Below are 61,244 nucleotides of genomic sequence, written 5' to 3' on the forward strand. Positions count from 1 at the left end.
CCTCATTGAAAAAGGGATTCTCCCTTTTTTTTTCTTGCAGGCCACTTATGTTTTTATTTTTATGCTTAATTATTTGATTCAAATTACAGTGTTTTAATGAGCTAGGTACACCATCTCCCTTACCAATGACTTCCAATAGTGACACTCTAGAAATAGCCCAAGTGGTTCAACTTTAAGGAAAAGCCATAGAATGCTCTTCCTTTACACTTCCAAACTGCAAATTGTTTTAAGGAAGTACTTAGTGACCCGGGAAAGTACATAGGGTGTGTTAAATGAGAAATACAGCCATTCAAGCTATGTATCCAGAGGCATTCCAATTTTTCTTTCTACGTGTGTTTTTGAGAAGTGAGGCTGGTGAGAAGCCCACAAATGGGTGAATAATCTCAGGCAGAGTTTCTGCGGGCACATTTGTTCACTTATTAAGATATTTGTTGATGTTTCCATCACAAAAGAATGGCAACTGTGCATCTCTGAGTGGAAGTCCACATCACCACTGATGAAGTTGCCTTGCTGAAAAAAATCAAACCTGAATCAGGTAAAATGTCTGGAAGGTCCAATTTCCAAAAAATGTCCAAAATACTAGCTATGGGTCACATGTAGCTGTTGAACATTTGGAATGGGGCCAGTCCAAATTCAGATGTGCTCTGAATGTAAATTATACACTAGATTTGGAATACTTGAAAAAAAATGCAAACTACCCAACTTTTAAAATCTTGATTGGATGTTGAAATAATCAAATTTTGGACATGTTGGGTTAAAATTAAATAATTGAAATCAATTTCATCTTTAAAAAATCTCTTTAAAGTGCTTACTAGAAAATTTAAACTTACATAGTGACTTGCATTTCTGGCTCACAGTGTTTTTACTCTCAGCATGGGCCTAGAGCTATCTACCAATTTTTAGGAAATATGAATAAGAGGGGACTATTACTAATGACACCACAGGGGTGTGGTCAGCAAAATCCCAACTGAGACACGGCAAGACAAATCTGTCTTCTTTAACTAATAAATTGAAAAAATAGTGAGAGATTTTTTAGATCAAAGAGATTTTAAAAACATTTCAACCAAATGCAGTGTATGGAGATTCTGGGATCCTGATTCAGTCTGTCGCTAAAATAATAAAACAAAACAAATTATAACATTTATGAGACAATTACAAACTTGAACACTCCCTGGACATTTGATGATTTTAAGTTTTTAAAGTATAGTAATGATATCATGGATATTTTAAAAATAAATAGTCCTTATCTCCTAGAATTCATACATATTCAAATATTTGCAAGTGATGGACTGGCTGCTTTGAAGTAAATGTTTTAAAACAACCCAGTTAGCCAGGAAGTGGAAACACGGGAGGAGATGACACAGGACTAAGCTGACAGTTGTTCATGTTTTATAATCTACTTTTTTTTCATTGTGGAAAAATACTCATCATATAAAATTTACTGTTTTAACCACTTTCTTTTTTTAAACAATTTTCAAGTGGCATTAAGTACATTTCTGGGGGGTTTTTTTGCTTAAAATCCTCAAAAATAAAAGATTGAAATAAAAATTGTGCCTTGGCTGCGTAGCTCAGTTGTTTAGAGTGTCTACTCAGTACACCAGGTTGCAGATTGGATTTCCTGTCAGCACATACAAGAACTAACCAACAAATACATAAATGTGTGGAACAATGAGTGGAGTTTCCATCTCTCTCTCCTCTGCCCCCTCTTTCAAATCAATCAAAAATTGTTTAAAGGTTAAAAATTGTGAATAAACAAATGGTGATCAAAATAAAATATGTAGGTAAATTAGCCCTGGTTGGTGTGGCTCAGTGATTTGAGTGCTGGCCTACAAACCAAAGGGTAGCCAGTTTGATTTCCAGTCAGGGCACATGCCTGGGTTGCAGGCCAGGTCCCCACTAGGGGGTGCGCAGGAGGCAACCACCCATTGATGTTTCTCTCCCTTTCTTTTTTCCTCCCTTCCCTTCTCTAAGAAATAAATAAAATCTTAAAAGAAAAGATTTTAAAAAATTTAATAAAAATAAAATACATAGGTAAATTAATATTGAGTTCCCAGGAAAGCTAAAGCAGTGATTTTTATTTCTTTTTAGTTTCTTAAATTTCTATATTAATATGCTATGTTTAGAGATATTTAAGGTAACAATAAGAAAAATCTAAAGATGTCACTGCTTTTCAGGACGATTCCTTCATAGGCGTCCCACTACAAGCGCTGCTCCTGGATTTGGCCTGGGAAGAAGTGCCCTCTCGTGGCCCTTCTGAGAATGCTCTGGAGAGCTCCTTTCCTCCAGACCTGGACTCCTGGAAAGGAAGATGCTCCTGGTGGCTGTGCACCCTTTTGGGAGCCTCCTGAGCGCCGATGGGGTCCTGGAGGACATGTCCTAGAAGATGAGATGCTCAGAGGAGAAACCAAAGGGGAGCTGCAGAGATGATGAGTAGCTACTTTCTTCCTCTTCCTTCTCCCCCTATTCTTCCCCTCCCTCTCCTCTTCCTCACTCCACTTTCCTCCTTTTTTTTAGTCTCATTTGATAGCACTTCATTCATTCCTCCACCAAACATTTACTGAGCATCTTCTGTGTGCCAGGCCTTGTTCCAAGCACTGAGGACAAAAGTCCTTGCCCAGGTGGAACTGACACAATAACTGTGTGAGGTAGACAAAATAAACAAGTAAAGAAAATACACAGCGTGTTATGTGGTGATAAGTGCTAGGGAGCAAAATAAATCCAAGAAGGGAGATACCAAAGGGGGGATGCATGCAATTTTAAATAGCATGTTTAGAAACAGAGTCATTAAGAAGAGAGAGTTTGCCCTGCCTGGTGTGGCTCAGTTGGTTGGGTGGCATTCTGCAAAGAAAGGTCGCTCCTTGGATTCCTGGTCAGGGCACAGGCCTGGGTTGCGGGATCGGTCCCGGTGTATGAGAAGCAACAGATCGATGTTTCTCTCTCATGTCCATGTTTCTCTCCCTCTTTTTTCCCTGCTTTCCTCTCTGTCTAAAAATAAATGAATAAAATATTTTTAAAAGAAGAAGAAGAGGGAGTTTGAGAAGCATTTGAGATCTTGTTTCTTGGCATATATGATCAGTGTGGCTCATCTAAACTCATAAAAACTCTCAAAAGAAAGAGAGGGAGAAGGAAAAGGAGGAGTTTGATTAGGGAAGTGATGGATGTGGATGGGTAAGGCAGGCAGATACCTAGGAGAAGAACACCCCAGCCAGAGTAAATGGCCAGTGTGAAGGCCATGAGGCAGGGATGGGCCTAATGTGTTTGGAACATTAAAGCTGCCCATGGGGGCAGGGAGAGGGAGAGAGAGAATAATAAGCAAATGCATCATGTTAAGATTTTGGAAGCCCTGGCTGGTGAGGCTCAGTGGACTGAACATCAGCCTGAGAATCAAAGGGTTGCCAGTTCAATTCCCAGTCAGGGCACATGCTTGGGTTGCATGCCAGGTCCCCAGCAGGGGATGTTCAAGAGGCAACCCATTGATGTATCTCTCCCTCTCTTTCTCTCTCACTTCCCCCCTCTCTAAAAATAAATAAATAAAATCTTTAAAAAAACCAGATTTTGGAAATTTAGGTGAGGAAGACATACAGATGTATGCGCGTGTGTAAATGTAGAGAGAGGGAGAAACAGATGGAGAGAAAGAGAAGGGTACAATAGATACATATTGTTTGAACCTTTTGAGAATCAACCCCATGACTCTTCGTATTTCTAAATACTTCAATTTATGTTTTCTGAGGGAAAGGACATTCTTTACAAAGGATTTCTCTACTCTGTCAACTGTTGACATTTGGACAAGACAATTCTTTGCTGCTGGGGGCTGCCCTGTGCACAGTACAATTTTTAGCATCTATGGCCTGTACCCACTAGATGTCAGCAGCACACTCACCCAGCAGTGTCTTCAGACATTGCCAAATGTCTCCTGGATGACAGCACTGTCCCCAGTTGAAGACCATTGCTTATATAACCACAGTGCAAGGGTTACAACCAAAAAATCTAATATTGATGGGACATTGTTACCTAAACTACACACCTTATTCAAGTTTTATCAGTTGTCCAATTATGCTTTTTATAGCAATTTTAATTTTCTGGTCCCTGGTCCAATCCAGGATCACGTACCACATTTAGATGTTGTGCTTTTTTTCTTTACTTGCTTTCCTCCAGAACAGGCTTTGTCCTTTTTTTGTCTTTCATGACACTGACATTTTTGAAGGTTATAGGCTAGTCATTTTGTAGAATGGCCTTTGTTTGGCTTTGTCTGACTTATCCTCGTGGTTAGATTCAGGTTATGCATCTTCAGAAGGAATGCCACACTGTGAAGGTGTGTTTTTCTCTGTGCCTTCCATCAGGAGGGGCATGATAGTCATTGGCCCCATTACTTCACCTTGTATTTACCTTGACCACTTGGTTAAAGCCCTGTCTGTTTCTCCTCTATGAAGTTCTTGTTTTCCCCTTTGTAATTAATATGTGGCAGATACATTGAAGCTACCCCAATATCCTGTTTCTCATGAAACTTCCACCCACAAGTTTCAGCATCCAGTGATAATTCTTGCCTGAATCAATTGTCCCAATTGGTTGTTGTTAGTAGCTGTTTTAAATACTGGATAAGGACTGTTAAATGAACAAACAAACAAAAATACTTTCAGAATCGAAAGCATTTCTTAAAAAAAGGGTTTACTGAGCCATAGCTTAGCCAGAAAAAATGACCCAAGGCATTTGGTTTGAACCACCAGCTGCAGGGCTAGGTGGGGAAGACAAACTGGTCCACTGTCCTGGAGTCCAGGGGAGCTTTTATACATTATGTTTGGGGAAGAAAAGATGTGTTAGTTTTTCTGAAAGAATTTGCATTGTCTACAGATAAGGAGGGGCAGGAAAAAGTGAAGTGACAGCAGTTCTATGATGGGAACACAGTCTGTAAGGCAAAGAAATGTACTACTTTTGAAAATTTATACACAGGAAGATGTAGTAGCATCTATTGGTTAATAGATACCCAGTGGTTGAGTCAGAGCTCTAACATACACTCAGAACTGTGAGCTCTTTTGTCACCAGCTACTAACTGGTTAACTATTCTTGTCTCTTTCACTCTCTGGCTGCTGTAATCTAGAATGTCTTAGAATTTTTCTCTTGTCAAGACAATAGACTGCTTTAAATATAAGTGTGAAGTACAAAGAGTAACAATAAAACACACATCAGTGTACATTTCAACCAGGCTGAGAAGGATATGCAACACTCCCCCAGCCCCCTCCCTGGATATAGATACACATTGTTCAAAGCTGGGGGAAGTGGGTGGCAGGAGGGCAGCAGAGAGCCTGGAATGATGGGATCCTGGACTAACCAAATGTGGAGACAGAACTGAATTCTGGAACTATTTCAGGTGGTGAAACTGATGAGATATAGATCAGCTGGGTTTGCAGCCTGGGGAGCATGTGGCTGGGGACTGGGATGGAAGGAGAGGCTGCCCTTTGAAGCCCAGCTGGAAAAGTCAAGGGTGTGAGTGAGTGCCGAGGGGCAGGCACAACCCTGTGGGGGAGGCAGCTGGGCATTCTAGACAGGGTGGGCCTGCTCCAGAGTTTCCAGCAGGCCCTTGAATGGCAAAGGGTCTGAAAGTGGCTCCGATGGAGTCTTAGAGTGGCTAGAAGCCTCCTTCCCCTCTCCTCTGGCTCAAGCCTCAGCCTGGGAGAGAGTAATAGAAAAGGGTAACATTTTCTACCATGAATAGTGTTAAGAATGTGGAAAAAACAAAGTTATTTAAGGAGACTGAGCTTATTGCATCTTTTGCCCTCACTCACCCAATATAGTTCCTCCTCCCTGGCCCACACTGGTTGGCTAGGGGGACGCTCTTACTGAGCCCCTTGGAAATGCTTGGTCTTCATGGAGCTCAAGTTCACCTTTCATTCCCTTCATTCAGTGAACAAGTGTTTATTGAGCACCTCTCGTTCGCCAAACATTGTTCAAGGCTCTGGGGACCAAAGCAGTGAAGAAGAAAGACAAAAGTTTTGCCCATGTGAGGCTGACATTCCAGTGAGGAAAAGACAGATGTGTACAAGACAATTATAAGTGCTAATGTTACAGAATCCCAGTCTATGCTGTTCTGGAACAGCTGTGGAGCCCAATTGCCTACTGCCAAGAAACATGACTCCCAAGCCAGAGGTTGGTGAAAAGGAAAGGAATTTTTTTTTAAAGATTATTTATTTATTTATTTTTAGAGCGAGTGGGAGGGAGAAAAGGAAGGAATGAAACATCAATGTGTGGTTGTTTCTCATGAGCCCTCTACTAGGGACCTGGCTGGCAACCCAGGTACGTGCCCTAGACTGGTAATGGTGACCCTTTGGTTCTCAGGCTGGAGCTTAAGCCACCGAGACACACCAGGCAGGGCAGGAAAGGAATGCTTTATTTAAAAGTTATACAGATTTAGAATAATGGTGGAATTCTGCCATTAAGTCCCACTTCCTTCAAAACACCCACAAACACACAGTCCTGCCTCCCTTGGCCAAACCAGGCCAGTTTCAGAATACACCAGTCAGAGATACTCTCTCTCAGAAAAACAGAAGTCTTCGGCTCAGCATTCCTAGTCACAGTTCAGTATTCCAGGTATCTCACATTAATCCACGCTTGGCTGGTCAGGTCCCTGCAATTCCATCTGCCTGCCATGCCGCCGTGTTCTCCCAGGCAGGTTTCCCAGCAGGTCTCCTCTTTCTTCCTCCAGCTCTTAATCCCAGACCGCTTGGCACTTCCTTACACACAAGACCTCATAGCAGGCTGGTGGTGGCCCTCCTACACCCTTTCAAACCACATGCCGCCCCCAAATAACTGGCTGCCCTATTTTTAAATGCTGACCTGAGCCTTCCTATGTGACCTCGTCTCCAACTTCTACCACAACGAGCTACATTTGTCAGTTTCCCTTATTTTCTACCTTCTCTCAGCTGCCATCCTTAGTCATGGCAAGAGTGAGTCAGTGAAGCAGGGGGAACTGCCTCCCTGCCTCTTGGGTCTGCACTATACCAACCCCAGCTGTTCCCCCAGCTGTTTTGTGAGTCACCACACATTCTAAAAGTCACATGCACACCTTTTGCCCCAAGGCAGTAGCAGAGCCATTAACCAGCTATTATATAGCTACCAGCTTGACATCGGTATGCAAAGTGTCTTAAAAGGTATATCATTGGCTCTCCCTTTCCCCATCCCCCAACATGGGCCTATAGGGGTCTCGGGGAACTCTCACCCTGCACCCCGTTTCACTAAAGAAGAAAATAGTGCAGGCTAAGGGGGTCTTGCGTGAAGAAAGGGGAAAAGGGGGGCCAGGGCAGCCTCATTGTGACAATTGAATAAATATTAAAACAGGTGATGACGAAGCCATTTGGAAAGAGGATTCAGACCATTGAAGCAGCAGCTGCAAAGGCCCTGAGGTAGGACTGTGCCTGGTGGAACAGAATGAGGGAGGGGAGGGGGGTAAATGTCATGAAGGGTCTTGTAGGCTACCATAAGTATTTTGGATCTTACACTAATTAGGTGGAAGACCTGAATAACTTTGCCCCCAAACTGGTCTCTCTTTCATTTCTCAGACTGGTTACACCCTTATCCAGGCTGAAGCCCTAACTTTTGCACCTCTATCTTGCTCCTCTTCTACCCTCTTCTCTCTCATATCCTCATTGTCACCCCATTCAGTTTTCTAGAGAAGATATGTCAACTTATGGTTGCTGGTGCCAATTCAATGCTAATAGGCATCCCCAATTTGGGGTGCGGTGAAGAAGAAAACTTTATTCAGTGCAAAACAGCTCAATTGTGATACAGGACTGGCTGTGAATACAGCATAGCTGTGAGGAAGCCCTGAAGCCAGAATCCTTTTTGGTTAGACAGCTGTGCCCTGGTCTGGTCTGGCTGGTGAGAGACCTTCAAAGTTTCAACTAAGACAAAGAGCCTTCACAGCAGAGGAAAAGTATATTCTCAGAACCAGTGGGGGCACTGGCTTATATGGACAGAAGTCCCCACCCTGGTCCCTGATTAGTCTGTCCTTATGCAAATGAGGACTCCAAATCCTCACAGTTTGATTGGTACAAAAGGCACTGTCCTGATTGATCACAATAGGGCTGCTCTGATTGGTCAGAACTGCACAGCTATGATTGGATGGGGAAGGTGCCATTGGTTGAAATAGGATTCCAGGGATTCCTCGATAAGGGCTGGCTCAAATGGCAGGAACACAGTGCAGGAAGGTAGTTTAATGTAGAGGCAGGCAGCTCAGTGCTGGCTTCTCCATGAAGTGCAGTTTGTGTAAGAGGTCCCTTTGCAGAAATGGCTGCTAAACTTTACTTTTTTTTATTTTTTAATTTGAGTGCAGTTAGCCACCAGGAGCCCTTCTTAGCAGGTGTCTTTTTTCCTCAGGGTTCACCGGTAGTACACAACAAATGAAAACAAATTCGCAATAATACCAATAGTATTAAAATATGGCAAAACAGACAGTAAGGAAAAGACAGAAAACAGAGCTCTGTCTACCAAAGCAGCCATCTCTCCCCCAGAAAAGAATAACCTTAAGAAAAAGGATGTGGCCTGTTTAAAGAAAACTATTAAGAGGTTAACATAAGACTTGGATTAATTAACAGATACATCATGTTTATGAATGAAATGACTGATCTTATTTTTTAATGCCAATTCTTGCCAAATTAATGTGTGTTTATTGCAATTTCTATTTTTAAAAATTCAATGGACTCAAAATAGATCAAAGAACCAAACTCAAGACCCAAGACTATAAAACTCTTAGAAGAAACATAAGAGAAATCTTTATGACATTGTATTTGGCAATAGTTTCTTGGATTTGACACTAAAAGCACAGGCCACAACAGAAAAAAGGGATAAATTGGACTTTATCAACATTAAAAACTTTCATGCATCACAGGACACTATTAACAGAGTGAAAATGTAACCAAACAAACCAGGGCTTGTCCACATGGTGACTTGGTGAATGAACCAACAATGAATTTCTGGAAGGAACAGGTTTTTATTTACAACATTTCAACCTTGGGGGTGCTCAGAGCACTTATGTTTGGAGCCCTCCTTTCCCATGAGGCCCAGCACTTCCCTTGCTCCCCATCAGACTATAAGCCAAAGCCCACAAAATCCCCCATATTCTTATCTTAAGCCAGCTGTTCACAGTTTTCCAGTCTCTCTGGAAGGTACCAAAGTTGCCATCCTCACACAGCAGCTCTCTCCTTGAAGATCTGGGGTACATTGTCATCAGCCTCCATGTAATAGTCCAGGAAAACATGTGCCTTGGTGCACTGGATTGTGGTGAAGTTCAGGAAAGACATAAGTTCCAAGAATCTGGGTTTGCAAGGCAGCAGGTCAGTATCTAGCAAGGAAGTTCCCCTGTGGCTTCTGAGTCAGCTAGAGCAGGGACAATCAGAGAAGCAACATGTCTCTATCCTTACTACACCAGGCTGCATGATCGGATCCTGACTACAAACTACATAGCTGCTTGCTTACTTTTCCCTCTCACATGGGTGCTACATCGTACCTCCCTCATGGCTCCTACTCCCCTCCAAAATGCATGGCCCAGTTCCTCATGACTGCCCGCCTTTAGTTTTAAATCCCAACCCAGAGCCTCCTGGGTGACATCACCTCTGACTCCTCCCACAATGAACAACATTTGCCAGTTCTCCTGTATAGTTTACATTCATTCAGCTGCCATTCCCAGTCAGGGCAAGAGTGACTCCATGATCTAGGGGGAACCACCTCTCCTGGGTTGTCACGAGTCATGATACACCCTTGAAGTCATACCCACCTTGTCCTGAGACAGTAGCATAGCGCTGAATATAGGATTGGCAGAGAATATGAAACATACAGTTTCGTATAAAACTAAGACTGAAAGGGGATAAAAGGGAAAGATTCTTGTATGGAATGACAAAATGTGCTCACAATATAGATGCAGTACAATGATCAGAGAAAGGATAGAGAAAGGATCAGGGAATTGGGAGAACATACGCAAAAGAAACTTTTTAAAAATATATTTTATTGATTATGTTATTACAGTTGTCCCATTTCCCCTCCTTTATTCTCCTCCATGCTGCACACCCCCTCCCACCCACATTCCCCCTCTTTAGTTCATGTCCATGGGTCATACATATAAGTTCTTTGGCTTCTACATTTCCCATATTATTCTTAACCTCCCCATGTCTATTTTCTACCTACCATTTATGCTACTTATTCTCTGTACCTATTCCCACTCCCTCTCTCCCTGCCCCATTCCCCTGTTGATAACCCTTCATGTGATCTCCATTTCTGTGGTTCTCTTCCTGTACTAGTTGTTAGCTTAGTTTGTTTTTGTTTTTCTTTTAGGTGTGGTTGTTAATAACTGGGAGTGTGCTGTCATTTTACTGTTCATATTTCTTATCTTCTTTTTTTTAGATAAACCCCTTTAACATTTCATATAATAAGGGCTTGGTGATGATGAACTCCTTTAATTTACCTTATCTGAGAAGCACTTTATCTGCCCTTCCATTCTAAATAAAAGCTTTACTGGATAGAGCAATCTTTAATGTAGGTCCTTGTCTTTCATGACTTGGAATACCTCTTCCCAGCTCCTTCTTGCCTGTAAGGTCTCTTGTGAGAAATTAGCTGACATTCTGATGGGAACTCCTTCATAGGTAACTGTCTTCTTTTCTCTTGTGGCTTCTAGGATTCTCTCCTTAATTTTAATCTTGGGTAATGTAATTATGATGTGCTTTGGTGTGTTCCTCCTTGGGTCCAACTTCTTTGGGACTCTCTGAGCTTCCTGGACTTCCTGGAAGTCTATTTCCTTTGCCAGATTGGGGAAGTTCTCTTTCATTATTTGTTCAAATAAGTTTCCAATTTGTTGCTCTTCCTCTTCTCCTTCTGGTAGCCCTATAATTCAGATGTTGGAATGTCTAAAGATGTCCTGGAGGTTCCTAAACCTCTCCACATTTTTTGGAATTCTTGTTTCTTCATTCTTTTCTGGTTGGATATTTCTTTCTTTCTTCCTTCTGGTCCACATCATTGATTAGAGTCCCAGTTTCCTTCCCATCACTATTGTTTTCCTGTACATTTTCCTTTATTTCACTTAGCATTGTCTTCATTTTTTTCATCTAATTTGTGACCAAATTCAACCGATTCTGTGAGCATCCTGATTTATCAGTGTTCTGAAGTATGCATCTGATAGACTGGCTATCTCTTTGTCACTTAGTTGTATTTTTTGTGGAGCGTTGCTCTGTTCTTTCGTTTGGGCCAATTTCTCTCTCTCTGTCTCATGTGTGTGTGTGTGTGTGTGTGTGTGTGTATCTTTTTTGTCTCGCACGCCTACGTATAAGGGGCAGAGCCTTAGGTGTTCACCAGGGTGGGGCAACTCATGTCACTTCATTGTGAGGCTGTATGCGGGGGAGAGGTCTGAGAGGGTAAAATGGTGCTTGCTCTGTTCTCTGCTGGATTTCAGTCACTTCCTCCACTTCCCACAAGCAAAGTGGGCCCCTATGGTGCTGATTCCCGCGTGGGTTGGCTTGTGTACATTCTAGGACCCTGTGGGTCTCTCCAGTGAACTCTCCTGTGAGGCTGGGAGTTCCTCCCATTGCCGCCTCAACCCCCACAGGTGTTTTCAATTAGTGGTTTTAGGCTTTATTTCCCCCGAGCTGGGACCCGGGTTTTGAGGGCTCTCTCACTCCCCGGGTGTTCCTCCCAGTTTATCTGTATGTGAATGTGGGACTGCCCACTCCACCAGCCACCACCTTGCAGGTCCACCAGCTGCAGCCTTGCCTGACCCCACTTCACAATCCACCGCTTCACTGGGTCCGCCAGCCACCTCCTTGCCTGCCCTGGTCCTCCACTGCCACTTTGCCATGAGTCCTCTCTGCCTGGCTGCCTTTTTCCACCCCTCCTACTGGTCTGAATGGATGTTTCTTCTTTAACTCCTTGGTTGTCAGATTTCCATACAGTTTGATTTTCTGTCAGTTCTGAATGTTTTTTGTTTTTAAATTATTGTTGTCTTTTTTCTGGTTGTGCGAGGAGGCACAGTGTGTCTACCTACACATCCATCTTGGCTGGAAGTCGCAAAAGATACTTTTAAAGTGTTTTTAGTCACATGTTTGTGGTAGTATTGGCATGTTATTTTGAGACTATTGTGTGAGCAATTTTGATTAAAGCAAGTAATTATGCAATTTCTAATTTTATCTTCTGTGTCCTTGAGAATGAGGATTTTTATGGAAGAAAGGAGAAATAGATAGCAGAAACATTAATATTAGTTTCTATGGCTGCTGTAGCAAATTACTGTAATCTTAGTGGCTTAAAAGGACAAAAATGTATTTTCTTCCAGTTCTGAGGTCAGGAGTACAACATGGGTCTCATTGGACTAAAACCAAGATGTCTTCAGGGCTGTGATTCTTCCAGATGCTCCAGGGAAGGGATCCACTTTCTTGCCTTTTCCAGCTTCTGAAGGCATAGGCACTCCTGGGCTGGTGGTGCCCCTTCCAACAATCTTAGTACTCCCACCACTATTTTTGTAGTCACAGCTCCTTCCCTGATTCTGACCCTCCTGAACAATACTTAGAGGGACCTTTATTACAGTGACATTGGGCCACCCAGATAATCCAGGATCACCTCCCCATCTCAGGATCCTTACATAATCACATCTGCACATCCCTTTTGCCATGTAAAGTAACATATTCATAGGTTCCAGAGATGAGCATGTGGACATCTTTGGTGCAAGGTTATTCTCTCTACCACCAAGAGGTTGAATAAAAATCATGTCATCCTGAACTTGAATTAGAAATATCAAAATGAACTCATAAAGTAGTTATATAACATAAAAATGCATACATGTATATAATAATAAATATATTGTATAAATGTATTATTTATATCACATATATTATGTATTACATTTTATTATGTCATCAGCATATATGTCATAATCATAAATGATGTAATATAATTGTCCTGGCTAGTGACTCATTGATTGAATGTGTCAAAAGTGGTTTGCAAAGTTTTGTGCTGGAGATTTCTCACTGGACAATGCTCCATGGTTGGGTAGACCAGTTGAAGTTGATAGCTATCAAATTGAGACATTAATTAAGAACAATCAACAGTATACCATGTGGGAAATAGCCAACAAACTTAAATATCCAAATCAATATAGTTATTGGTGAAAATGAAAAATGTGTCTTATTTTATGGAAAAAAATCACACAAACTTTTTGACGAAGCCAATATATACATACACATGTGTATATATGTGCGTGTCTATATATGTATATAAGTATCTCCCTACTTAGCTCTGCTCACTAAAAAATTCTAGACACTATAACAAATAAGCATTCTTAGCACCCAAATTACTTTATTCCCCACTAACAGAAACCAGAATTTCTGGCTGATACCAGGTCAGGGACAGAATATGCCCAAGATGAACCTGGAACATCTGATCTTACAAGAGAGCAAGATCATTATCAAAAACAACCAGAATCACTTCTAAAAGTTTCATCCTACAAAGGTTTCCCCTGACAGGTGGGCCCAGCTGTGAGGATAAGTGTTTCAATCCATAAGCTCATAATGAGTTTTTAAAAAGTTTATTTGAGAGAAAGGAGGGGGAGAGACACCAATCTATCCTTCTACTTAATTGCGCATTCACTGGCTAATTCTTTGATGTGCCCTACTGGAGATTGAACCTGCAACCTTGGGTTACCAGGACAATGCTCTAACCTACTGAAATACCCAGCCAGGGCTTCATAAGCTCATAACGATTTAACAACAAAGCCTAATTCATCACCTTAGAGGACTGTGGGGAATCATGCATTATTTTGAACAGTGGTATATGAAGTGAGAGAAGCCAGCCCTTGTCTTGCCTTTCCTATAGGAATATTCACTGGGTAACCACATAGGAAGTAAGAGGAAGGAAGCATCTGGAAAATGAATAATTCTAGCTAAGAAACAGGGAAGAAATGCTGGGGGAAGGTCACTGTTTTGCAGCCCTCAATGGCTTCTGGACTTAGGCAAAGAGAGACAGAGTGTAAGCCTCCTGGTGAAAAGATACACCATCACCCATGGTCGTACCAAAGGAATCATACACGAGTCTGTCCCCAGTGCTAGTATAACTTGCCAATTTGCAGGACATAGGGAGGACAAAGCATCATACCAGACCGTGTCATGGGTGTGCAATCAGTGACACTCCAACTGTGGGAAACACTTCAGGACAAATAGCCTGAGTTATGCAAGTAGTTTAAGTGATTTATCATAAGGGAAGGAAGGGGATGTAGGGGTCTATAAATAACAGAGATTGAAGAGATGTATCATTTTCTTTTGGAATGGGCAATCTCTACAGTGTCTAGAGATTCATATTCGGGTGATAAACTATTTGGGAATGCAAGGGAGTGATTACTGCAAAAGTCACAGCAGTGGTTACTTTGTGAAGTAAGAAGGGAGCTGTGATGAAGATGTGGCTCATGGAGGACCTTCTATGGTAGTTGGTGATGTGTTGACCAGGGTAGGGGTTATATTATAATTATGTTCACTTTCCAGCTGGTTTTCTCAAACTCAGCACTACTGACATTCAGGCCAGAAAATCCTTTGTTTGGGGGGTGGGCTGCTCTGTCCAGCATCCCTGGCTTCCACCTGCTGGATCTCTTTCCCTTCTCCATCATGAGAATAAAAAATGTCTCCAGATATAGCCATGTGTCCCCCAAGGGACAAAATCACCCTGGTTGAGAACCTCCCTTCAGTACTCCTTAAGCTATACATTTATTTTATGTATAGCTTAAACATGTTTCTTGAGTTTGCCTGTATATGCGTATTTTATTTTACAATAAAAATAGTTATCCCTGGCTGGTGTGGCTCAGTGGATTGAGTGCCAGCCTGCAAACCAAAAAGTCGCCAGTTCAATTCCCAGTCAGGGCACACACTTGGGTTACAGGTGATGTCCCCAGTAGGGGCCGCTCAAGAGGCAACCACAGATTGATGTTTCTCTCCGTCTCTTTCTCCCTCCTTTCCCCTCTGTCTAAAAATAAATCAAATCTTTGAAAAAAAAAATACTTAGCCCTGACCAGTGTGGCTCAGTCGGTACTGCAAAGTGAAAGGTTGCCAGTTCAAATCCTGGTCAGGGCACATGCCTAGGTTGCGGGTTCAGTCCCCGGATGTGGTGCAAATGAGAGGCAACCTATTGACATTTCTCTCCCTCTCTTTTTCCCTCCCTTCCCCTTATCTAAAAATAAATAAATATTTAAAACAATATCTTAAAAATTCCAATGGAGTTTTCATGGGGAAATTTGACAAATTTCTACATACAGTTTGTCTGTAAGAAGAAAATACAATAGAAATAGCTCAGGAATTTTGTAAAGAGAGGAATATCAGATATTAAAATAAATTCTTTATTTTATTTTATTTTTAATGTATTTTATTGATTATGCTATTACAGTTGTCCCATTTTCCCCCCTTCACTCCCCTCCACCCTGTACACCCTCTCCCACCCATATCCCCCCTTTAGTCATGTCCATGTGTCATACTTATAATTTCTTTAGCTTCTACACTTCCCATACTATTCTTACCCTCCCACTATCTATTTTCAACCTACATTTTATGCTACTTATTCTCTGTACCTTTTCCCCCTCTCTCCTCCTCCCATTCCGTTGTTGTGAACCCTCCATGTGATCTCTATTTCTGTGGTTCTGTTCCTATTCTAGTTGTTTGCTTAGTTTCTTTTGGTTTTGCTTTAGGTGTGGTTGTTAATAATCATGAGTTTGCTGTCCTTTTACTATACATGTTTTTTCTTATCTTCTTTTCTTAGATAAGTCCCTTTAACATTTCATAAAATAAGGGCTTGGTGATGATGAACTCCTTTTACTTGACCTTATCTGAGAAGCACTTTATCTGCCCTTCCATTCTAAATAAAAGCTTTGCTGGATAGAGCAATCTGGGATGTAGGTCCTTGTCTTTCATGACTTGGAATATTTCTTTCCAGCCCCTTCTTGCCTGTAAGGTCTCCTTTGAGAAATCAGCTGACAGTCTGATGGGAACTCCTTTGTAGGTTACTGTCCCCTTATCTCTTGCTGCTTCTACGATTCTCTCCTTTATTTTTACCTTAGCTAATGTAATTATGATGTGCCTTGGTGTGTTTCTTCTTGGGTCTAACTTCTTTGGGGCTCTCTGAGCTTCCTGGATTTCTTGGATGCCTATTTCCTTTGCCAGAGTGGGTAAGTTCTCCTTTATTATTTGTTCAAATACGTGTTCAATCTGTTGCTTTTCCTCTTCCCCTTCTGGTACCCCTATAATTTGGATGTTGGAATGTTTAAAGATGTCCTGGAGGTTCCTAAGCTTCTCCTCATTTTTCTGAATTCTTATTTCTTCATTCTTTCCTGCTTGGTTGCTTTTTTTCTTCCTTCTGGTCCACTCTATTGTTTTGAGTCCCAGTTTCCTTCCCATCACTATTGGTTCTCTGTGCATCTTCCTTTATCTCTTTTATGGTAACCTGCATTTTTTCATGTAATTTGCGCCCAAAATCAAACAATTCCGTGAGCTTCCTGATCACCAGTTTTGAACTGTGCATCTGATAGATTGGCTATTTCTTGGTCGCTCAGAAGGATGAGTCCTGGGGGACTGATCTGTTCTTCTGTTGGAGACATGTCTCTCTCTTTCTCTCTCCTTCCCACCCTCCCCCCGCCCCACCGGGTCTGGTCGCTCTTGTTATGGTGAGGGGCAGAGCCTTAGGTGTTCACAGGGGCTGGGCACCACAGTCACTAGATTGTGACTTGTATGTGGGGGCGGGCGGGAACAAGGGTGGTAGCTCCGTTCTCCTGGGATCTCAGTCCCTTCTCTGGGATCCTGGGTTGTGCACTCTGCCCCGGTCCACAATGCCACCTCACTGGGTCCGCCAGCTGCCGCTAGCATACTCAGGGTCCACCGCTGCGTCCTGGAAGGCTTACGCGCTCAGTTCTCCCTGATCTCCGTGCGCCACAACCTGCGCCTGCTCCTCCTCTCAGCCCCTTCTACTGGTCTGGATGAACGGGTCTACTTCAACTTCTTGGCTGTTCGACTTCCATTCAGATACATTCTCTATCAGTTCTGGGTGTTATTTTGGCTCTAAATTGCTGTTCTAATCTTCGTTGTGCGTGGAGGTACGGTGTGTCCACCTATGCCTCCAGATATTAAAATACATTCTAAAGATACAGTAGTTAAAGTGGACTAGCACTGGGACAAACATAGAGTAATCTGGAATAAATACCTTGCCTCTGGATAGGCTCCATTCGATCAAAGTCTAAGAGCTTCAGATGTGCATTTCTATCTGTCCCTTCAGCTCCCCTCCCAGCAACACATTGGCTAAGTCAAATCCCTGATATAAGGAGCTTCCTTCTTCTCTTCCTTTGCTGATGGTGTGAGGGGGAGATACTCAATCTTAACCCTAACTTTCTCCTATTTGGAGCATCCTTCCTTAAGTGTTACTCCTGCAGACTGCCTTTCCACATCCTCCAAGCCAGGAATTCATCCCTCTCTTCTCCTCTCATAGACTCCAGCTCCCATTTATCATCCCCTTACCATAAACTTCAGCTTGAAAACTTGCCTCTGCTTCTCATCTTTGAAGTCCAGGATGGCAGGGATTGTGACCCTTAGGGTCCTACACAGTGCCAGGTACACAGTAGGTGCTCAAAAATGCTAAGAAGTCAGGGAAAAAAATCTGTACAGTCACTTTAGATCACAATATATCCCAAGTGGGTTAAAGTGTTAAATTAATTTTAAATCACAAAACAAATATTTTTGAGCACCTACTGTGTGCCAGGGATACTGGATAAAGCAGTGACCAAAATAAATCAGTTCCCTGTCGTTATGGTGCTGACACTAGTGAGAGAGACATGTGCAGGGAAGACAGTTCAGGAAGATGGTACAGCATGTGCGAAGTCCCTGCGTGGGAAATAACCAGGATTCTGGCGCCTCACCCAGACTCTGGGATCTGAACATCAATCCTTCCAGCTTCTACCCAAACGATCTTTCAAACGCACAAATATCCCAGTGACTCTACTGCTCAGAGGCTTTCCATGGCTCTCTGACCACCAATGGATCAAATCCAGGGTCCTTAGCCCGGCACCCAGCAGCTCCTAGCAGCGGCTCTCTGCCGTATCCGCTCTCAGGAACCTTCACTCCAGGTCCCGCCCCCAAGTACGCCTTACACTCGCGGTGCCGGCCCACTCCGCCTCATTATTGGACAGTTCAGGGAGTGTCGGGCGTTGGTTGGCTGGAGTGACCGTCAGTTAGGGTCAAAGCATTGATAACCCGTTCACTGGCTTCGAGGGGGCGGGCTCGGGTGCGGGCGCTGCTGGGGTTTCGGCATCAGGTAAATCGCCTGCTTGTGGGGGCACTTACGGAACGTGGGGTGGGAGGGAATCAGGGAACGCCCCGGAAGGGGGCGATGCGCCTTCAGCCCCTTTGCGGGTTTAGCGCGCTGCGACGGGGCGGGCGCCGCGTCCTCTAGTTGGGACCCCTTCCACGCTGAGAGCCCCAGGTGGGCAGCGAGCACGGTGGGGGGCTCCGAATTCGTGAGATTGCCTTCCTCCCGCCCTTCAGGAGCCAAATGGGGACTTATTCGTCCCCTAGTTCCCCAACCGACTCTGAGACCCTTTCCCCGAGTGTCCCTCCCGGACAGCTGGGGGACCCAGGTCGTGCCCCTTGCGCTGGATCTGGGTGTGTGTGGGGTGATACGGAAACGGTGTTGGGGGAGGGACGGACGGCCACCGGGCCCTCAGACAATGGACAGCGGATGGAACCGCCCTGTGGCGTTTCCTGTAGGAAACCTCTCTGTCTCTACAAGGCCGTCCATAGGGGACGGTGAGGGGGGTGGGGGTGGGTGCTGACTTGAGTATCTCCCCCTCACATCATCATCAGCCTCCAGCGGGGGTGCCACTACGAACCCCCTCCCCGGGACCTGAAGCCCGCGCTCTTCGTATTTCGTGATCACAGCTCCGAGTCCCGGAATAGTTCCTGGGGCTGGAGTGAGGGCGTCTAGCGTCGGCTCTGACAGCCTAATGAGGGGGCCTCAAGCAGAGGATCCGGATCTAGCTGTGATAGTTGGGGCAGGGAGCGGTGGAGAGATGAGGGCATATGCACGCCCCCACGCCCCCAATCTGGTGAGGCTGCAGCCCTCGGAGCCACTGGGATATGAGCCCGCTCCTCGCCACCAGAGACACACACTGGGACAGGCAGGAGTGCAGGCTGGGAGGGCCGGGGAGGGGAGGACTCTTTCTGGAAGACCGTCACGTGGCGTGGCCAATGCAGAAACAGTGGCAAAACTACCTGGGTTCAAATCCTGCCCCTGCCTGTATGTGACCTTGGGTGGATCTTTTAATCTGTCTTTGTTTCGCCATCTGTATAATGGAGGAAAAGAGAATGACAGTAAGAAAACTGCTACAGAGGGTTTAGCTGGGATTTAAAAAAAAATTTAATTAAGCCCTGGCTGGTGTAGCTCAGTGGATTGAGCGCCGGCTGCGAACCAAAGTGTTGCAGGTTCGATTCCCAGTCAGGGCACATGCCTGGGTGCAGGCCATGGCCTCCAGCAACCACACATTGATGTTTCTCTCTCTCTCTCTCTCTCTCTCTCTCTCTCTCTCTCTCTCTCTCTCTCTCTCTCTCTCCCCCTCCCTTCCCTCTCTAAAAATAAATAAATAAAATCTTTTTTAAAAAGCAGTAATATTTTTTAAAAAAAGAATCTGAGTGATTAAAAAAATTAATTAATACCCACAGATTGCCCAGAATTGATGCTGGCCTGTAGAAAATAGAAAAAGTGTTGTTTTCATTATTATTTACTGTTCTTGGAGCATACACCCATTTCTCAGCCCAGCCTCTGGGTCCCTCTGCTGCAGCTGGTTTGTGTCTTAAGGATGGCCCAAAGCTGTCCTTTAAGTTCCCCACACCTCAGATTTCGATGTTACCAGAACAGAGGAGGGGGCTAATCCCAACTGAGGCAGGCCCAGACTTCTAATCCCCACCCCCTCTCCCCAGGCCTTTCCCATGTCCCACCTCTTCCCTAGCAGTTTCCTAAAAACAAGTCCTGAGAGGCACTTGATGTTCCCTGTGATGACCAGCTGCCCTTCTGGCTCGCCCCTTGCAGCCAGTGTAAAGGGACAGGAAACAGCTGCTTCAGGACTGGAAGGGGCCCTACTTGGCCTGGAGTGGGTGGGGGAAGTCAGGGACCCAGGCTGGACGAAGATGGGAAGTGAAAGGGTGCCTCCAACAGTGGAGCACAGTGAATCAAGTGGACAGGTGGGTGGGTAAGTATCAGGCACACAGGTGGTCATCAGGAGTGCAAGAGGCCAGAAGTGGTGGCCAGGAGGGTTGCCAGCTGGTTAGTTTAGCCCAGATGAACAGTGGGTTAGGGAGAATGCAGATTGGGTCTGGAAGGCAAGGGTCCCTAGAAAATGAGCAGACCCCAATCTGAGGGTGTTTCCCACAAGCAATTGACTTAATTGCTTTGTGCCTCAGTGTCCCCATCTGGAAAATGTGAATAATCTGTACCTTGCAGGATTGCATGGGGTTACATTTAATCAAGCAGGGCATACAGTAGGCACTTGGTACAGGTAGCTTGCCCTTCCCTGAAGGTTTCTCATGTGGGCTCTTCAAAGCCACATCTTTCTCACCCTGTGCTGAGTCAAAGTTCTGGGCTCAATATTTGTCCTTGTTAAATATAACATTGTTAGATGTGTCCTAATTTCCCTCAGTTTCTTATAGCCTCCATCACATCACCCAGAAAGTTACTCTCCCTCCAGCCCCAAGTATAGCGTCAGGTCTGATAACCTGGGTGCTGTGGTTCCATTATGAGCTCTCCTTACAAGTCAAGGGCAGAGCCTTGTGGCACTACACTAGACATTCCACAGGAGCAGGTATCCACTGACTTGCATCCTTAGTTCACCTGGCCCACAACTCTCCCATCTTTCCTACGAGGGTCTCACAAATTACCTTGGTAAAAATTCATATGCATCTTGTTTGCATTTGTCTAAGAAAAAATTCAAGTGATTGTGTATTTTCGTTGTTTGTTCTTTATTTCTCTTTTTAAATTTATTGAGAGAGAGAGAGAGAGACATCAATTTGTTGTTCCACTTATTTATGCATGCACTGGTTGATTCTTGTATATGCCCTAATAGGGATCGAACCCGCAGCCTTGGCGTATTCTTGGGACTGTAACCAACTGAGCTACCCAGCCATGGTTGTTGTTTGTTTTTTAATCTGAAGAGTCTAACCAGGTGAGTTTTTTTTGGTAAATATTTATTTTTAGACAGAGGGGAAGAGAGGAAGAAAAAGAGGGAGAGAAACAATAATGTGTGGTGGCTTCTCTTGCGCCACCAGCTGGGGACCTGGCCCACAGTCCAGGCATGTGCTCTGACTGGGAATCAAACCAGCAGCCCTTTGGTTCACAGGCCAGCACTCAGTCCACTGAGCCACACCAGGCAGGGCCCACATGAGTTCTTAATGAGCCCATTAAAGCACTTCCAATTCTTGCCCTTCCTCTTCTGAAGGTTCACAATCCATCCCTTTGACCATTAATTTCTGATTTCCTCCAGGGATTGACAAAAAATTCAGGTCTGGAATGACACCCATCCCCACCCCACCCCTAGCTACTCTTGTTTTTTGGTCACTTTCCTCTCTTCTTTTGATGCCCTTCCTGCCTCCCCCTGCCCAGCAGGCTGAGGTCTGGCACCTGGGTATCCCCATATTCACCCATTCCAAAGTTTCCAGGCTTTTAGAGGGAAGAGGGAGGAAAGGGCACTGGGAAGAGGGTGGCTGGAGAGGAGCTCTGGAGTCTGTTTACTCATTCAGAATCCAGGCTAACCCTAGAGGCACAGCTGGAGGGTCAGGGCCTGACTCCACCCTCACTCACACTGGGGCCTTTTTCAGGGTGTGTCTGGTGGCTACTCCAGGAGACATGGCCAAGTTTGCCCTGAATCAGAACCTGTCTGGTGAGTGTACAATGGGATACGTGTGTGTGCACAGATCCACACTTGGTGCTGGTGTGTGGACACAGCCTTGCAGTTCCCTCCTTCGCATGGTGGCCCAAGGGCCCTTTCTAACTGTCCTTTGGGTAGTGTCTGAGGCCTGTTTAAAACCTTCCTGTGCTACCCTATCACATGTGGAATATAATCCAGCTCCTCAAGATGGCCTGGGAGCCCCCTCCGTCTGGCCCCAGTTCACTTCTTCTACTCCTCTCCCACATCTTCTATCACTCTGCTCTGGACACTCTCGCTTCCACCCCTGTTACTCCAGCCCACCCTGCTCACTCAACCCTAGGGCCTTTGCATGGGCTGTTTTCTTTTAGGAACCTTCTGTTTCCAGCTGATTCCCCCTTATCACTTAGGGATCAACCTATAAGTCCCCTCCACGGGAAACCTGTGCTGACAACTAGAGCCAAAGTCATGGGTCCTATGGTTATTCTCTGCTTCATCTTATTATTGCCCTAAGCACCATTTGTAATGATTGTGTGTATCTGTCTCCTACAAGAGGGCAGGGATGTTTGTCTTGTTCGCTGCTTTGTCCCCTAGAAAAGTGCTTGGCATATAGTAGGAGCTCAATAAATGCGTGTTTGCATGACTATTTGGGTGCAGATAGGCATTTGAGCTTCAAGCATTCAATGGCAGGTGTGCAGAGTTTGGTGCAGTGGAGCCCTGCCAGAGTGTTGTGATGGGGTGGGGGACGCACTCCATTTATCCAGTTATTCCAGGGACCCCTGGACTGATGCCCCTCACGCCCCTGTCATACCTGCAGACCCTGGCGGCCCTCACCTATGCCCCAGTCCGACAGAGGGGGCTCGTAGCCCAAGCTCGCCCTATGCAGTGGAGACGCCCTATGGCTTCCACTTGGACCTGGACTTCCTTAAATACGTGGAAGAGCTGGAGCGCGGTCCCATCGCCTGTCATGCACCGGGGTCCCAGCAGGCACGCTATCTTCGCGTGCCCCGGGCCGGCCTCGCGGGCGCACGCAGCCCTGGGGTCTGGACATCCACTGAGTCCCTGGTCAGTGACGACGGGGGAGCGTCTGGCTCACTCTCCCCGAGTGCACCCTCGTGGTTCCTGCCCCCACCATCGCCTCGTGCGCCTGTGCGCAACCCGCGTGTCCAGGACACACTCTTGGAGACTAGCAGGCGGCTGGAGCTAGCGCAAGCGTGCGATCCTGGACGCAGTCCGAGTCGTTCCAGCCGCAGCAGCCCAGTCCCAGGCTCCGCCCCCAACCCCGCCCCGGCCTCGCCCGGCCCAGTGCAACTGCAGCTCGTGCGTGAGCAAATGGCCTCAGCGTTGCGGCGTCTGCGCGAGCTCGAGGACCAGGCGCGCGCTCTACCCGAGCTGCAGGAGCAGGTGCGCAAGTTGCGAGTGGAGAAGGAGAGGTTGCTGGCTGTACGCCGGCAGCGGGAACCCAACGTAGGGGTCAAGGCGTGCCCAGACAAGCTCGCACAGCTGCGCCGGCTCACCGAACGCCTAGCCACCTCCGAGCGCAGCCTGCGGGCCAGGACAAGCCCCCGGGTGGACGGCCCCGACCAAGAACCTCCGAGGCACAGCAAGGACGCACTCCAGGTCCTCGACGGGGCAGCGGGGAGCCCCGATAGGGCACCCCAGACGCGGGATCCTGAAACCCAGGCCGTACTGGGGACCAAGGAGGCGGGAACCCAGGCAGTGCCGGAGACCAGGGAGGCCAGTGTGGAGGCAACCCCCAAGACCCTTGAGGCGGACGCGTGGGTGACCGAGGCGTTGCTGGGGCTGCCCGCAGCCGCTGAGCGAGAGCTCGAGCTGCTGCGCACCAGCCTGGAGCACCAGTGTGGGGTGAGCGAGCTCCTGCGGAGCCGGCTGCGAGAGCGGGCGGAGGCCTGCGAGGATGTGGAGGAGGAGGCAGCAGTTAGGTCTCAGCCGCAGGAGGCTGCCACCCAGACCTCAAGGGATTGTGTTGAGAAGGCCACGCAGACCGATCCTCCCACGGAGGGCCCTTCTTTGATGCAGAACCCTTCAGGACTCACGGACGCAGACAGGGCCATGTTGCCCACTGGTGAGTCCCAACCCCTCTCGGAGGCCTGGCTTGCTGGTCACCAGACTCGAACTCAACACCTTATTCTGATTCCTGGCAGGCATCCTTAAATCCATCATGAAAAAGAGAGACGGTACCTCTGGCGCCCAATCCAGCCCTGGACCCAAAAGCCTGCAGTTTGTTGGGGTCCCCAACGGAGAGTGAGCATTTTTCCCCTCCCCACGGCAGCATCTGAGGGAATATGGATTGGGGTTAGAAAACCAGCTTTGCCCCTCTCTTGCAGCGCGGTCTTGGCAAGCCTCAGTTTCCTCATCTGAGAAATAGGGACAGCCACTCCCATCTCACAGGGCTCCAGAACGAGCCCACAGGGGAGCTCAGCAGATGCCTCCCAACCTGTCCCCAGGTACGAGACCTCATCCAGTGAGGAAGACAGTGACAGCGAGGATGGTGCTGCTGAGCCCCCGAAGAGAAACTCCTTTGGCTCTGGGGATGACAGCAACCAGGAATCCGACTTTGACACCCCTGGCCCTCCCAGTGGCGGGGTTGCCCGGGACCCTGAGCTGGACTGGGAGGCAGAGCCTCTGCCGGGTGCACAGGGGAGGTGAGCAGCACCAGGGACATCGGAGGGGGGACAGTTGTTCTCTTTCCAGTTTCCACATCCCCCTCCCACCACTCCTGAGTCTCTCCCGACTTCTTCAACAGGTGCGAACTGAGCCCACGGTTGAGGGAGGCATGCGTTGTCCTGCAGCGACAGCTGAGCCAGCCGCATGGAGTCGCCTGTGATGGCGTGAGTGTGAGGAGAGCCCTTAACAGATGAAGTCGTGGGCCTGCCAGGGGCTTCCCCTGACAATCTTAGGGAAGGGCCTCGGTTGCCTAGAGTTGAGGGAGGGTCCCGAGTTCCGTCTCCCACCTCCAGGGACCTCCACCAATCCCAGGCTCTCCAAAGGGATCTCCACCCTAGGATAGCGCTCATTTTATTTGGGGCTGGGTTGGGGGGGGGGGAGGGTAGCAGATGCAGAAACTTTATTACATATTAGATAAATTATTGTTTGGGAGAAAAGGACAGCTCTGATCCTGGTCCCCTAAAAGGGTTGCGCCCCAAGCATTGATCCAAGTCCCAAGCTCTTTCCCAGACTCCTCAAAGACAAGCGCTAACTGCCTTCCTCCAGGATTTCCCATATCCCAGAATCCTGTTCCTGTGAGCCTGAGACCCACATTGTACTCCCTTCTTCAAAGGGGTGTGGCCCCATGGGTCCCTACGGCCCTCCTTAGATGAGCAGTGACCACCTTCCCTGCCTCAGCTGGGACCATGGCTGATGTGTTTCCCTGTCCCAGCAGGGTGCAGCACACCTGGTGGCCATGGAGTGGTTTCGAGTGTCCAGCCAACGACGTTCGCAGGTGGAGCCTGTAGCCCAGGTCCTGGGTGCTGTGGCGCGCCTGGGACCAGAGCTGCTGGCACATGTGGTGAACCTGGCAGATGGCAATGGAAACACAGCCCTGCACTATAGCGTTTCCCATGGGAACCTGGCCATTTCCAGCTTGCTGCTGGATACTGGTCAGCATGCAGAAGGGGTGGGCAGGTTACCAGATAATGGGTAAGGGGCACAAAGGAGGGCCTGGACAGGTCCCAGCTGGGAAAACCTGGAGAAGCATGCAGAGGGCTAGCCAAGCAGATGGCATCATCAGCCCTTCATTGGAGGTTTCAGGATCCATCATGGATTGACCTCTCTGAGCTCTGGGCTCCTGACCTTTCACTCACTTTCCTGGGGGAGGGAATTACAGGCTTTCAAATTATGTCAACCTAAATCTAGGGGAATTATTTAATCTCACCAGCCTCTGGCTTCCTCAGCTGTGAAATGGGGATGCATTGCTTCCCTCCCTGGGCAGCTGTGGCAACACATGTAGAGCAGTGTCAGGCATGCAGATGGTCAGTTAATGGTCACTACTCCTGTACCTGAATCTCCAGCCCTCACACTTACCTCGTCTGAACCCCCATGTCCATCAATCTGCCTCTCCAGTCTTGAGGGAAGAAGGTACTCACTGGTCAGGGCTATAGCTACCATCCTGGGCTGGCACTGTGCCTTGCCCTCTACTGGTTCCATCTCACACATTTCCATCCCAGCCTCTGGAGTACACAGCTCTAGGTGTTGCTGAGCCCTCAAGCATGTACTGAGAGCCTACTAGGTACCAGGTGCAGTGCTGGAGTGGGCCACACGTACAGCTGCTTTTCCCATGGGACTCAGCAGAGGGGACAATGGACAGCACACAAACTGACTGCCCACCAAGAGCCCTTCTGAGTGCCCTCCTTCAGGTGCAGTAACCTCTGGGGCCCACCATTGGGACATCTGTCTCACTGCAGCTGAGACAAGTGCCCTGTCCTCTCCCCCATCCCTAAACACAGATTCTTCCCATCCTTGCAGACCTCAGCTGGTCAGGGAACTGGGGCTTGGGAGGAGACGATGCATGAATTTGAGTTATTTCCTGGGCATCCCCTGCCTTAAGGGAGAGGGGTGGCTGTGGCAAATGGCAAGGCAGGCATAGTAGTCATTCATAAGAGGCCAAGGCTCATTGGACCCTTTTACTCCCTATATTGAACCCCCTTCAGCCCAGACCCTCCTCTGGGCCTTTTGGTTGAGTCATCATCAGTATCCCCTATGCCCCTACCTGCTTGTCAACCTGGTCCTCCTTCTCCCGAGGACCCTGGCCAGCCCTCAGTGCACTCACATGGGGGCTGGTTTCTCTTTCACCTTTTCCAACCTCCTGGCTCCTCTCCCTTCACCTTGACCTCTACATCAATCTTATACTTGGAGGGTCACCTAGAAACCCTGATGTCAATAACTATGCTGCCACCATAACCTCACTTCCAGCACCCCATTTCTCATCTTTGACCTCTCCAAGGTGTCAACTTGCTGTCTCCCATCCCCCAACCCCAACCATGCTTGACTTCATGAGACCATTATGCACTGCTTCCCATCTCCTTGGACACCAGTCATAGGGGATTAGGGTCCACCATAATGATCTCAACTGTCAAGACACTGTTTCCAAATAAGGTCACATCTATTGTATGGGGGTGAGTGTATGAGTGGGGAAAGGACCTCAATGTATTTTGGGGGACATTCAATCTATAATACAGGTTCAGGGAAGGGGAGAATCCTTGAAGAAAGGAATGGAAGTTAGGTACCAAGAGCCTCAGAGACCGTGGTGGCCCATGGCCTATATTCCAGGAGCAATGGGGCCCACAGAAGCTGGGTCAAATTTGTTTTGATCTGCCTGACTGCTGCATGGAAACTGGGATTTGGACCAATGTAGACCAGTTGGCACAATTCTCTAGGGGAACAATGATGGTGGCTTGGTAGGTACAAGTCATGAGAATATTCCTCATTGAGCAACCACAATGTGCCAGGTATGGCCCTACTGGGAGATACAGCAACAAAAACCAAGTCCCCAAACCAGTTTGAAATAGGGAGTGGAGGGCTTCACTAAGGTGAGATTTGGGCAAAATACTGAAGGGGAGGGAAGGGAGGGGCTATATGGCTCTTGGTAGGAGAGCTGAGCAAATGAAGGGGACAGTCAATTCATGACCCATGGTAACCACCCATGAAACTGACACTGGGAGAGAGGTGAGTGGACCAGGCTGGACTATGGATGTGGGCACTTCTCAGTTGACTGATCCCTTTCCTTTCTCTCAGGGGTCTGTAAGGTTGACTGCCAGAATCGAGCAGGCTACTCAGCTCTCATGTTGGCTGCACTTGCCTCCGTGGGGCACAAGGACATGGCTGTGGTCCAGAGACTCTTCCACATGGGCAATGTCAATGCTAAGGCCAGCCAGGTGGGTGGACACCCTCCCTGGCTCCAAGCCCAGAGGTCACTTCTACCTCAGGAGCCAACTGTCTTTGACCTCCTTTTGCCTAGAGCCCACCCAGCCCTATCCTCTTCTTCACTCCTCAGACAGGGCAGACAGCCCTCATGCTGGCCATCAGCCATGGCCGACAGGACATGGTGGCGGCCCTGCTGGCATGTGGGGCAGACGTCAACGTGCAAGATGTGGATGGGGCCACAGCGCTGATGTGTGCCAGTGAATATGGGCACCTGGAAACCGTCCAGTTGTTGCTGGCCCAGCCAGGCTGTGACCCCACTCTCCTGGATAATGTGAGCCACTGTAGGGCTGGTGGAGGTGGCAGGGTGCCCATGCCTTGGTTCAGGGACCTAATTGTCCCTATTATCCTTCAGGAGGGTACCAGTGCTCTGGCCATGGCCCTGGAGGCTGAGCAGGATGAGGTGGCCACTTTGCTGCATGCCCACCTGAGCTCGGGCGGGCCTGGTTCCCTGGTGAGTGCAGTCCTTGTGCTAAGCCACAAAATTTACAGCTGCACATTGGGGGAAGGCTACTAAACATGCTCTAGGAAGGTCTCCCTTTCTGCACCACTAGGGCAGCAGTGGGGTCGTTATTAGGGAACCATGGATCCTGTGTGGCTGGGACAGTCCTCTACTTTATAGGTCATGAGCCTAAGGCCTGCAGAGGGAAAGACCCATGATCAGAGAAGAGCTATTAAAAGTGCTCTGTTCATGAACTCCTGCTTCTACCCCCAAGGAGGCTCATAACCAAGGAATTAGGGAGTCTGGCATTAGGCCCGTGGTGGGGGGTGGGTGGGAATGATGCAGGTCCCCGGCAAGGGAATGCTCTGGAGACTGGATGTGTTTGCAAGCAGCAGCACGCAGAGAGGGGGAACACTCGAGTTTGTCTCCAAGAGGTGGAGACACTCAGAAGGCCAAGTGCCAGGCTCTTTTCAGTATCTACAAAATTAAACCCAGGCAGCCTGGCTCCACTGTGGAGGGTGGAGTTTCTCCTGAGAAATGACCTCCTTGTGGAGAGGAATAAGACCTCCACTGTTAAGCAGAAACCCACAGCATCCTGCCCACAAGAGATTGTGACAAGACTCCCCTACCTCTTCTCACCAGTCATCCCTGGACTCTCCCACTGCCACGCCTGGTGTACGTGGAGGCAGTGACAATGGAGAAAACCCCCGACTCAGTGAGTGGCCTTGCACAGTGAACCTGGATGGGGAGGGGTGAAGAAGCAGCCAGGGTTTGCCGCCCAGTTGCTAGACCTGGTCCGACCTTCCTCCCTAATAAAACATTTTTAGCTAAACCTGTACCTTGCTTTAGGAGCACATACAAACACACGGTTCCCTCTCCTCAAAAACAAAATGCTTTGTTGCCCCCTTCCCCCATTTTCCAGAATGCAAAAGGGTCAGTGACCACCTAGGCACCCCACTGGAAGGTTTTATGGACTTAGGGACAACCCAGACAAGAACCTGAATTTACAAACAATTTATTAAGTCAAATGTCATCCCCAGGAACCATGTCTTCCACCTAGACATCCAGGACCCTGTAAACAGATACAAGCATGAGATGCTTGACAGGCCTCCCAGCAACAAAATCCCTCCCCTGCTTTATCAGTTTCAGCAGCCCGTTTCTACATCCCCACCCCACTCCCAAGAGCCCCTCACCCGTGGGCTTGGCAAAGCCCTTCTACCCACCACCTAACAGGCCAGCTCTCAGTTTCCCCACTCCAGTACTGCACTCACCAGACGCCAATTCAACGCAGCCTCCGAGCCTCTCGCTCTGACTCCAGTAGGGTGAGCACGTCGCCCTCGCGCACGGGGCCTTTCACGTTGCGGATGATAGAGCGACTCGTGTCGTCCATGAATTCCACACGCACCTGCGGGGCTCACGAAAGGGGAACGGAAAGGAGTGTGGGCCAGCTACGGATAACAATCACGGGGAAAGCAGGAGATGTGTATTTAAATTGCATAGAGGCTAGCCCAAGGATACTTAAGAAAAGTCCTGGGGCTGACTAGCAGGTAGGTAGGACTGAGCCAGGGAAAAAAACTGAAAAGGGCGGCAACGTGGCGAACAAAGTTCTCGAACGCCCAAGTCAGCCACCAGGGGGAAAAACTGCAGCTCCGGGTCCGGTGGGGACAAGACCATACTCGGCAGGGCGTGTAAGCACAGTGCTTGCTGGGACCGGCTAAGCCAAGAAAAAATAGTTCACCAGAGCTCAGACCCAGTTGGCATGACCTTGCTGAGGGTTCAGATCCCCAGGAACCCGGGGGTAAAAGGAACATCGGTTCTCACATTTCGACTGGTCTGGTTCAGACCCCGTGGCGCCCCCACCCGCTCACCTGCGTGCACTGGCCCTGAGAACCGGTCCTGCCCAACACTTTGGTGACCTGGTGGAAAGAAGCGGGAGTCAGACCTGACCTGCCTGCTTCCCCCAAGCCCTCACTCCGGCCCTCAAGACCAACATCCCACCTTACCCTAGCTAGCTTGATAGGTTGCACACGACTCGTGTCCATGATGGCGGCAGCAGTTCGGGGAAAAGGAGTCACGTGTTTTGAGGAGCTCCTTTATACAACGTCCTAGCCCCACCCCCCCGGTATCGCGAGACCACGTACGCATTTCCCAGCAAGCCTTCGCGGTAGTGACGTTGCCGGCGCCCTTCAGCGCAGACTGAGGATGGCGTCCGCTACTCGCTTCATCCAGAAGCTACGGAACTGGGCCTCTGGGGTGCGCAGGGCTGGAAGGGCCGCGTTGTGGGGCTGCGAGCTCTGTGCCCCCGGGACTCAGTTTTCTACTCCCTCCTGCACCTGGGGTCTGAGGAGCTTAGTACCGAGATCCCTCTGGGCCAGGACCCTTGACTCACATCGGGACCCCAACTTTTGACCTCTTCAGCCAGGGTCACACCTGCCTTCACCCCCAGGCCTTGGCCGGAAGCCTGGCATCAGACCTGGCATCTCCCTAGTTCCAGACCTTAAGAGCCTGGGATCTGATGGCCTCGGCCCCCGACCTTGCCCTTCACCGGGCCCATATCCCTGTCTTTAGCGGCCCGTTCCTCGCCTTCCCTTCGTTTATGTACCCCTGGGCTGTCCCTCTCCTCTCCTGGGTTCCCTGTTGGCTGACCTTCCTTTCCTCCTCCCACAGCGAGACTTGCAGGCGAAGCTGCAGTTGCGTTACCAGGAGATCGCCAAGCGGTGAGCACGCCCCGCTCGCTGCTCAAACCCTCGCCCTGTCTAGTCCTTCCTCCACCAAAAACAAAACCCGTGCTCTTTTAGACCCCTGAAACCTGGGCAAAAATCCTGCCGCCAGTTTTCTGGCAGGCTGCGCGGGCGGGTTTGCCTTCAGTCCTGCTCTGGACTCTGATGTAGACTGCTGTTCTTGGAAACAGCCAAACTGGGTGTGAATTCTGTTTGGGAAACCTCATTGTGATTTGCACTCTTCAGTGCGGTCTTGCCAGTTAGTGTTATCACCAAGCTACTGATGAAAAAAAATTGAGGCGTGGACACTAAATTATTAAAGCCACTCAAGTTAGAAAGTGACAGCTGGGACTTGATCCCTGAAGTGTCTTGATTTCAAACTCATTTATGTCCCCAAATGCTTGATATTTACAAGCCCTTGTCATTTCTTTTCCTTGGGGATACGAGTGCAAAGTTCTTGACCTCATTCCTTCATATCCTTGGGAGAGACAAACAGTAGGAAATAAACACAGGGGACAAAAGACGTTCTGGAATGCTTTGAAGGCAAAACTAGTGAGTAATCTGGAGGGTGGCTACTTCTGGTTCTGTGGTCAGGAAAAGTCTCTTAAGGAATTGACATTTGATTCACCTGAACGATGAGGAGACAAAGGATAGTTATTGAAAAGACATTCTGGGCAGCGGGAACAGTAAATACAAAGCTGTGAGGCCAGGCAGAGCCAGAAGTAGGAAGGAGTCCCCTGTGGCTGAAATACGTGGAGGAAAGAGGGATAGCAGTACATAAAGTCAGTCGCAGGCAAAGGTAAGGCAGCCTGGGAGAGTTGGCAGGAAAGGAACAGAAATAGCATTAAAATAACCAAGTTTATGTGAATGCTTACATGGTGTGGCTAATTCCCAATACCAGAAGTTTTGAATTGCTTTTCAATCCAGGGTTTAGGCCCCTTGAGAAAAGGGTTTTGTAAACTTCAGCTTCTTTAGGATAATGGTGCCCACTAGTGATTATTGGGGCCTTTCTGTTGGGTGCTGGGTTTTGTTTCTTTGTTGTTTTTTTCCTCCAAATTAGCAACACTCATGCTTCTGCTAAACCTCACTGGTTATGATGCCACACTGTGCAAAGCTCAACACTAGTTCTTTATACCTTTTCTGTGCTACTTGCTGAAAGCTGTGGCCATTCTTATAGAGGACCTGTCTGCATTCCAGGGATTAAGGAAATTAGAATGTCAACACAGGATATTACTTGGAGTGTTAAATTTTTTAAGTTTATTTTTATCTCTATTTCTTTTTTAAAAAGTATGTGACTATCACTTGTTTTAAGAAAAACTTAAATCCTGGAGAAAATATTATCAGACATAAAATTTATTTTCTTAAATTCACCCAGGGTTTACCCTAGGCCAGGACAGAGTTCTGTTGACTCCCTCTCTGGCTGCAGCTACCATGAGGTAGCAGGAAATACCTAGGCCTGGGAGGTTTGGGGTACAAGGTATTCTTCGAGTAATAAGCCTTGATCCCAGCAGGGTTCCCCAGAGAGTCCCTGAGATAGCAGGAAACCCAGGAGTTTTGCAGTCAGCCTTTGGAGAGGAATCCCTGCAGAATGAGCTATGTTTGGAGCTTGTTGCCCAAGCGTTTACTGACTAACTACTGGATAGATGGTGGGCAGAGCCTGGCTTCTTCATTTCCTGAGCGTCTTCAGGTGGAAGTGAGGCCAGCTGCCAAGCTCTGGGTAATGGTGGGGTGGGACAGGCCCAGGTGTTCAGTCTGGGCCTGCCCCTTCTATGGGTTTCACCCTACCCACCACATTTGGGGAGGTAGGGGACCCACAGTGGGGCAGGCCCAGACATCACCATTCAGTACCTTCACATCCAAAGCCTGGGCTGCCACCTGCTTCTAGGCTCTGGCCCCTCTACGCATGTCCCTCCAAACCAAGGGATACTCCTGGTCTGTAGTCTGTCCCAGTGACTCAGGTGACTGGCCCTTCTCAGCCAGGCAGTGAGAGCACTTACGGCTTTTGCTTTAATGCCCATGTCCTTTCCCTCAGAACTCAGCCTCCTCCCAGACTCCCTGTGGGCCCCAGCCACAAGCTCTCCAACAATTACTACTGCACTCGTGACGGCCGCCGGGAAGCCATGCCACCCTCGGTCGTCATGTCCTCACAGAAGGCCCTGGAGGCAGGCAAGCCAGCAGAGAGGTGAGGATACCACACACCCCTCCTATAGCCAGGCCTCTCTCTTGCTTCTGCTTTTCAGGAGCATCAGCTGTGGTGGGGACAGAGGCTTTTCTTTCATCTGCAAACTCATTTGCTCCCCACATAGCTGAGTGCAGGATTAGGGCCTCAGCCGGGGGTAGATCTACACATCAGAAGAAGGGCCAGGGTTCCTTCAAAGGCCTGGGAGAAGCCCAGACATTGTTGTTTTGTAAGTTTGTATTCTTTAAAAAATTGAGGTATAATTGACATAAAACATTATATTAGTTTCAGGTGTACAACATAATGACTTGATATCTATATATTGCAAAGTGATCACCACAATAAGTCTACTTAACATTCATTACTTCACATAGGTGAAATATTTTTTTGTGATAAGAACTCTTAACATCTACTCTCTCAGCAACTTTCAAATATACAATTCAGTATTATTAACTGTAGTCCCCATGCTGTATATTATATCCCAGGGCTAATTTATTTTTATAAATTTAAGTTCATACCTTTTAACCCCCTTTGTCTGCCTACCACCCTCCACCCTTGGCAACCACCAATCTGTTCTCTGTATGTGTAAACTTGTTGGGTTGTTTGTTTCAATTCCACATATAAGTGAGATCGTAAGGTACTTATCTTTCCCTGAGCATGATATTTCACTGAGCATAACACTCTGGGTCCATCCATGTTGTTGCAAATGGTAAGATTTTATTCTTCTTTCAGCTCAGCTGTGGCAGCCACTGAGAAGAAAGCAGTGACACCAGCTCCTCCCCTACAGAGGTGGGAGCTGTCCCAAGACCAGCCTTACCTGTGACACTGCTCTGGACCACCTGTCTGTGCCCTCAGCCACCTGAGTGCTTCCCCTCCTTGTCATCTCTCCCAGGGAATGTGACCTAATTTATGACAAATATATTATGATCTCCAGTATACTTATATTTTTACTTCTAAGGCGACACTGGGTTTACTTGGATTTTGAGGCCAAGTTGGTGCTAAGCGCTCCAGGGTCAGGGATGGGTAGTGAGTGATTCTTGGGCTCCTAGGTAACATGTCACAGAGATGGATGACGTGCAGGAGGCCCAGAGTTGTCTCCGTCCCTTGCCCAAGGGCCTGAGTCTATCCCTGAGAGTGGTGGGTTCGGGTCCAGGGGGTTTAGGAGACTCTGACTGTGAAGAACAGCAGAGCCAAACACACTGCTCACTTATCTCTCTCTCCAGAGCTTTTCCCTCCATTGCTCGTATGGACATTGGCCAGTACCCTCCCACTGTGGCTCCTGTCTGACTTTGACCACCCTGCAGCTCAGCAGGGAAAGCAAGAGGAGAGCAAGGTGGCTCACCAGTAAGGCTCACCTAAGGCAGGTGAGGAAAGGCCTCCCTGAGCCAGAAACCTTTATGCTCAGGGCCTGAGGGACCTGGGGTGGGGGGGCAGGGGTGGTGAGGCAGTGTCAGCCAAGGAAAGGAAAGGGCCTGTGACTTTGGAGGAATGAGCAGGAGAATCAAAGCCAAAAGGAAGGGACCAGTGGGGATATGTGTCATGGCTGCCCCCTGAGCAAATCCCGCAGCCTTTCGTAGGTTGAGATAAGCTGTGTGCCAGGAGAGGGAAGTGGGGAGCAAGGCAGGGCAAGAAAAGGTCACAGCCCCAGGCAGGAGGTATGTGTCCCAGAGTGGGCATTTCAAATACTAAAAGCTCAAAGCTCATCAGAGGGAGAGAGCTCCACAGGTTCAAGCCCCTGGGAGACTTCCTGGAGGAGGTGGGGTTCTGACTGGGGCAGATGAATCAATTCAGGAAGATACAGAAGGTTGAGCAGGGTGTGGAAACCACAAGGAGGGCAACCCTGAAGGGCTTCAGAAGACCCCGGGTGTGCCACTGAAGGTTTCAGAATAGTTTTATGACCCAGACTTGAAGTTCTGCAAGGCAGTAGAGGAAAGAGGGCTGACACCCGAGCTCTTCCCATGTGCCAGGTGCTGTTCTGAATGCTTCCTATCCAGGATCTCAGCTCCTTCAGTCCTGTGAGGTCAGTGCTCCTGTCAGACCTCCACAGTAGAACTGAGGCTCGGAGAGTGCAGGGATGGCTTCAGCTTTTCTCCCTGGACACCAGCCTTCTCCCTTACCAAGATGCTGAGCCTCTAAGCCTGGGTGCCCTTTACCCCGACTCCACAGTCCTATTTGCACCATTCCCACCTGCCTCTGCACCGTTGCTTCTTACACCATTTCTCCTGGGAAACTGGGAGATTATTTTCAGAAAATATAAATATTCCAAAAGCAGCTATAACCTCCAACATTTTCAGATAGTGGAGTGTGCCATCCATCTGCAAATAGAGCCTCTTCTGCAAAAACCTGTATGCTTTAGTGTGGCTTCCCAGGAAACTTGGGGGGTGGTGAGTACTTCCGCATTAGTTATAACGCTGAAAGACAGTGACTTGGCTCCATGGGGTCTTGTCGGCAGTTGCACGTGCTGCTTCTGAAGGCAGAGCTGTAGGTAAAAACTTTTTTCAAGAAGAAAACTTAGCAGCCAAATTGGCTAGAAAGCCTGCTGGTTCGTTATTTTATGTGCCTCCTGGGTGAGTGAGAGAAGTGAAAACCCAAGGGTTGTCCTCACATACCTTGTTCCCAAAGTGAGGACTAATACTTCCCTATTGAGGAGGGTACATGTGGACTACTGGAGGCAGCCGGCATGGGTGAGCATATCCAGGTGTCAGGAACAGGACCGGGAATGGAAGCCAAGGTCTGTATTAATAGGGTACTACTGTCTTAGACACTGCGGACACAAAAACAGCATTCTTGCCCTCCTGGGCATGTCATTTCAGTGGAGGATCAAACACTAAACCAAAACATGGAAATTAAGTATATACTGTGTGTAGGGTGCAGGAAAGAAGCAGTGGGAAGGCGGGGTGGGACTTGCCTGAGGGGAGTGGCTGCTGTGTTAAATAATTAGGCAGTACATTTGCTGCAGGATGCACAGAGAATGTTAAATGTGAGCAGACACCGACAAGTTCGTTTCCATTCCTCCCCCTTATCTTTTCGCTACACCACACCGTGTCAGTGTCACTGGGAAAAGATCGGAAGAACCTCAAATCACGGGTCTCCTATTCGGGCATTTACGGTAGGCTTCGCAGCTGGCGCTCACGGCCCGGGCTCCGCCCCCAGGCCCTCTCGGCCCGGGCCCCGCCCCCAGCCTGTACTCACGCGGGCGCTGGGATTAACTCGGCCTGACTGAGCTCTGTTGGCGTGGGGCTGGGGAGGCACATTGGCTAAATGGCAATGCGAAGACCGGAGCAGACCGTGGTTCTGGGCCTGGTGCTGCGGCTGCTGCTCGGCTTGGGGCTGGGCCTGGAGGCTGCCCCGACCCGGTTCCCGGCCCAGACCCTAGGTGAGTAAGGTCCACGCAGCCCAGGCGTCCGCCCTGCCGGGAGCCTCGCTTCATCCCTGCGCGCCGGCACCACCTCCCCATTCGCTGCGCAGCTAGTCTGACCTGGACACTTCTACGTGTGACTGTTGACTCCATAGCCGGGCGGCTGTGCTAGCCTTCACCAATGGAGGAATCCACCGCCTGCCTTTAACTACCCTGCTTGTCCCTGCTCACACCCCGCACTTGCTCTGTTGTGACCCTTCGTTACCTTAAAGCCGCCCTTCAGCCCACACCCCTTCAGCCCAGCGTGGGCTGGAAGGGTCGCTGTAGGCTCTGGTTGTCTGACCTCTAATACTGCAGGACCGGTCACCTGGTACCTGGTACCTCCCTCAGCAGCCTACCTTCCAAACCCTCGCGTCTGAGCCGAGGTCACGTGGCTGTTTCCTGTGCAACCATCCCCCTACCTCCTTCCAAATCTGCACTTACTATTTCCTTCGCCCTTAGAAAGGTCACCCTTCTTGTGGCCCCTGGCCTATGTGATGTTGGTGGCTGTCTCTGAGGTTCCCAGAGGCAGCTGGGAGGGTTTGAGTGACCCCGTTGTGTGCTCCTGACTTTCAGGTGTGAGTTCTGGTTCACTCACTTAACTCGCTCCTCCGTGGGTTCCCCTCTTATCTGGTCCCCTATCCCACCCCTAAGTCCCTTCCTTTTCTTTCCTTTCTATTCCTTCTTTCTCTTTTCTTTCTTTTCTTCTTAACTATAAGGGAAAGCTTATTTAGAAAATTACAGAGGTAGTGGAAGGAAGCCAGCTGGGCTGCGTAGGCTCAGCAAACAAGTTACAGAAACACCAGAGGGGTCCTTGGAGCTTAAGAGAAAGAGAGGGGAAGGTAAGGCACCTGTGGGGAAGAAGTGATGGAAAGGAGAGGTGCAGGTGTGCTCCTGAGAGGGCGAGTGCGCCAGTCCTTGCCCTTTTCAGGTTAAATGTTCCTTCAAGGAAGGCAGGACTCATGTTAACTAAGTACCAAATGCTTTACACAAAGGCAGTCTCCTCAGGATTCTGAGGTAAGGACTCCTAACTGCCCCATTTACAGATGAGAAAACAGGCTGGGAGAGGAGGTCATTAGTCACTACAACTGTCTGGTACCCCCGGATTTACAAGGTGGGATCAACTCTGCTGCCCACTTTACATAGGGACACACACTCCAGTAGGCCAGGGAAAGAGGTCATTGCTCATCCAGGCCAAGACTGGCTAGGCCTGGGAAGCAAGCCAAGCCTCGAGGCCACCATTCCTTCATGGGCAGGGAAGGACACTGGCTCCGGGTTGTCCAAAGCTCTTTTGGGCTCCACTGAGCTCAAGGACTGTGTGGTGTATAGCTGCACCTGGGTCTGGGGGTCTGCAGAGGGGCCAGCTGTGGAGAGTGGGGTTTTTGGAGGTTCAGGCCCCTGTGAGTTAAAGTGAAAGGGGCAAGCAGACCAGTATCAAATGGAGTGGGACTAGGCTGGGGCCAAGCCAGGTGTTGGCCACCTGTCTTGCTGCACCCAAGAGGAAGCCGAAAACTCACTCCCTTGCTCTGTCCCTCAAATTCCTGCCTGCTGGCTCAGGTTCCAGCTCCATCTGTGCTCCTCCAGATCAGCATACAGACCAAGCCTCACTGTGGGGGGTCCAAGAAGGCTCAGATCTCATCCCAGTGTGATCTGTGTCCATTTATTATCAGGCACTACCCTGGGCTTTCAGTCACAGGTCTTGGTCCTGAGTGCCCAGGACACTGAGTGCCCAGTCTATTCCATACCAGTTTAAGGACCATTGTTATATATAAGTGGGGCCATTGTTATATATAAGTGGGAAGCAGAGCCTCAGGGATCTCTGAGAGAGGCATGAGGCCCCTCCCAGGAAACAGACTGAGATCTGAAGAGTGAGGAGGAAATCGCAGGAACCCAAGGGAGAACAGTGTACTGGGCCAGGGAACAGCACTGACAAAGGCCTGGTCTGGAACAAGCCCAGCCCTTGGAGAAGCAGGGAGGCAGCCAGGACAGGAAGCTTGGGGAGGAGGAGAATGTGGGGGGAGATGAGGTTCCAGGAAGGGTTCAGGGCTGGGCTAGGCCTTGCAGGTCACATGGAGGAGGTAGGATTTTATTGCGGGAGGGTTGGGGGACTAGGGGGTGGCTTTGAGCAGAGGGCAGGTGAGCGTGGGTGACAAATGATGTGACTCTGAGAGGTCCCAGTGTTTGAATGGAGATAGGGATGGGGACCTGGTGAGGAGGTGGCACATTCAGGACAAGTGGTTAGATCTGGGAGGAATTTGGGAGCTCAGTCAACAAAGCTTTGTGATGAAGCAGTGCTGCGGTCCAGCTGCAGCTAGGTCCAGGGGTTCCTGAAAGGTGGGTAAGGCATCAGCAATGGGAGACAGATGACGACACGCCTCAGAGGACGTGTGCTCAGTGATGCTCTGTTCCGTTTATTGCAAGTACAAGCAGGTTTTTATACTTTCATTTTGAGCAGTGATTGACATGTGCGGTTAGGTGAAGCAGAAAAAAATCAATACAAAGGTAACCAGGAAAAATACAAAAATTCCCATAGATTCAATTATATTAAACAAAGATTATTTTGACCAGGAGAGCCATAAATCAGACAATTAAAAATAGCTGTATGTACAGAATTTGAATATCTTATTGTTTATTAAAGTTCTCAGAATTTGTCATGGGGCAAAAGGATATGCTAAATTAAATAGAGGTTATAGCAAATTTATTATAAGGCCTTTGTGATGTTTAACTTACCTATTTACCCTTTCTGTCTAAAATATTTCTCTATGTACCATGGACTCTGACTCCCTGGTAACTGTTTCTACATGTTTAATTTATAATAGTTAACCAGCTTTTCTTATTTCTTTGCCTGTCTAATTCTACTTGATATATATTCCTATTCAAGGTAAAGGCGGGGGTGTTACTCCAACAACTTTTAGACATTCAGGGGCTGTTTCATTAGAGGGGATTTTATTCTCTGGTCAAGAAATTATTTTATACAACTTCATTGGAATTATGCGAATTAATAAACCTGAAATACAGATGTCTGACAATCCCACCACCTTTTAATCACCAAAACAAATGTGTAAAGAGAGATAAACAGGAAATTCAGCTACAGTAAACCCTTTTTTGTTCCTTAGTTAATAAACAGGGAGGTCTGCTTCAAGCTAGCCTTTCCATGAAATTTAGACTATTATAAGGCACTTGGACTTCATCCTTATTGACCATTCTAATGCCACCCTCATTATATGCTCCTGTATAAGACAATGGGAGATCTGGAACCCTCTGGAGACTATTAGCTCCTTTTGAGGGATACCATAATTTGCCCATAATCTAATATGCTAGCCAGGGGTATCTTTGGGCTGTGGGTAGGGGTCTATATAGTTTTTTCTTGTTTTCTTGAAAGACTCTTTGTATCTATGGGTAAGGAACAGGCGTGGGAAAGTCCGCCAATAATTCAACCTATTGTAACTGATTCATGAATTCTTTTATGGGAACAATCGGGGATAGTTTCTTACTCAGGTTTATGAACACCTTGTTTAGAACAATTTGAGCAGGATTCAATAGTCTAGGGAGAACTAGTTGTCCCTTCAGAATTTCCCTCAAAGTTAATCATTGACTCTCTTCGAGACTTTTTCTTCTCATGGCCTGTTCTTATGGGAATCAGGGTACAAAGTAAGACCATGATCAATATTAGCAAGGAAATTATTAAAAGCAATCCCCAGAAAAATTACCGCCCCCCTTTGTATGCCACGCTCTCTTCCAGGAAGATGGATTCCTTGAATGCCCTCTTTCCATGTTCAGACCTTGTCAAAAAACATGGTTGGAAGAGGGCGTGGTAAAGCAGGTCCTTTACCCAGGGCCTCAGTTCCCCTTTGTTAAGTAGGTGGAATGTAATGGTCCCTGCTGACCCTGACCATGGGCCTGATCCTGGACAGGTTAAGAGAAGGCACCTCCCAAGTCTGTTTAACCATGAAGCTAGGAGAGACTCCTGGGGAGACCCTGTGGCCATTTGGAGCCTGGTAATGACTCTGGGATCAGTGAGATGTGGGTTCAAAGCCTGAGTCTACCAGTGGTCCTACTGCCTCTGGCCTTACTTTTCTGTAGTGTTTTCTGTGGACTGGGAATAGCAGTAGAACCTGCCCAGCAGGCTGCATGGTGAGACTGAACTCGCAAGCCCCACACTTACTAGGTACTCAGCAAAGGGTGATCACCAGTGTAGTTCCAGCACCCTGGGACCTTGCCTGTGACCACTGAACTTCTGGAGAGGGTCCAGATTCAGGCCTCTCAGCTCTCACTTGTGTACATCTCACAGGTCCCAGCCCAGGTTCATGCCTGCCCACCCACTTCCAATGCCGCATCACAGGCTACTGCATGCCCCTCGCCTGGCATTGTGATGGTGACTGGGACTGCCCCGATGGCAGCGATGAGGAGGAGTGCAGTGAGTGGCCACTTTTTGGGGTGGGACTTGTGAGGGTGGGACCATGGGAGGTGGTGCTTGTGGAAGGGATGTAGCTTTCAGAGGGCACTGTAGGGCAGGGCCTGAGGGTGGATGGGGCTTGTAAGAAGAGAAGTCTGGGTCTCTGGCTTCAGAGGAGATGGGTTTACAGGGAGGTAGAGTTAGTATGGTCTTGAAAGGGGAGGTTTGCAAGGGAGTGGGGTGTGGGGAGTACCTGGGACTTGTAGGGGCATTTGGGACCTGACTCACCCTGTATTCCAGATGAGAAGCCATGCAGCCAAGACAAGCAGTGCCCACCACCCATGGACAGCCCCTGTTCCTGTGATAGCATTGATGGCTGCAAGAACCTCCCCAACTGCAGCAGCCAGCCCTGCCAGGCAGGGGAGCTCCGCTGCCCGCTGGACGGCACCTGCATCCCACCCACATGGTTGTGTGATGGCCACCCAGACTGTGTTGACTCCAGTGACGAGCTTGGCTGTGGTATAAGCCAAGGGACTTCATCACAGCAGTAATGGTGGGGAGGGCTAGTCGTTAGATAAGGACATCTGACACTTTCTGGTGTGTGACCAGGCTGGAAACGTGGACGTGGGCGTCTGCTCTTGTCTGCATTACCAAGGGGGCAGTGAGAGGTCACTTTTGGTATCTGTGATCACCAACTTCACCCCGTCTGGGATGGAAGATGAGTTTCAAGGTCCCCCTTAGGCACCTGAAAGCCTGTTCATCTCCAGCCTCCCAACTCCCGTGCCCTGGGTATCCCCTCCCAAACTAATGAATGTCTGAACTTATTGCAGGAACTGAGACCCTCCAAGAAAGCATGTCTGTGGGGACCCCTGTGACCCCAGAGAGTGTCACCTATCTCAGGAATACCACCTTTGGCAGGGTCCAGGACTCAGTCCAGTCCAGAAGTCGAAGTGCCTATGGGGTTCTCACAGCTGCCGGTATGATGAACAGGACCCCCACTCCCACTCCCTGGGGAGGGGACAGGCTGCAGACCCCAGTCCCCATGCATTGGGAGCTTGGTGGGGCTCCTCCCATGCCCTGACCCATTCCTATCTGTTTGTCTCCCACAGTGGTGCTCAGTGCAGGTCTGGTGGCTGCTACCCTGTTTGTGCTGTCCCAGCTCTGTGCTAAAGGGCTCCTAAGCCCACTGAAGCTGCTGTTAGAGAGGACTGCCTCATCCTCCTGAGGATGAGCTCTTGTCACATTGTCGGGGCCCTGAGTGTGGCGGCTGTGGGGACATGCATGCGGCTGATGTCACACCAACCCTTGGACATGCGTTCTTCTGGCACACAGAACTGCAGACCTGAGCTCCTGAAGAGGTGACCCTGGAGATTACAGGTGCCTGATCCACCCCCCAAATGTGGGGGACCCGGATGGAGAACATGTGTCAGCTGGAACCAAGGGGTTGTCCCCAGGCCACTCCAGGGTGGGGGTGACCCTTGCTTGGACACTGCCGCTGCCCCACCCTATCCGAGGGTGGTGATTAAAGTTATTTCATGTAACTCTGCCTGCGTCAGGGCCTCTGTCTCCACTGGGACAGCTTGGGCTCTGGGCCGCAGCCTTTTCTGCATGCGGCACCCAGCCCTGGGTGCCTCATTGGCCACCCTGCTTCCTGGGACCCTGAGCAGAGGCAGCGGAAGGGTCTGCATTACTCACAGGCTCTCCAAGGAGAGCAGAGCTTGGCTGTTGCTTCCTGGAGTTTGTGGGGGCTCCCTGCTCAGTGTGGCCATCAGGCAGCTCAGGGAGGACTGCCATTGAAAAGGCATGTCGAACCTCACAAGGAGTGGGTGCCACTCAAGGAAGCTCTCAGGCAGTTTGCAGGCAGAGGGTGGGGGAGGAACATAGGCCAGAGTATGCCCATTGACATATTAGATTGTAGTTTCCACCAGAAGGAGTGGGCACAGCAGGGTGAGCGGGTGTGGGTTGCTAGTACGGACAGTTTCAGTGGGCTTGGTGTGGGCACCATCTGTTGTGTAAGTGTTAGCCTGTTGGGAGGGATACCGTCATCTAGGAGGGCCGGAGACACTCACCCGGGTCCTTGTTACTCCTGCTGCCTGCAGGCATTTCCTTACCAGAGCCAGGCTTAGGGCTGTACCAGCCTGGTGGTTCTGAGTATGATCCCAGGAAGCACCTCAACAGCCATCAGGGACTTCGAGGAACAAGACTTATTACTCATGGGTCCTGGAGCTAACAGGGCAGGCTCTGGACCACATGGCATGGTTAAACTTGCCATGAGGCGCATGCACAGACCTGAGGATTGAGGGTGAATCATCCAGGGTTGCCTGGGCTCTCTACTGGTGAACTTAAAGCATAAGAGCAGGAATTAGGGTGTGGGAAGGGAGAAGCAAGGTTATGCAAGTTGTGGGTTATCTAGTCACCCAGTGCTGTCTGAGAGAGTCTTTTATATGTAGGAGCAGCCTGATTCCTTATCTGGTTGTCTTGCCAGTAGCTATATCATTAGACTAGCATTGTGTTTGTTCAAGAGTAATGGCTCTGGCTGGTGTGGCTCAGTAGATTGAGTACTGGCCTGCGAACCAAAGGGTCGCCAGTTTGATTCCCAGTGAGGGCACATGCCTGGGTTGCAGGCCAGGTCCCCAGTGGGGGGGCACTCGGAAGTCAACCATACGTTGATGTTTCTCTCCCTCTCTTCCTCCCTCCCTGTGTCTCTAAAAATCAATAAATAAAATTAAAAGAGGGATGTATTTTGAAATGGATGCCTCAGCAAGCAAAAAGCTTATTGCCAGGCTTACACCAATTGTCCCTAGTTGGCACCTGGCCCCTCAGGTGATCAGGGCACAAGGATAGTGGCTCTGGATTGGTTGGTTTGCACATGAAGGGTGATTTGTTTGCTATCTCTAGGAACTAGCTAACCCCTATGGACTGTCCCTCCCTGGTTAGGGAGACATCAACTGCCAGAGCATCAAGAATACAGAAAATACAATTAATGTACTCATATATACCCTGACCACTGGGTGAGAAGGTGAGGCCCTGCTTGGCCCCTCCATTTCCTCCTCCTCACTGAATGGGTTGGTCAGGGTCCCAGGAGCCTCCTTGTGGGGCAGTGACCTCACTGACATCCTTGGAGGTGGACTGGATATCTGTCATCAGCTGGCCCCACACAGCCCAGCACTGGGGGACACCCAGTGTCCCATGCAGGGTCTTGGGGCTTCCAGGCCTGGCTGGCAGGAGGCTGGCCCCTGATACATGATGATAGGAGGGGAAAGAGCAGGTGGGGGCACCAGGAGGGCTTCCTAGAGGTGGTAGAGTTCGATTTTGGGACCCCACTCCCCATGGGGGAAGGTGTTTGAGGAGGGTTTCGGAGTCTGGGCCTGGGGCAGTGTGCGGGGGGCTAAGTTATCTGTGGGGCAGAGGAAGGGAGGCTTGGGAGGTGGTCTGCAGCCAGATTGGGGGACTTGACTGACAGTGGAGCATGGGGTGCCCCACCTTCTGGGGTACAAGGCCTTCCCTCTGCACCCTCTGGGTGCACCCTGAGCTGGCCAAGACGTCCTGCCAAAGAGATGGAACAGTGGTGGGCTTCTAACAGCTGATAGGAAGGAGTTATCTCAGAGAGCAGGGTTTTCTTGTTTCTAGGTGTTTTGGTTTTCCTCCTTTGCTTGAGCATGTTCAGCTGCAGTGGGACAGGTGTTATACACCACCTAAGCAGAGACCTAGGATTTGAATATTTCTGGGGTGTCATGGGTTCTCAGTTATCAGAGGAGCCAATCACCACATGCCCAGAAGCTCCCTAACAATCATCAACATACTGTCATTGTTCTCCAGACTGGCTGGTGGCTATTCCCCTTTTTAAAAAATATTACTATCATTTTATTTTTTCAATGAAAAAATTTTTTTCACTTAACAGTTGACATTCAATATTAGTTTCAGGTTTGCAGAATAGTGGTCAAACATTTATATAAATATAACTTATGAAGTGATCCCCCATAAGTCTGGTACCCATCTAATACCACACGTAGTTACTGCAATATTATTGACTCTTCCCTATGCTGTACTTACATCCCTGTGATTATTTGTAACTGCAATTTTTACTTCTTAATCTCTTCCCCTTTTTTCACATAGTTCCAAACCCCCTTCCCATCTGGCAACCCTCAGGTTGTTCTATCTCTGAGTTTGTTTTTGTTTTGTTTGTTCTGTTTTTTTTTAAGGTCCCACATATAGGTGAAATCATACACTATTTGTTTTTTTCTGACTGACATTTCACTGAGCAAAATATCATCCATGTTCTCACAAATGGCAAAGCTTCATTCCTTTTTATGGCCAAGTAATACCCCATTGGGTAAATGTACCACAGCTTTTTATCCACTCGTCTGTCGATGGGCACCTGGGTTATTTCCATATCTTGGCTGTTGTATACAATGCTGCAGTGAACATAGTGCATATATCTTTTTAAATTGGTGTTTTTGTTTTCCCCAGATAAATAACCAGAAGTGGAATTGCTGAATCATAAGGCAGATCTATTTTTTATTTTCTGAGGACCCTCCACAGTGTTTTCCACAGTGGATGCACCAGTCTGCATTCCCACTGACGCTGCACTAGGGTTCCCTTTTCCCCACAACCTTGCCAGCGCTTGTCGTTTGTTGATTTACTGATAATAGCCATTCCAACAGGTGTGAGGTGATATCTCATTGTGGTTTTAATTTGTGTTTTCCTGATGATTAATGGAGCATCTTTTCATATGTCTATTGGCCATCTGTATGTTTTCCTTGGAGAAATACTATTCAGGTCCTCTGTCCTTTATTTATTTATTTATTTATTTATTTATTTGAGAGGGGGAGGAAGGAGAAAGAGAGGGAGAGAAACATCAACATGTGCTTGCCTCCCTCACACCTGCCACCGGAGATCTGGCCCACAACCCAGGCATGTGCCCTGACTAGGAATTGAACTGACAACCCCTTGGTTCATAGGCCCATGCTCAATCCACTGAGCCATACTAGCCAGGACCTATTTTTAAATCAGATTGCTTGATTTTTTGATGTTAGGTTATATGAGTTTTTTATATATTTTGGACATTAACCCTTTATTGGATTAAGGTGAATATCTTCTCTCATTCAGTATACTGACTTTCATTTTGTTGATGGTTTCTTTGCTGTGCAGAAATGTTTTAGTTTGGTGTTAGTCCCATTTGTTTATTTTTTTTCTTTTATTTTCATTGCCAGAGGAGACATAGCCCCCCCAAAAATATTACTAAGAGCGGTGTCAGAGAGTTTACTGTTTTAGGAGTTTTATGATTTCAAGTCCTACATTTAAGTCTTTAATCCATTTTGAGTTTATTCTTGTATATGGTGTAAGAAAATGGTCTAGTTTCAATTTTTTTTGCATATTATCTGTCGTTTTTCCAACACCACTTATTGGTATCTTCAGTCAATTGACCACAGAGGTTTGGGTGTATTTCTGGGCTCTCTATTTTGTTCCATTGATCTGTGTGTCTGTTCTTATGCTTGTGTGGCTACTGGCTCTTTTGTTCCACCTGATGGTGGCTGCTGTCCTCTGGGGGCTGGGCTAGCTGACATCATCATCCAGAATGTCTCTGTCATGTCTGTGCCTTCAGGGCACAACTGGGATGATGGCGTTACCCCTTTCCATGTGGCCTCTCCAGAGAGCCTTTCTATGAGGCCACCTGAATGGAATGGCCACTTTCCTTCCATCGTAACTCAAGGATCCCCTAAGGGCAGAGCTGAAGCTGCTAGACCTTCTAAAGCTCAGGCCCTCCAGGAACTGGGCCAGCATTACTTCTGCTGCATTCTGTTGGTTTGGTGGAGTCCCAGGTTAGCCTGGACATGTGTGCAGGGGTGGAAGGTATGAATAATGGGGGGCCCAGTGTGTGGGGCCCTCCTTGCAGACCAGCTGCCACAAAGGGGCGGACCCAGGGTGGGGGCTCCCACTCCACCGAGCTAGCTGATGATCTGTTGGCAGGTAGCTTTACTTTCTCAGTTATAGCTTTGTCATCTGCACGCCAGTGCAGTCACAGAGTCTGCCCACAGTGTAGACACCAGGTGTCAGCTCTTTGTTCCCTCAAGCAGGGCTCGTTCCGTCGGCCACCCATTCTGTCCTGTGCAGCAAGCCCAGTGAGTCACCTCCAGGAACCTTCAGGGAGGGTCCAGGTGTAAAAGGGAGACTTGTTTGGGGCTCACTCAGAGGAGGATATAGACAGGGCAGGTGCAGGTGCAGGTGCAGGTGCCATGATCTGGTGAAATCCTGGTGGGTCAGAGAAGCTGGCCCGGAGGGGCTGCGGTGGGATTAGCCAGGGACTGTAGTGTTAAAGATGGTGGGGGGCGGGGGTGGGGCGGCGTATGTGTTTATCCTGTCCAAGTCTCGCCATTTTTTCCACTTTTTTATCAAGGAAAATTCACATAACAACATCAACCATTTTAAAGTGTACAGTTCACTGGCATTTAGAACATGCTCAGTGTGTACAACCCCCACCTCCATCTAGTTCCAAGGCATCTTCTCCCCAAAAGGAAACCCTGTCCACATCAGCAATCACTGCCCTCTCCCTCCCCCACCCCACAAGCACTAATCCATGTCTCGTCTCTGTGGAGTTGCCAGTTCTGGACAGTTCACAGAAGTGGAGTCATGTACTATGTAGCCTTTTGTGTGTGGCGTCTGTCACTGAGCTCACATTTCCAAGGTTTTCCCCCAGAGTTTCCTCATTCCCCATTTTATAACCCTTTCCCCCCTTACCCAGGTAACCACTGATTGGTATCTGATACTACAGACTTACTGCATTTCTAGAATCATGTAGTATATACCCTTTTTTGTCTGGTGGTTTTTACCCGACACAATTATTTTAAGACATATCCATAGTGTTGCCTACCTTGAAAGGTGACGCATTTTCATTGCTGAGCTGTAATCCCTTGTACAAGCTAGCCCACAGTCCATTTACCCAGTTCGTCTGTTGATGGATGTTTGGGTTGTTCCCAGTTTTTGGTTATCACAGATAGAGCTGCTGTGAACATTTATGTGTGAGTCTGTTCATACACTTTTATTTCTTGTGGATGACTTCCCAGGGGTGCAATGGTTGCCTCATATAGGAGGTGTATATTTAATTTTAAAGAACTTTCAGAATGCTTTCCAAAGCACCTGTGCTCTTGCCCTCTCCCAGCATTCGATATGTTCTTGTTCTCGCACAGCCGGCCATCACCTGCTGGGGTCAGACTTTATGATTTTGTTTTTAATTTAAGATTATTTATTTATTTAGTTTTAGAGAGAGGGGAAAGGAGGGAGAAGGGAGAGAAACATCCACGTGTTCTCCTGTGTATGCCCCAACTAAGGACTGAATCGGCAACCCAGGCATGTGCCCTGACCAGGAATCAAACCAGTGACCTTTTAGTTTGTGGGATGGAGCCCAACCAACTGAACTACACTGGTCAGGACAGTCTTTGTAATTTTAGTTATTCTAATAAGTGTTCAATAATATTACACTGTATTCTTTGTTAAATGAAATTCACATAACAGAAAATCAACTATTTAAAAATGGCAGTTTAGTGGTATTTAGCACATTCATAATGTGCATCACCCACCTATACGAGTACAGGAATCTTTTCATGGGTTTGTTACATTTCACAGAAGATCAGGCTGGGCCTTTGGAATTGCAGTGCACTTGTAGGTTAATTTGTGGAGGAGAACAAACATGAAGCTGTATGTGCTGGAGATGGGTGCCTTGAAGAAAGCAGAGGCTCTCCCCCCATGATGTGGAGGGGTGAGGGGACAAACACCTGGCTAATAACGAGTCAGGTGGTGCTAAATTTGGGGGACTGAGAGCAGGGTAGGAGGGAAGAGCATGCTGTGTTGCATCAGAGATGGGTCACTCTTTTTATATTAAGTAGTCAAAAGAGCCCTTAAGATAGGGAGTCATTTGGGTAGAGACCTGAAGGAAGGGAGGTGGGTGAGCTGTACAGGTATGCAGGTGAAAAAACATTCTGGGAGGAGGGAACAGCAACTACTAAGGCCCTGAGGCAGAAATATGATCCAGAACTAGGGAGTCTGGAGGGAGTGGGGCGGGGGTGGCTATGAGATCGGATGTCAGAGATGGGGGTGGACACAGGGTACGTAGGAAGCTGGGTACCTTTAGGTTTTGAGCAAAGATGGCCATGCACTGTCTTAGGTTTTAAAGTGTCTTTCTGCAATAAGAAAATCTTCCCATCTTTTTTTTTTTTTTTAAAGAAAATCTCTTTTTAAAGAAGCAATTTATTGAGACCTGGCTGGTGTGGCTCAGTTGGTTGGGTGTCCTTCTGCAAACTGAAAGGTCGCCAGCTGGATTCTGGTCAGGGCACATGCCTGGGGGGAAAAAAAGTGATTTATTGAATTGAAAGCTTCTGGCTTAAATAAGACTTTGTTTTATGCTAACTTGGTTTAATAGCAGCAGTGCATAGGTGCAGTTTATTCTGAAACAATATGCTAGTTTTTATTCTTACAGAACTGGGAACTGGTTCATTTTTCTTCTGGAAAAAAAAATATACCTGGGCGGTCTGCCGCCACCATGCCTTGATGTCAGTGCAGGCAGCGGCTGCTGCCCATACCCCTGCACTGCCAGCATCCCCAGGCAGCACACTGAAGTTGCTGACAGCTATATCCAACCCTTGCCAACACATCCCATCATCCACACATCCAGCGTGAGACTCTTCCAGGTACAAGGTGGGCCCCATGGCTGACAAGTTTGACAGCCACCACCACAGAGACAGCCTGCAGGGGAAGAGGAGAGGAGAAGGATGGGCACTACTGGTGCCTCGAATGCTTTGACAAGTTCCGCGCCAACACCTGTGTGGATGCCATGAGCCCTTTGGTGCTGACTACAAGCAGGTGCACTGTAGGAACTGCTACTGGTATGACACCTGCTCCTGCTGTGCTAAGTGCCTGCACCCCTTGCCCCACGAGACCTTTGTGTCTCAGTCCAGCAAGATCCTGGGCAACATGTGTGCCATGTGGGAGGACTCCCTGGAGTGCAAAGGCTGCTTCAAGCGGTTGTGGCAGGATATCTGACGTAGTACAAGGGAGGCCATCTGGCACAAAGACACCTTTACCTTCAGCAATTGCAGGCAAGTCACCCAGACTGGAAGCTTCTTTCCTAAAGGGGAGGACTTCCTCTGTGTAACTTGCCATGAGGCCAGATTTGCCAAGCATTGGGTGAAATGCAAGCACTGGGTGAAAGGTTAACACATTGGGGAGAATCATGATCACTGGGATCAGCCCTGGCACATTGAGTGCTTTGCATGTGTCACCTGCTCTGAGAAGCTGTTGGGCTTCCACAGGTGTCACTTCTGTGGAAGACCAGTGTTACTGTGTGGATGGCTACAAGACTCTATGACCAAGCAGTGTGCTGGGTACAAGAACCCCATCACTGGTTGGCAAAGGCTCCAGTGTGGTGGCCCATGAAGGACAATCCTGGCACAGCTACTGCTTCCACTGCAAAAAATGCTCTGTGCACCTGCCAAGAAGCACTTTGTTTTCCATCAGGCCAGAGTCTATTGCCCTGACTGGCCAGAAAGCTGTAAAATGACAGGGTTCCTGTTCTGTAAAATGGGATTGAGTCTTGTTCTTCGTGCCCTCGCCCTCTGCCCTGCACCAACCTTAGGGAAAGAGTGGCCTTTCACCTCTTCAAAGTTTTTCCTTCTGTCTTTTTTTTTTTTTGATCCTCACCTGAGAATATATTTATTGACTTTAGAGAGTGTGGGAGAGAAAGGGAGAGAGAAACATTAATGTGAGAGAGAAACATTGATCAGTTGCCTCCCAAATGTACCCCATCCAGGGATGGAACCCCTAACATTAGCATATCAGGATGACGCTCTAACGAACTGAGCTACCCAGCCACAGCCCTTCTGTCTTTTCTGCCATTTTACAGTATTACTCAAATACGGGTACACAGAGATCATACTAGGATTTAGCAAAAAGCAACTTCACAGCAAAGTGAATTTTGTGATGGTTGCAGTTAAAAATTGAACATTTAGATTGACTTTACTGCATGTTTACCACAGAGCAGAAAAGTGCTAACCATTTACTGTTAGCTGCTTAGTGATGTAAGCAAGAAGCCTAAGAGATAGAGCACCCACTGAGATGCCCTTTGGGACTTAGCTGGGCCCCATTGTCATCACCCAACACAGAATTGCAGGGCTGCTCCAACTTGCTGCTCACCCTGTTCTGTGCACAGGAGAACCGACCAAAATGCATGGTCTAACTTGCCTCATGAAAACCTCCCTTCTGTTCTTTGGCACTTTCAATCAAGTAAAACGAATTTATAGAAAATTAACATTTGAATTTAGCTGTGTTTTCTGAACCTCCTTACTTTCAAGCTCAAAACACGCAGGTGACTTGGAAAGTTCAGGCAGATCTGAGAGAATGAGTGTGTTTCAGATGAATATTGTCACCGTGAATGCATCTGGAAGCTTAACAAAACTAACCCAGCTGTCGTTTTTTTTTTTTTAATTACCAATATTTTGTTTTAATCAATAGCAACATAGTTTATGAGTGAAGACTTGCATGGCAATATTTTAGACCCCTCACAGGTTCCTCTAGTTCTGACATCATCCCACAGAAGTAACCATAGAACTCTGGAGAGATAGCTGAGCAGGCACCAGGGCTGTGAATAGCGTAGATGTGGCCTGTTGAATCCCTTGTAACAAACATTGTAGTTCAGGAGTATCCAACCTTTTGGCATCTCTGAGCCACACTGGAAGAAGAACAGTTGTCTTGGGCTACATGTTAAATACATAAATACTAACAAATGCTAATGAGCCAAAAAAGGTCTGCATAATTTTTGTGATATCTACCACCACAGATAAGCAATAAAATCCTCACATAATAACCATAATTATGCAGTAGCCCTTTTGATAATCTTTTAAAATTGTTGAGCAGGTCCCAACTTTGCGATCACTAACATAGAAAATGTACATATCTAAGAAATAAAATGTCACTGATTTTTAAAACATTAAAAAAAAATTATAAACGTAAAAGAAAGCAACATCAAACTAGTGGGATGTTTGACATTGTATTTGAGAAAATAGCGCATCAGTATTTGGTTTGATAGAAGTAGTCGCAGTTCTCAGTGAGTTCTCAAGGTGCTCACTCACTAGATATTTTGGTTCTAATTTTACTCTTAACGTGTTTTATTCTTGAAAATAGTTGCTCACAAATGTAGGTGCCACCCAATAGCGATGACATGAATAAGGCATGATTGTGAAGCAAGGGAGATTTGTCTCTGGGAAGACAGGACCTATAAAGTCCAGTAAAGAGGTATGATAAAATTTTTCTTGAAGTTGAATGTCAGATTGCAGCTCTGTGCATTCCATTTGAAAATTAGCAGGTAACATATTTATGTTGACTGAAAATGGAGTTGCAAATGTAGCAAAGTACTGATTATTTTCCTGGAAATCTTGAAATCTTTTCAAATTCTTGTATCAAATCAAAAGGCAGGCTGCATATTTTTCACTGTTCACAGGACTGTGTTTAGCCAATGTGTCCAACTGAACAGAATTGTTTGCCTTAATTTGAGTTTGCCATACTTTCAGTTTCATTTGGAACATGGTATTGATAGGTTGGTTTTCACCATGAAGATGCATGTTTAACTCATTTAAATGAGCAGTTAAATCCACTAAAATGCTAAATCTATGAGCCAGTTTTCATTGTCAATCCCAGCACAAATTTGTTTGTTGATACCATAAGTGACTTGATAACATGCTGCAAATCATAGAATCTTTTCAACATTTGGCCTTGCCTTAGCCATCTTCTGAAAAATAAATGATGATGCCATAGTTAGCATCAGTATTTTTAAGGAATTCCTGAAACTGGTGATGATTCAATTCTCTGGCTCTTATGAAATTCACAGTCTTGATGATGATTTGCATGATGTTATCCATTTTAAAGATTTTGTGCATAAATTCTCTTGGTATACTATGCAATGATACTTCATCAAACATGAGTTTTGGGTGGCAATTGCACCGTCTTCTGTTACTTTTACAAGTCTCTCTCTTTTCCCTACCATTGCTGGGTACCATCAGTAACTGTACCAGGTATGCTGACAATAGACACAGAAAATTGCTTCAGTATACTTTTTACTGATTCATATAAATCTCTTGATTCAGTTGTGTCTTTTAATGGCACTAAAGAAGCCATTTCTTCAGTGACATTATAGTCATCATCAGTACTTCTAATAAAAATGTCAAGTTGAGCTGTATCTGTAGCATCAGTGCTAACCATCACCAAAGCATAAAATTTAAAATCAGCAGCTTTACTCTCCAAACTTCTTTCGATAGATTTTCCAATTTCTTCAGTTCACCTGGCTATAGTCTTGTGAGACAAACTGACTTTAGAAATATCCCCCTTCTCAGAGCAAATGATATCTGCCACACTTTCTATACATTGCTTAATAGACTCACCATCAGTAAATGGTTTTGGGGTTTTTTGCTATTAAATATGCTACCATATAACTAGCTTTTACAGTGGAATCTACCTGAGCTGTAACTTTTTGAAAAAATTTTTGTTGAGAAGACAGACTTTTTTCAGTTCTGCTATTTTGTCCTTACAACACGATCCTTTACACACAGTGAATTTGGCAGCACAATTTTGCATATAATGCTTTTCAAATCATGGTCTTTGAAAACTTGCACAAATTCCCTACAAATTAAGCAGACCTCTTTACTATTTGCCTTGACAAAAAAGTGCTCATCTGTCCACTTTTCATCGAACAATCTTCTTTCATCTGTAATTTTTCTTTTTTGGAGTTCTTTTTTTCTTTTGAGATACTGTAGAAACCATGCTGGAATTAAAAAAAAAAAACAATAATAGGTAAGGGGCTTTATTTACTTTTATTATGAAAATTAATTGACAGGAAAATCACAAGGTTTGGGCCCTTCCACAGCCCTCTCGGCTCCCGATGCAGGGCGAGGCAGACCACTGATAGTAAGGTGTGGTGGACAGTGTGTGAGATGCTGCTGAGGTGTGGAAATACCTTTAATAATCAAATAAGAATGTTTACCTGACTTCTAAATAACATTAAATGCCTAATGTTGCAATGGCAGGTTGAAATATTGATAATTGCTGCCTCGCTAAGTCACCACGAGCACATGTAGCATCTGATGGTGTCATTTCTACTGCCTGCACTTGGATGATAACACACTGGAAGCCGCACACTACCGTAAAACTGAAGCCACACGTGTACAAATACCGTGAACATACATATTTTTATTTTCCATGGCATTGTGACATGTAATCACAAAAAGAAATACTCATAATGTTTTAAGTAAATTTATGATTTTGTGTTGGCACGCATTCACAGCCATCCTGGGCTGCATGTGGCCTGCATGGGTTGGACACTCCTGTTATAGTTGTCTGCTCTTTGTCCCTGTGTTAAAGAGGCCCACCAGCACCCCTTCTCTTGTGGTTGCTAGGACTGGTCCTCAAGAGTTTAGCTGCACCTGGGGGAGCGGGGTGGTTATCATCCTCACAAACAGATGTCCAGGTAGTACTTACTGAGAGGCAGGATCACTTACTGATTTCTAGCCCCTTTCTTATTTACATGGTAGAATGAAACAATCTTAAAGTGAATTTGTAATGACAATACATATTAACAGTCTTGTGGCCAGGGTTAGAGAAGTCAATGCCCCATTTCTATGTTTTTTCATTAGCTAGTATCCTCTGATGTTTCAGTGTATCCTTACAGAAATAAAGCAGCATATAAATTTTTAAAAACTTGGAAAAAAGGGACTTTCTTATACTTTCTTTCTGTTTTGCAACAGTAAGGAATTTCCACTTTTATGCAGTTCTTTGGGCTATGAAAGATTCTTTATTTCTTCAAAATATATTTGTTGTGCCTAGGCTGGTGTGGCTTAGTGGGTTGGTCGTCTTCCCACAAACTGAAAGGTCCCTGGTTTGATTCCCAGTCAGGGCACAACACACCTGGGTTGCAGGCCAGGTCTCCAGTTGGGGGCATGTGAAAGGTAACCAACCAATCAATGTTTCTCTTGCTCATTGATATTTCTCTCTCTTTCTTCCTCCCTTCCCCTCTCTCTAAAAATACAGAAATAAAATCTTACAAAATATATATATTTGTTGCACACAAATGTTCAGGGCAGCGCAATTGTAATGGCCAAAGGGTAGAACCAACCTGAAGGTCCCTCAATGGGATGATTGAATACACAAAATATGGTCCATCCATACAGTAAAATATTAATCAGCCATAAAAAGGAGAGATGATCTGACACCTGCTACAATGTGGGCAAGACTTGAAAACATTATGCTAAATGAAAGAAGCAAAGATCAGTACTATATGATTTCATGTGTACAAAATGTCCAGAATGTACATTTATGGAAAGAAAAAGATTAGTGGTTGCTTAGGTCCTGGGGAAGTAGCAGGATACGAGGTAATAGCTAAAGGGAATAGTGGGTTTCTCTTTGTGGTGATGGAAATGCTCTAACGTTGATCATGGTGACCGTTGTACTTATCTGTGAATATACTAAAAACCATTGACTTGTACACTTTAAATGGGCAACTATGGCATGTGTATTGTTCTGGGCTGAATCTGTTTGTAAAGGTGAATTTCTATTCCTGTCTTCATTTCTTTACACGTGTGAGAAATGTGCTAGTGTTTTCCAGAGCTCCTTCCTGCGTGGTGAATGCTCTGCTTGCACACTGCCAGGGTTCTCAGTGGCTGCACCTGCTGTGTGTATATGAGCCCCTCCCAGGTCTGACTGCGTAAAACACACACATGCTATTGCAGTAAGAACAAGTGCCTGTGTCAGCAGCAAACTCATCAACACACAGTCATAGATTGCCCTGATTTTCTGAGGTTGATTCCTCTGTGCTTTTCTGGCCACGTCATGCTTGGTCATGACAGAATCCCTGCGTGTTGCAAGATTTGGGACTTTTGCTTCCATGGAAATTTTTGCAAATTGGTCTGTATTTTCCTATCTAGCTCCATGTTCATTAACAGGTTTTGTTTTCATTGAGGTGAAATTTACATAATGAAATGAACCATTTGAAAGGGAACAATTCAGTGCCATTTAGTACATTCACAGTGCTATGCAACTACCACCGCATTCTCATTCCAAAACATTTCCTTACCCCTAAAGGAAACCCCCCCGGACTCATTAAGCATTGTTCTCATTACCGGCCTCCTCCACCTCCTCCAGCCCTGGTAGCCCTTAACCAGGTTCCTGCCTGTGGACTTTCCTGTTCCGGACATTTCCTATAAACAGAGTCCTACACTGTGTGGCCTTGTGTGTGTCTGGCTTCTTTCCAGGCTCATCCATGTTGTAGCCCTATCTGGTTTTGGTTTGTAGGTTATATACTATCTATCCTCTTCAAAGAAGTTGTGTGTTCTCCCTCTTTTGTTCCCCACCCCTTTTTTTTTCTATTCTTGGAGTCAACCTGAATAAGATGGGAATTATCCACTACTTGAGATGCTGATAAAACTTGATCATTAAATCCTCTAGGTTTTGTCCTTTAAGAATTGGTATATTCCCCCATTCTTTCCATCTCATTAAAAAATTTTTTACTTAACAATGTTTTTGTTATCTATTCATGTTGATAATATGACTGTTATTCATAGTATATGTAGTATTGAAACATGTGCATTTTATTAGTACATTTCCATATTATTGATTTTTTGGCTAATTTGGCTAATTTACCCTTTTTTGCCACTAAGTCATGCCTCTGCATCCTCAGGCTGTGCTGGTGTGTGGGGTCAGCATGTTTTTTCTTTTTTTCCCCTTAGTGTCTAGTGTCTTCCAAAACAACTTGTATCCATGCCCCCAGGAGAATACCATTTTCCCCACAATCTCATTAACTTTTGATATTATTAAACTTAAATTTTTTCCCAATCTCATGGTTAGAATATAAATTTTGTGACTATATCAGTGGGCATTTTCTTGATTACTAGAGAAGCTCTCTTTTTAAAATGTTAAATAGATTTTATTTTCCAGAGCAATTTTAGGTTCCCAGCAAATTTAGTAGAACGTACAGAGTCCCAATGTTTCCCCAGCCCCAACTGTGTGCACAGCCTCCAAGCAATTGATGAACCTACACAGACACATCAGTCACCCAGAGTCCATAGATTTCACTGGCTCACTCTTGTTGTTGGACATCCTGTGGGTTTGCACAAATGTAACATTGATAGGGGAAGTCAAGTGTTAAAAAATTTTAGCCTTAGCTATCATTGATAGGCTTAAGTGATTAATACATACGGAAAACTTATTCTAGGAACTGGAATTCATGACCACCTGACTCCTGGAGGTCGACAAGCAATTCAACCTTTGTGCCCTAAGGGGGTCTGTTAGAGGTGGAGATGGTATGTGAGCCATTGTGTTCCTGGGAGGGAATGCAGATAGAGAATTGTTGATTGACAGATAAAGAAGTACTAGGAAAATCACAGCATGACTTCAACTCTTATCTGATGTGGGGGAGCTTTGTCCAGCAGAGCTCTCCCTGCCACCACAGATGAGAATAAGTCTACCAAGACATGACCTGCTGGGGGAGAAAAGGCTGACCAGTCTCAGAGAAGAAAGGTCTTGAGCCTCTCTCTCAATGGGCTTTTTATAAAAATAGATTTTATTGATTATGCTATTACAGTTGTCCCATTTTTCCCCCATTCATTCCTCTCCACCCTGCACACCCTCTCCCACCCACATTTCCCCCCTTTAGTTCATGTCCATGTGTCATAAGTTCTTTAGCTTCTACATTTCCCATACTATTCTTGCCTTCACCCCATCTATTTTCTGCCTACCATCTATGCTATTTATTCTCTGTATCTTTCCCCCCTCTCTCCTCCTCCCACTCCTCTGTTGCTAACCCTCCATGTGATCTCCATTTCTGTGGTTCTGTTCCTGTTCTAGTTGTTTGCTTAGCTTGTTTTTGTTTTTGTTTTTGGTGTGGTTGTTAATAACTGTGAGTTTGCTGTCATTTTACTATATACATTTTTTATCTTCTGTTTCTTAGATAAATCCCTTTAACATTTCATAAAATAAGGGCTTGGTGATGATGAATTCCTTTAACTTGACCTTATCTAAGAAGCACTTTATCTGCCCTTCCATTCTAAATAAAAGCTTTGCTGGATAGAGCAATCTTGGGTGTAGGTCCTTGCCTTTCATGACTTGGAATACTTCTTTCCAGCCCCTTCTTGCCTGCAAGGTCTCTTTTGAGAAATCAGCTGATAGTCTCATGGGAACTCCTTTGTAGGTTACTGTCTCCTTATCTCTTGCTGATTCTAGGATTCTCTCCTTATCTTTAATTTTGGGTAATGTAATTATGATGTGCCTTGGTGTGTTCCTCCTTGGGTCTAACTTCTTTGGGACTCTCTGAGCTTCCTGGACTTCCTGGAAGTCTATTTCCTGGATGAATCTGTCTCTTTTAACTCCTTGGTTGTCGGACTTCCAAGATTAGGGAAGTTCTCCTTTATGATTTGTTTAAATAACTTTTCCACTTGATGCTCTTCCTCTTCCCCTTCTGGTACCCCTATAATTCGGATTTTGGAATGTTTAGAGATGTCCTGGAGGTTCCTAAGCTTCTCCTCATTTTTTTGAATTCTTGTTTCTTCATTCTTTTCTGTTTGGTTGTTTCTTTCTTCCTTCTGGTCCACTCCATTGATTTGAGTCCCAGTTTCCTTCCCATCACTATTGGTTCCCTGTGCATTTTCCTTCATTTCACTTAGCGTAGCCTTCATTTTTTCATCTAATTTGTCACCAAATTCAACCAGTTCTGTGAGCATCCTGATCACCAGTGCTTTGAACTGTGCATCTGATAGGTTGGCTATCTCTTCATCGTTTAGTTATATTTTTTTCTGGAGCTTTGATCTGTTCTTCCCTTGGGGCCATTTTTTTTGTCTTGTCATGCCTGTTATGTATAAGGGGCAGAGCCTTAGGTGTTCACCAGGTCAGGTCAACCCAGCCACTGGGTTGTGATGCTGTATGTGGGGGTGGGGTCAGAGAGGGAACAATGGCGCTTGCTTTGCTCTCTGTTGGATTTCAGACCCTTCCGCTGCTTCCCTCAAGCAAACTGGGCCTTTCTGGTGATGATTCCCATGTGGGTGGGTTTGTGTATGTTCTAGGACCCTGTTGGTCTCTCCAATGAACTTTCCTGGGAGGCTGGAAGTCTCTCCAGGCACCTCAACCCCCATAGGTGTTTTCAGGCTTTATTTCCCAGCTCTGGGGCCCTGGGTTGCATGGTCTGCCTCTCTCCCCAGTTTCACCTGGTTTTTCTGTGCACAAATGTGGGACTGCCCAGTCAGCCAGCTGCCTTTATGCAGTGCCTCCCTTCACAATCGCTGCCTCGCTGGGTCTGCCTGTTGCCATCCCATGCCTGTGGTCTGCCAGCCACCACCTGCTGCTATCTTGTGTGCCCGGGGTTTGTCAGCTGCTGCCTTGTGCACCTGGTGACACCACCTTTTTTGCCTCAATCCCTCTCTGCACAGCCACCCGGCTGCCTGACTCTGCCCTTCCTACCAGTCTGGATGAATCTGTCTCTTTTAACTCCTTGGTTGTCAGACTTCCATACAGTTCAATTTTCTGTCAGTTCTGGTTGTTATTTTGTTTCTAAATTGTTGTCCTTATTTTGGTTGTGTGAGGAGGCACAGTGTGTCTACCTATGCCTCCATCTTGGCCCTCAATGGGCTTTTATTGAGTTTAGCTTATGTAGGGATGCATATCAAGGAAAGGAAGTATGGTTTACAGATAACATTTCTGGGATCACAGGTTCTTTTGAGTCAAGGCCTGGTAGACAGGGTGACATCAATCGACTGTAAAACCTTGGGAAACAAACTTATTTTGTGCTTGGACCCTTAACATTTAAATTGAGGACATTCTTCACAAAGCAGGTTGCACAGGATTTAATACATTCTTTCTCAGGCCTGATTACCCCCTGCTGGGAACAGCCAGTTCTCGCACAGGGCTGCACCTCCCTTCACCATTGTTTCAGGCCTGAATCAGGCAGGGAAAGCAAGGCAGCCAAGGGATTAGGAGACTTTTTACAGATAGAATGAGGATTCAGGCTATGATGAAGCCAAGGAGTAAGGGGTTTTGTCCCTTCTCCACAATCCCCTAAGTCCTTCTCTGATGGCCTTTTTGCAACTGTGCCTGTCTTAGGTTGTTCCTTCCTTGAGGAATCTTACCTGTTACTGACTATCCAGCCATCCTCCAGGGGCCAAGGAGGGTGAAGTAAAGGGGGCAGAGGCTGCGCTCCTGCCAGGAGGATAAGTTATGTCTCCTTAGTGGCTTATGGTCCCAAGGTCCCCTAACTGTAGGGCCTTTTCACCTGTGGGCAGGGTTACAGCTTCTGATACCAGGCAGGACGGTTCCCAATAATCTGATTAACCTTTTTTTCCAAAACCCCTTACCTGCCCTTTACTTCTCCCTATAAAAAAAGTCAGCTTGAGATGAGATGTTAAGGTGTTTTTTAAATATATCTATATATATTTTATTGGTTATGCTATTACAGTTGTCCTATTCCCCCCTTTTTCTCCCTCTGCCCTGCACCCCACCTCCCACCCAAATCCCCTCCCCCACCCTGCCCTTAGTTCATGTCCATGAGTCTTGCATGTAAGTTCTTTGGCTTCTCCATTTCCTATACTGTTCTTAACCTCATCCTCTCTATTTTGTGTCTACCATTTATGCTTCTTATTCCCTGTTCCTTTCCCCCCACTCTCCCCTTTTCCCCTCCCAGCCAATAACCTTCCAGGTGATCTCCATTTCTGTGATTCTGTTGCTATTCTAGTTGTTTGCTTAGTATTTTTTTTTTGAGGGTCAGTTCTTTTTTTTTTAAAGATTTTATTTATTTATTTTTAGAGAGGGAAGGGAGGGAGAAAGAGAGAGAGAGAAACATCAATGTGAGGTTGCTGGGGGGTCATGGCCTGCAACCCAGGCATGTACCCTGACTGGGAATTGAACCTGTGACACTTTGGTTCGCAGCCTGTGCTCAATCCACTGAGCTACGCCAGCCAGGGAGGGTCAGTTCTTGATAGTTGTTAGTTTGTTGTTGTTTTACTGTTCATATTTTTGATCATCTTCTTTTTCTTAGATAAATCCCTTTGACATTTCATATAATAAGGGCTTGGTGATGATGAATTCCTTTAACTTGACCTTATCTGGGAAGCACTTTATCTGCCCTTCCATTCTAAAGGATAACTTTGCTGGACAGAGTCATCTTGGATGTAGGTCCTTGCCTTTCATGACTTGGAATACTTCTTTCCAGCCCCTTCTTGCCTGCAAGGTTTCTTCTGACAAATCATCTGATAGTCTC

At 47.1% G+C, this 61,244-nt stretch overlaps 4 protein-coding genes and 1 pseudogene across 7 annotated transcripts; 4 read left to right on the forward strand and 1 right to left on the reverse strand.

Moving 5' to 3' along the window:
• The first annotated feature begins 18,257 nt into the window (after positions 1-18,257).
• KANK3 (KN motif and ankyrin repeat domains 3) lies at positions 18,258-29,109 on the forward strand. Of its 3 annotated transcripts, none has more exons than XM_028520120.2 (11): positions 18,258-18,297; positions 21,849-21,910; positions 22,713-23,981; positions 24,061-24,160; positions 24,364-24,561; positions 24,663-24,747; positions 25,299-25,515; positions 27,650-27,789; positions 27,909-28,109; positions 28,191-28,289; positions 28,920-29,106. In XM_028520120.2, exons 2-11 carry the CDS (start codon positions 21,877-21,879, stop codon positions 29,031-29,033), a joined length of 2,457 nt encoding a protein of 818 aa, XP_028375921.1. In that variant the 5' UTR covers positions 18,258-18,297; positions 21,849-21,876; the 3' UTR covers positions 29,034-29,106. The 3 variants fall into 3 exon arrangements, with proteins under 3 accessions (XP_028375921.1, XP_035888621.1, XP_035888622.1); XM_036032728.1 differs by lacking the exon at positions 18,258-18,297 and adding an exon at positions 18,880-19,087 and having other exon boundaries at positions 28,920-29,109; XM_036032729.1 differs by lacking the exon at positions 18,258-18,297 and adding an exon at positions 18,880-19,087 and having other exon boundaries at positions 21,849-21,912; positions 22,751-23,981; positions 28,920-29,101.
• A 167-nt stretch (positions 29,110-29,276) lies between these two features.
• Positions 29,277-30,407, reverse strand: RPS28 (ribosomal protein S28). Its single transcript, XM_028520756.2, has 4 exons — positions 30,281-30,407; positions 30,146-30,193; positions 29,549-29,682; positions 29,277-29,349 (listed from the first exon to the last, which is right to left on the reverse strand). Exons 1-3 carry the CDS (start codon positions 30,317-30,319, stop codon positions 29,560-29,562), a joined length of 210 nt encoding a protein of 69 aa, XP_028376557.1. The 5' UTR covers positions 30,320-30,407; the 3' UTR covers positions 29,277-29,349; positions 29,549-29,559.
• Positions 30,408-30,426: 19 nt separating this feature from the next.
• Positions 30,427-34,112, forward strand: NDUFA7 (NADH:ubiquinone oxidoreductase subunit A7). Its single transcript, XM_028520518.2, has 4 exons — positions 30,427-30,530; positions 30,945-30,994; positions 33,030-33,179; positions 33,909-34,112. The coding sequence occupies exons 1-4, from the start codon at positions 30,480-30,482 to the stop codon at positions 33,997-33,999; spliced, it is 342 nt and encodes a 113-aa protein (XP_028376319.1). The 5' UTR covers positions 30,427-30,479; the 3' UTR covers positions 34,000-34,112.
• Positions 34,113-36,349: 2,237 nt separating this feature from the next.
• Positions 36,350-58,895, forward strand: CD320 (CD320 molecule). Of its 2 annotated transcripts, XM_036032730.1 has the most exons (6): positions 36,395-36,552; positions 40,865-40,990; positions 41,270-41,488; positions 41,800-41,946; positions 42,079-42,214; positions 58,884-58,895. In XM_036032730.1, exons 1-5 carry the CDS (start codon positions 36,438-36,440, stop codon positions 42,192-42,194), a joined length of 723 nt encoding a protein of 240 aa, XP_035888623.1. In that variant the 5' UTR covers positions 36,395-36,437; the 3' UTR covers positions 42,195-42,214; positions 58,884-58,895. The 2 variants fall into 2 exon arrangements, with proteins under 2 accessions (XP_028376150.1, XP_035888623.1); XM_028520349.2 differs by lacking the exon at positions 58,884-58,895 and having other exon boundaries at positions 36,350-36,552; positions 42,079-42,511.
• Positions 49,282-50,679, forward strand: LOC114503771 (annotated as a pseudogene).
• Positions 58,896-61,244: the final 2,349 nt, after the last annotated feature.

This window comes from Phyllostomus discolor, chromosome 8 (assembly GCF_004126475.2).
Source record: "Phyllostomus discolor isolate MPI-MPIP mPhyDis1 chromosome 8, mPhyDis1.pri.v3, whole genome shotgun sequence".
Classification (NCBI taxonomy): Eukaryota; Metazoa; Chordata; class Mammalia; order Chiroptera; family Phyllostomidae; genus Phyllostomus; species Phyllostomus discolor.

What these genes read in the sequence shown, in the direction of transcription:
- NDUFA7 (XM_028520518.2), top strand. Translation starts at nt 30,480, where the DNA reads ATGGCGTCCGCTACTCGCTTCATCCAGAAGCTACGGAACTGGGCCTCT. An exon ending in TACGGAACTGGGCCTCTGGG is followed by an intron (nt 30,531 to 30,944) that starts GTGCGCAGGGCT and finishes CTCCTCCCACAG; the next exon opens with CGAGACTTGCAGGCGAAGCT. An exon ending in GCAGGCAAGCCAGCAGAGAG is followed by an intron (nt 33,180 to 33,908) that starts GTGAGGATACCA and finishes TTCTTCTTTCAG; the next exon opens with CTCAGCTGTGGCAGCCACTG.
- RPS28 (XM_028520756.2), bottom strand. Translation starts at nt 30,319, where the DNA reads ATGGACACGAGTCGTGTGCAACCTATCAAGCTAGCTAGG. An exon ending in AACCTATCAAGCTAGCTAGG is followed by an intron (nt 30,194 to 30,280) that starts GTAAGGTGGGAT and finishes TCTTTCCACCAG; the next exon opens with GTCACCAAAGTGTTGGGCAG. An exon ending in CTCAGGGCCAGTGCACGCAG is followed by an intron (nt 29,683 to 30,145) that starts GTGAGCGGGTGG and finishes TGAGCCCCGCAG; the next exon opens with GTGCGTGTGGAATTCATGGA.
- KANK3 (XM_036032728.1), top strand. Translation starts at nt 19,062, where the DNA reads ATGCACGCCCCCACGCCCCCAATCTG. An exon ending in CCTGAATCAGAACCTGTCTG is followed by an intron (nt 21,911 to 22,712) that starts GTGAGTGTACAA and finishes TCATACCTGCAG; the next exon opens with ACCCTGGCGGCCCTCACCTA. An exon ending in CAGCTTGCTGCTGGATACTG is followed by an intron (nt 25,516 to 27,649) that starts GTCAGCATGCAG and finishes CCTTTCTCTCAG; the next exon opens with GGGTCTGTAAGGTTGACTGC.
- CD320 (XM_028520349.2), top strand. Translation starts at nt 36,438, where the DNA reads ATGGCAATGCGAAGACCGGAGCAGACCGTGGTTCTGGGCCTGGTGCTG. An exon ending in GTTCCCGGCCCAGACCCTAG is followed by an intron (nt 36,553 to 40,864) that starts GTGAGTAAGGTC and finishes TACATCTCACAG; the next exon opens with GTCCCAGCCCAGGTTCATGC. An exon ending in CAGCGATGAGGAGGAGTGCA is followed by an intron (nt 40,991 to 41,269) that starts GTGAGTGGCCAC and finishes CCTGTATTCCAG; the next exon opens with ATGAGAAGCCATGCAGCCAA.